Raw genomic sequence first — 69,537 nt, forward strand, 5'->3', positions numbered from 1 at the left:
TTTCACTGAACAGCTCACCTGCCCAAGCCCAGCTCCACTGTTGTGTGAAAGGGGAAGTCACTTAACTTCTGCGTGCATCAGTTTTCTTGTTTGTTAAAAGAGGGGGTTGAAAGGGCATCTACCCTCTATGTGCGAGCCTTAAAGCAATAATGCAGAGCACGCATAGCACACGGTAAGTGCGGAGTGGTGCCTGCATTATGCTCCCTGGCATCACACACCAGCAGTTTCCTCTGCCCATTGACCTTTCTTCTCATCCCAGGCCCATTCCTTCCAGCCGTTCGAGCTCAGTCTAGGTGTCACTTCCTCCCAGTGCAGCGTCTTAGCCATAAATGAATAAATTCAGCGAGAGAGCGTCCAGGAAGAGCAGAGTATGCAGTAGGGGTCTGAGTCAATGGAGGGGGTTCCGTGTAGAGCCTTCTCTTGCAAGCCCTTGGGGGCCCTGACAATTAAGATGCGCAAAGGGTGCTTCCCGGACGCTTCGGAAGGGCCGCAGAGCTCCCTGGCCCCGTTGGAGATGGGTGTGCATCTCCCTTGTGCCTCTGGATCAGCTTGGGGGCTGCAGGGTGCAGATCGAGAGCCGGAGGTGACGATGCGGTTGCCGGATCATCGGGGAGCGTGGGGAGCCCGCCCGGGACGCGAGCCAGGAGCTCGCTGGAGCCAGGTAGATGCACCCCGGAGCAAGAGCCCGAGCAGTAGTCAGGGAAGGAGAAGCCGCCAACAGCGCGCGCAAGCCGACAGCCGGAGAGGCTCAGGGTGGCCAGCGAGGAACTGCGGAGACCGCGGCTGACTGAGGAAAGCGGCTCAGTGGGAGGCGGCTCCCACTCTCCTGCCGCGACTGGCACCAGCGGGGTCGCTCTACTTCTAGACCCCACTGAGGCCTTTCAGGTCCTGGAGCAACCCTCTGCGCACCAGGCGAGGCTGCCGGGTCACTACGCTGGCGGGACGGCGCTCGAGGACACGTCCCGCGGGAGCGCAAGTCCCGGATTTCCACGGACGGGGCAGCTACCCTGGGAACCCAAGGACAAGGCCCCGCGCTCGCCCGACGGCGCCCCCAGCGGCTGGGAGAGGAGCCCAGCAGGGCCACAAAGACCCGACGGCTGGACAGGGGACCCCTCACCCGACCCGTCCAGCACCAACGACGGCTCACATCTTGGGGAAGCCAGCACCCGCGACACTAACCGAGATCCACTGTCCCTTCCCGGGCGTCGGTTCTGCGGCTTTGGCCCCGCCCCGCTCCGCCATTGGTCGGGGCCGCAGGGGGCGAGGCTTGACGGCTGCGCGCGGGCCCCACGGGCGGCGGAGGCGGGGTGCGCAGCGCAGACGGCGGGTCCCACTGAAGAGGCGCCCGCGGGTCCGCGCAGCCCTCAGGGCCAACGGGATCTCGCCTGCCATCCCTGCTTCGGAAGCGGCCTCGGCAGTAGCCGACCGAGCGCACAGCGGCCACAGACAGACTGGCAGCCAGCCCCCCAGCCCCGGAGGTGCGCCTACCCTGAGGCGGCGGAGGCCTGGTCGACGCCGCCGGGAGCCCAGCAGGTGCGGCGCGTGAGGCGCGCTGAGGTAGCGCGCGGCCGCCGGCGACCCCGACCGGAGGCGTCGACCCGGAGCCTCGCCCGCCGCTCGCCGTCGGGGCTGCCCGGTCCCCGCTCGGCCGCGGAGTGGATGCGCACCCGCTGAGCGCCCGCCCGGCCCGCCATGGCCGCGCGCCCCGGGCCGCTGTGGCTCGTGGGTCTGGCGCTGTGCGCGCTGAGCGGCGGTGGCCCCGGCCCGCGCTCCCTGGCCGGCTGCCCCGCCCGCCGCCTGGGCCCGCGCGAGCGCCGCGACATGCAGCGCGAGATCCTGGCGGTGCTGGGGCTGCCCGGGCGGCCCCGGCCCCGCGCGCCGCCCGCCGCCGCCCGACTGCCCGCGTCGGCGCCGCTCTTCATGCTGGACCTGTACCACGCCATGGCCGACGACGACGACGAGGACGGCGGCCCTCCGGAGTGGCCCCCGGGCCGCGCCGACCTGGTCATGAGCTTCGTCAACATGGGTGAGTGCGGCCGCCGGCTGGGCATCTGGGGCCCAGACAACCGTGCAGCCTCCGCGAGGACGCGCGGGTGCGAATGGGGCCGGGACCCCTCGCGGGCGGCAGCGGCGAGTGCACCGCCTTGGCCAGTGCGCGCCCCTGCCGCGAACGGGTGCCCCCGGTCGTGGCCACGCCCCCAACGGGGGGGTGAGAAGTGAGGAGCTCAGGGCCAAGTCCAAGGCGGGTGGGTGGGGGCGCGAATGTGAGTCCCAGGGATGTGCGCGTTCGTCCCGCCCCCGAACACACCCAAGGGTAGGAATCATCTCCTGTCGGGTGAACCGGACAGTGCCAGGAAGACAGTCTGGTCCCGGGGAGACAGATGAGTAAACAGGCTGGGATGCTGTCACAGTGATAAGGGCGGTACTGGAGAGAAGGACAAAGTTCAGTGTGGAAAGCCCCGGTCACATCATCAAAGTGACGGGAGCTGAGAACCCAGATGTCCAAGTGCACAGCTGCCTGTTCCTGGCCAGAGCCCCAGCTCCTGCAGGTGAGGGTGTGGCTGTCGGGGCAGCAGGTGGGAAGGAGTAGACTCTGAGCTGTGGGGCAGTCAGTGGTCTTGTCACCCTGGGCCTAGCACCTGGGACATGGCTGGCATGCAGTGAGTGTCCAAGCCTGTGGAAGGACCCAGTAGGCCCCGTGGACCCTCCTCGTTCTTCCACACAAAGCCCAGCCTTTCCTTTCTAAAGTAATTTCTCTCCAAGTCGTGGACCCATTTGTGGTTAGAGTACTCAAAGGTGTCTCCCCATTACTAAATCTCTTTAATCTGCAGTTGTGAATGCCCCCTATCTGCTTTGCCTCCTGTCTGTGGCCAGTGAGGTCCAGGGTTCTGGGCTGGAGCAGACACCAGACTGGATGTGGGATTGAAGGACTGCAGCTCAGGCTGAGGTGGGGACAGGACCCTTGCCAAGGCCACCAGCATCCCTTCGCGTACAGCGTCACGCTTACCCCGCCCCACAACCGTGGGAACAGACAAGATATTCATCCCCGTCTCCCAGATGAGGACAGTGAGGCTCAGGGAGGCAATGTCATGCCCAGGACAGCACAGCCTCTCCGTGGCCCAGTCAGGACAGGCCCAGGTTTTTTGGCCCTACATCCGGTCCTCAAGGAGATGATATTTCTGTCAGGAGGGCAGGCTTTCAGGGTGGAAAGAGCTTCCAGAGGGGTTTAGGCAGAGAAAGCCAGGAGATGGAGCAGCAGCAGCAGGTTTTGTGGGGGTTTTCAGCCATTTGCTTCCTCTATAAGGGCAGGCAGAGTGGACAGTCGAGGAGACCTCTGTCCACCACACCCCAGAGCTGGTGGGGGTGGCCGAGGTGGGGAGTGAGCAGCAGGAAGTGGCTGTTAACATCTGCTGAGAGACGGGTGCCAGGATTAGGACTTGGTCAGTGGGTTCTGAATGCCACCTTCTTGGTTAAGGGCAGGGTGGGGGACTCACCCTGGAAATGAAACTAGAGCCCTTTCCTCAGGACAAGCTGACCTGGAGCAAGAACCAAGAAGGGTTATGGATACAGTCATCCTGAGAATGTCCCTAAGGGCAACATCCATTAGAGTGAGTCTCTGCCCAGCCAGTGTCCTGCTTCCCCAGCATCCCCTGGGTGAAGGCGTTCACAGCCTTGGTGGGAGCTCTTACTGCGAATCAAGCAGTACCCTTAGCTCGGACAAACCTGATTTCTCTCCTGCCTCCACTTTGTGACCTCAGGCAAGCCCCTTGCCCTCTTGGAGCCACATATTCCTCCTTGTAAAATGGGGCTCACTGAGATCAGTGCATCGTCAGGGGTATTGTGTGATGAATAGGAGGGAGGAGCAGAAAGTCAGTCCTCTGGTAGGTGCACCTGGACTGGTCCCTGCTGCCCCAGGTCCCTGCTTGCTGCTGCCCAGCCTTGGTTGGGTGTGTTGGGAATGTCCCACACTTCACATGTGCTACCCAGGAACAGATTTTAAAAGCCAACCAATGGGGCACCTGGGTGGCTCAGTGGGTTAAAGTCTCTGTCTTTGGCTCAGGTCATGATCTCAGGGTCCTGGGATCGAGCCTTGCATCGGGCTCTCTGCTTAGCGGGGAGCCTGCTTCCCTTCCTCTCTCTCTCTGCCTGCCTCTCTGACTACTTGTGATCTCTGTCAAATAAATAAAATCTTAAAAAAAAAAAAAAAAAGCCAACCAAAAGGTGCCTGTACCTATTTTTAGAATAAAAATGAGCACCTGAAGAGCTTTTGTTGCACCCATCCAGTGACATGTAAGCTATTTTACCAGCCCCCTTCGCATGGGCTCAGAGAGGTTAAATGGCCAGCCCAGGGCCACACAGCTCATCCATGGCATCATCCAGGGCCTGTGGATTCCTGATGCCAACTTCTTCCCACGCTCTGTGTGTGTGTTTCATTAAGATCTAAGGCCTCTGACGCTGTGGGATTAACAAGCAGATCTTTTGTTTGGTGGAAGCCCAGTCTGTGGGCGGGCCCAGCCAGCTGTCAGAGGGCCTCTTTATTCTGATGTACTAATTGCACTAGTAGAACTCTTGCAGTGTGAGTGGTTTAACTGGTAATTACCTAGACTGTGGGGCTGGGAGGGTTAGACACCTAGCAGGAGTCTTTGCTTCTTTGGAGGCCCAGGCCCCAGGCCCTTGAACCACCACAGAGCCTGATGGCAGAGTCACGGCGGTATCCATGCCCACACCTGGGCTCCTGGACCTGCGCCTCCAGCTCCACCTCTCATACTGGCCTTATCTGCTCCAGAAGCCAGACCCGGTGCCTCCTAGGCCCCTGACCATCTACGGCAGCCTGTGGGACCAGAGGCCTCGGGCCTGTCACAGGCCTCCAGCCCATGGGTCAGGTGTCTGTGCCCAAGCAGATGCTTTAGGACACCCGTGTCATGGTCCAGCGTCTCTGGAGGAAGGCCGGGGCTGTGGTCAGAGCTGGGGCCCCTTCCTGGCCTGTCCGTCTCAGACTGTACACTCTTGGCTCCCCTTGGTCAGGCCACGCTGATGGGGGCTGATGCCCATGTGGAGCAGATGGGGTCTGTCCGGAGTGTCTCCTGTGCTCAGGGGGAGGTGAGCCCTGAGCTGGGAGGCAACATTCATATTCTTATACTGCCTGGACCCACCACTGATTCCTTCCTGTCCCGAGTCACCTCTCTTCCCTCCCTGGGTCCCTGCTTTTTCATCCAGTCCACAGCAATGGTGTCAGGAAGCAAGGGGCCTCCCAGCCCTGACCCCGTGGCCCTGTGCTGGAGACAGCTTCTTACTGCACCACCCCATCCCCTGGGCTGGAGGGTGGGTCTGACCAGCTGTACCTTAAGCACCTGGGGCCGGCCCTGTGGCTGGTGAGGGAGGAATGAGAAGGGAAGGACCGACTCTGTGTTCCTCCTGGTCCTTCTCTACCTTGAGTCAGAGGAGTAGCAGATGCCGAGTCCTAGGTTGAGAAACTGAGGCACAAATAGCCCTGCAGGCAGAGATCTAGCCAGAAATGCATGGAGCGGTCTTCACTCTTGTTCCAACCCTTCTCTGAGCAGACTTACTCCTGTGCCTTGGGTAGCCGAGGATGGGAGTGTTGACCTGAAGTGTTCGATTTGGGGGCAGCAGGGCTGAGTGGAAATGAGGAATCTGGCCCACATCCTCCTCTGCCCTGTGACCTTGAAGGGGCAATGCTTGGTCTCCAGGACCCCAGGGTCCCTTTCTTTGGTTCTTTACTAGGGAATTCTTTCATTTTTCATGAATTCACTCAACAAATAGTCGTGTGATAACTACTGTGTGCCAGGCACAGTTCTGGTTACTGGGATGTAACAGTGAGCCTAACCAAGTCCAGCCCTCATGGAACTGGCCTTCAGCGGTAGGTGGGGTGGTGGTGGATGCAAATAATAAACGCATAAACCACAGAGATGGTTGTCAAGTGGTGTAGACAGTGCCACCTCCCCCATCTGGAAACCAGGAGCTGAGGGATAGGGGAGGGAAGATGGGACCTGGATGGGGGGTTCTGACCTTGGACTCAGAATCTGCATCTTGATGCCGCCACCTGCTGTGAGTGTGACCTGGGTCTTCTAGTCCACCTCCAGGAGCCTCAGTTTCTTCCTCTGTAAAATGGAGGCACTCAGGGTACCCACCTACTGGAGCTTGTCCGGGAGCATGTGAGATGATGCCTGAGAGGACCTCACGCCCAGAATGTCCAGGTCTGTGCCTTCGTTTGCATCACAATTACAGTCACATCTATGTTTTAGAAAAGAGGAGAATGAAGCTCAGAGAAGTTAGGTGATTTTCCCAAGGCCACCCAGCAGGTCTGCTCCCTGTCTCCTCTGCTCTTCTGCTCTTCTCCTATATAGAAGCTGCCCCTCCAGCCCTGTGGGGCCCTGGCCCATCATTAGGTGCATTAAGTGTGGCGGAATTGGACTGTCCGGAATGTAGGTTGTAAACTGAGATTCTTATTTTAAAAATATCTTCGTTTGGGGGTTTTATAGAACTAATGAATGTTCACCGTAAAAAATTCATACCATATGGATTAATTGTAGAATTTCATTATAGAAAGTCAGACCATATGTTCAGAAACATAAAATATGGGGGCACCTGGGTGACTTAGTGGGTTAAAGCCTCTGCCTTCGGCTCAGGTCTTGATCCCAGGGTCCTAGGATTGAGCCCCTCATCGGGCTCTCTGCTCAGCAGGGAGTCTGCTTCCCTTCCTTCTCTCTGTCTGCCTCTCTGCCTGTGATTTCTGTCTGTCAAATAAATAAGTAAAATCTTTAAAAAAAAAGAAAAAAAGAAAGAAATATAAAATATGGAAGCCCCTTGCAGTCCTCTCTCCACTTCAGAGAAAACCAACATTTTAATCCTTTGCTGTGGTCTCCCCAACCAGCCCTGACATTTTATCAATACAGATATTAATATTTTATTATTTTTTATAAAATGGGACATAAATGCCTACTGTGTTGCTACTTCGTCTGTCATTTAACAGTAAATCCTTTGTCCATCTTAAAAGCTGTTAATGTGACCATATGCCCAAAGGTGGCATCTCTTATTAAAAATTAACTTAGCTTTATCGATATGTAACTGACATATAAAATTATAAGATATCCAAAGTATACTACATGGTGACTTGTTACAGAGGCACTGTCACAGGATTCTCCGCAGCTAGTTAACCACCACATTGGTCACCTCACAGATTTCAATTACGCACTATTGTGTCATCAGCTCTAGTCCTTATATTTTACATTAGGTCCTCAGACCTTATTCATCTTTTAAAAAAATTTTTTTTTATTTTTTAATGAACATATAATGTATTATTAGCCCCAGGGGTATAAGACCTTATTCGTCTTACAGCTGGACGTTTGTACCCTTTTAAATCTCTCCAATATCCCCCACCCCTAAACCCTGGCAACTACTTTCTACTCTCTATCTCTATGATTCTGACTTTTTTTTTCAAAGATTTCACTTTGCATAACATGATTTCACCAGGCAGTATTTGTTTTCTCTGTCTGGCTTATTTCACTTTGCATAATGCCCTCAAAGTCTAGCCCATGTTGTCACAAATGACAGGATTGCCTTCTTTTTCATGACTGAATGATACTCTGTCGTATGTACACACTGCATCTTTTTTGTCCATTTACCTGTTGATGCACACTTAGGTTGTTTCTATATTGTGGCTGTTGTGAATAATGTGCAGTGAACATGGGAGTACCGAGATCACTTTGGGATCCTGTTTTTGTTTCCTTTGGATCTATTCTCCGAAGTATGTGTGCTGGATCATATGATAGTTCTGTTTTCAGTTTTTCAAGGAACCTCTGTAATGATTTCCACAGTGGCTGCACCAGTTTACATTCTTACCAACAGTGGACAAGTGTTCCCTTTTCTCCACATCCTTACCAACACTTGTTATCTCTTGTCTTCTTGAGGATAGCCATTGTAACAGGTGTGAGGTATAGCTTATTGTGGGTTTGATTTGCATTTCTCTGATGCCGAGTGATGTTGAGCACTTTTTCATGGGGCTGTTGGCCATCTGGATGTCTTCTTTGGAAGAATGTCTATTCAGTTCCTCTGCCTGTTTTTAAAGATTTTTTAAAAATTTTATTTATTTGGCAGAGAGAGAGTGAGAGAGAGCACAAGCAGAGGGAGAGGCAGGCAGAGGGAGAGGGAGAAGCAGGCTCCCCGCTGAGCAGGGAGCCCAATCTGGGGCTTGATCCCAGGACCCTGGGATCATGACTTAAGCCAAAGGCAGACACTTAACCAACTGAGCCACCCAGGTGCCCCTCTCTGCCCATTTTTAATTGGATTATTATTATTATTGCTATTGAGTTGTATGCTTTGAGTTCCTTATCTATTCTGGATATTGTTTCTTATCAGATAAGTGGTTTGCAAATATTGTCTTTCATTTCACAGATCACTTTCCAAGAGTTGAAGGTGGTTCCCTTTTCTCTAAAACCCTGTCAGTCCACCAGGATGGTGTCCCCTGTGAATCCCTGATAACTGCCTCCTTCCCCACATCCATCTCCTCAGTGTTTTTTACCCTTCTGGGGTAAATGTCTACTACCATCCCCTGTAGGCAGGGGAGGAAATGGAGTCTCAAGGACTATAAGTGACTGGCCCAGTTCCTAGGTACCCAGGTCCACAGGGGCAGATGTGAAAATGGATCACAGCAGTGAGGAAGCTTGCCCCTGCCACTAAGAGGCCAGAGGGGTGGGCTGCTTTGGAGGAGGACACGCCAGGTTTCAATCCTGGGTCTGCCACTTGAGAACTATGAGATGTTGCACAAGTTACTAAGAGCCTCCACATCTGTTTCCTCACCTTTAACATCAGGATATGCAATACTTAAATATGTTAAGACATTGAAACCCTTAGCAAGTGCCTGGCAGTGCTCAGTAAGAGTGGCCAGCCATCTGAGGGAAGGGCCTGCCGTGTTTATCTACACCCTCCCCCGAGCTCAACCATCCCCTTACGGACCTGCAGCTGAATGGGTTTCAGGATCCATTTCAGGATCAGGCTGCCTGGGTTCAGATCCCCATTCTGCCACTTGCTGTTTGTAGTGGCTGCTGCGGTATTTGCCATGTCTTCTCTTCAGGAGTGAGCTGCCTGGAGGGTGGGCTTCTGACCAGCGGCGAGTCCTCCTCTAGGCACTAAGCGGCCAGGTGCACAGGAGCTGCTTACCTAAGGTCAGCCACCCTCCTTGGCAGCACCCCACATTTAATGGCTGGTTTATGGAGGTGTAAATGTCCAGTCCCCTCGTCTCAAGGAGGACTGCTCTGAATGGCTCCCAGCCCCAGAGCTCCCTGTGCAGGAGGAATGGGCTGAGGCCTTTGTGGGTCCACATCACTGTTCAGCTGAGCTCAGTCCTGCTGCCTCCATTTCCTTACAGAGAGTACTCTCCACCAAACCTCCTGACTCAGGGACTTTTTCCCAGGAAAACTGACCTAAGATACTGTTTATATGATTTTTGTGTAAATTATTTAACGCTCTGTGCCTCGGTTTCCTCCTCTGTAAAATGGGAGAGATAATAGTCCCTGTGTCGTAGGATTGCTGTGTTAAATGAGATAATCTGTGACAAGTGCTGAAACAGCGCCTGGTAAATACTCGATAAATGTTAGCTTTATCTGTTTTTAGCCCAAGGCCAGCTAGTTAGTAACAAGACTAGAAGTAAAATCCGGTTATTTCCTTTAGCTGCTGGCTCTGCTCTGAGCAGCAGCTATTTATTCTGAGCAGCCAAGGGCTCTGAATACAGTGAGTTCTGGGGAAGCTGAAGGCTGCAAGACCTGGGTATGGAGAATGTTGGATTGTTCGGCCTGTGGCCATTCCTTAACACTACTAGGAACTCACTGTGTGCCATTCCTCTTCCTGGTTATCTTGGGGCCTATTCCAAAGTACAGCCCCAGCCCAAGGTCTGCTTGTTATAGCTATAAATTATGGCAAAATGGGAGGAATGACCATTCATGCACTCAGCAAACAGGAGCAGAACAGTTCAGCACAGCAGAAGACAGACCAGGTCTTCCTCTCATTTTGTGGGAGACAAACAAGGCCAGTAGAGAAGGAGGAAGGTTCTCCTGGCTGGAGGATGGAGAAAGCTCGGCAGGAGGTAACATTCGTGCTGGACCTTGAAGAAGGGTAGAATTTAGTCAGAAGGGGGTGGGAGGAGAAGGTGTTCAGGTGGAGGGGAGGCATGAAGGTGAAAAGCTCTCGACATGCTTTAGAACTCCAGTTCCTCCAGTGAAAATCCACTCAAGACAATTTCCCTGCTCAGGTTCCCTTTGTGTGTCCCTTCATGCCAGCATTCAAGTTTCTCGAGTCTCGTACTCTGTGTCCAGTGTTCTAGTCCGGCTTAACCACATGGTGTTCCCTTGACATGTCTCCAGTGTGCTGAGGCTTTGAATGAGGGGAAAATACAAACTTTGCAGTTAGATACACCTAGACTCTCATCCCACTTTGGGTGCTCCTGTGAACCCATGCAAATCAGTTACCTTCCCTGACCATCCATGTTCTCATCTATAAAACTGGGCAAATAATGCCTCTTCCACTGAGTTCTTGTGTCCTCTGGCCTGGTTCTCAGTGATCCTGTCTCCTGGTGTTCATGCCCTTGTGCAGGTCCCTGCTACACTGTGCCAGCACTGGTCTGTGTGACCAATAGAAAGTGAGAGTGGTGATGATATGTCACTTCTGAGACTTGGTATAAAAGACTACAGCTTCCATCTTGGGTCCAACACTCTGCCACTCCCCGCACCCCCACCAGATTGCTGATTCTGGGGGAAGTCATGCTGTGAATGCCGTGAGCAACCCCAGGGAGAGGTGGACGCAGTAAGGAACAGAAGCCTGCCACCAGCAGCCACATGAGTGAGCTTAGAAGATTTGTTCGTCCCAGCCAGGAGGGACCCTGAGCCAGACCCACCCGGCTAAGTGTCTAGATTCCTGACCCTCAGAAATATGTGAAATAATAAATGTTTCTTGTTCTAAGCTGCTACATTTGGGTTACTGTGTTACACAGCAACAGATGACTAAAAGGGTTAGGTAAGCGTTAAAAGAAGTGGTGTGTGTAATGTGCCCAGTGTGATGCCTGACACAGTTGGGTGCTTAAAAAATGGGAGCTGGCACATTATTTCCCAACCCTGTGCCTTTGCCTCAAATACTCTCTTACATTTCTGCTTGTCAGAAGTCTCCCACCACTCTCAAATCTGTTTTCTAGGAAAGTGTCACTGACCCTTCTCCCCACAGTATCCTCCATGATTAGAGCCCTGATCCCCCATCCTATGTATTTTTCTTAGGATTTGAGTCACTTCCTGCCAGCCTCATTCAGAACCATGTCTTGCCCCTTTTTCCCGCTCCCCGAGAAACCATGAAAAACCTGAGAACGGGGGCCAGATCTGACTCTTCATGACATCCCCCCTCCCACCATGTACCCCATCCCCTGTGTGGCAGGTGCATGGGGCAGACTGGCAAGGTGAAGGGAGGAAGAACACAGCGGGAGGCAGGGGCTGAGAGCAGGGGCAGGAGCCTGGGCCTGGTCGGCTGGGGCAGAGCAGGGCCTGCCCTCCCTGTCCTTGTGGAGGCCGACCATGGGTGCAACATTCTCCCTAGACAATTCCTTGGGACCTCCAGTCCTCCCAGGGCCCTGCCTGGAGGAAGGTGGCTTCAGCAGGCATTCTCAGGGGACTGGGGTGCTCCCTTTGACAGCAGAACCTCATTGACAGGTGACCCTCCCCTCCTAATTTCGCCACCTAGAGGGAATCTGGTACCACGCATCTCACATCGTCTTTAAGTCTGAAAGAATGGGCCCCAGCACTGGGGCCCAGGACAGGGAGGTACACCCACTCCACCTCCTCATGGGAACCCATTCCCCACGGGAGAGAAGGATGTGTCACTGTGACCACATCTTTCTGGAAAACTCCCACAGTTCAGTTCTTTCCCCGGAATTGCACTGGGGAATCGTATCCTTGCTCAATCTCGTTGGATCTATTTTTGGCCCTGACCGACTTGATGTGGTGGAGTGTGCGGGTGTTCCCTTTTAATTTGGGGTCTAAAGCTGTCTGAGGCCTGGACCGGCAATCATGAGTGCAGAGCCATTTATGGAAGCAGCTCTTGAAAAAAGTCAGTAATGAAAACTGACTAAAAATACCTTAGAAATGAAGCCTCCTTGGCCTCCTCTGGGCAGCACTGAGATTTCTGGGTGGGAGGGAGAAGCCCTTCAGACGCAGAACTGGTAGGTGATCAGTGCTGCAGCTCCTCCCTGGGCCCGCACCAGGCACAGAGACCTGGGTCTTGCTTTAGGTCTAAAGGGGGCGCCTCATCCTCAGTCACTAGCAGGACTAGTCAGACGGGACCAGTGCCTCTGCCTCTGGGACCCTCGGGGCCTGCCCTCCACCTCAGCAGCCTGGCCGTGGGAAGGGGGGCCAGTCCCGCAGCAAAGTGAAGATGTGAGCGGCTTCTGATGGAGACCCGCTATGCTGTGGAAGCCATTCCCAGACCAGCAGCTGCCCCACTGTCCTGCAGAGCTTGGGAAGAACCTGCAGACACATGCCCTCTCTGGGCCCCCGGAACAAAGGGAGCTTAATGACAGTCCACTGAGAGCCTCCCATTTCCACCCCACATGGTACAGTCCTGCCCTTAATTGCTCACCATCCAGAGGGGCACGCGAATCAGAGATGGGGACTCCTGGGACAGGGGAAAGAGAGAGGCCAGCAGGCTGATCTGTGTGAGGTCAGAGGAGGACGAGGGGCCTTGAAAGCTGGACTGAGAGGAAAAGCAGCCTTTAGACAGGGCAGAATGGGGGCAACTCAGGAGAAGGTGCTTTGGGGAGGGCCTTCAGGAGAGGGAAGAGGTATCTGTAGCCGAGGCCCAGGAGTCCATGAGGTTGGGCCTGGCCAGCTCGGGGGTTTGGGGGGAGCAGAACCAGAGCTTGGTCTCCTCCTGGGGACCCTGTGGGGCTGGGGAAGGGTTTGAGGGCAGACAGGTCAGGCAATTCTATTTTCTTAACAGCCACTCTGGGTGGCTTACTTTTGGTCAGAAGCAAGACAGATTTAGGTCCTGAGTGACTCTAAATTTTGTCCATGGCACAAAAATAGCCAAAGCTTTTGTTGGTATAGGACTGGTGGACTCAGGGTGTGGCATCTGGAGATCTAGCCCGCGAGTGGTGCAGGGCCTCAGACACAGAAACGTAGAATGTGGATGGCGGCCACAGAGGGTGGAGGCCATCACATCCCCACAGCGGGCCTTTCCCAAATGTGGGATCTGGAGTTTGGTTTATCAGACACCGAAGAAGGCTGAGAGTCCTAACAGCACACGTTGATGATTCATAATTATTTCTTGTTCCGGAAGCCACATTATGGTGATTCAGAAAGTAAATTCGTTTGCTCCTTCCAAAGACAGAAGCTGGTTCAGTGTTTGATCGTTTGGGGCAGCTTTTATAATTATGTAGAAAATAAACATTTAGAAGTGCCTTTTGAGCCAGGTGTAGCTTTGTCTGTTCCCTAGGCCCACTGAATACTTTGTGTGGGGCCTTTCATATCTCGCCAGTATATCTTGTGGTTGTTGTGTTAAAGAGTAAATTCATATGTAATTTTGCCAGGGTATTACAAAAGGATATTGCCAAATTTCTATCCAACACATTCCTACCAGTGATGTGGGAGAATGTTCTTGTCTGTTCTCACCTACTTCTCAAAGGCCACACTGAGCACCCTATAAAGTATCTTCTTCCTTTCTGCATTACTGTTGACCCCGTAACCCTCCATATTCCACTCAACAATGTAAATGGCATCCCTTGTCTTACTTGTTTTGTTGTTAGTAGTGTTCATATTGTGTCTCCCCTATTAGACCATAAACTCCATCAAAACAGAGACCTGACTTACTCACTGTACTCCCAGTGCTCAGGCAGTCTCTACCTTACCAAAGTAAGAACTTAATACATTTGTTTATAAATAGAACTTGATAAACCAATGAAAATTAAATGAGCAAAGTGATACATTTATTTAGAAAAAGATCATTCCAAATCTCCCCTTCCTCTCCTTCCCATGGCTTTGAAATTTCTGACATAGCCTCTTGAGGGCATCACATCTTGGCACAAATAGGGAGATTGCAAGTCAGGCTCCTCAGAACTCATGTTGAAAGGCTACTCCTCCCAATCCATTCCTGACTGTATACAAAGCCCTTCCATGACCCTGTGAGGAAAGCTGGACTGCACCCTTACTCCCCGTTCATGGAGGAGATGAGGCTCTGGCCTGACCACTGCCACAGTTCCCTGTGCTGCCCTGAGCTGCCTCTTTGGCTAAAGTTGTCTTGGTCTGCACTTGGTTAACAAAGAGACGTAGAGGTGCCAGAAAATGATTTCCTAGAACATCAGCTTTTAGAAAATCTTTCTCCTAGCTCAGAGCAACAGCCACTGAAAAGGAGGCAAATCTTTAGGTTACCTCTTCCCATCCTCCCAACTGACTGTCAGATGAAGGATCTTTCTTTACCTAGTCCCACATTGCAGGAAATATCACTAATTTCCGATGAAAAGCATCACTTTCCTCACAAAGTCCTGGCTTCTGGTGCTTGCCTGGAACAGCCAGGGCGGGCAGTTTCCTGTGCTGAGCTGCTGGGTAGTTCATGGATTTCACAAACGCACAAGGTAGAAACTTGGAACCGGGTTCAGTTCAGGTGCACAAGGCTCCCCTGACCCTGCACCCGTGGGTCCCCAGATCAGCAAAGGAGAGAGGCCCCAGAGCGTGGTCCTCCCATGGAGCTGGCAGATCCGACAGGAAATCAGCCGCAGGCCTGTGGACTGAGATCGCCTGCGGCCCCACCCGTGCACCAGCCCCATAGCCTTGGGAGCAGATACGTGTTCACGGATCCGGGTTCAAGGCCCTGCGAGGAGTAAGGTGAAGGGCGGGACGGAGCCACCTTCCTTCCTGCTCTGGGCCATACCTATCACAGCCAGCAGCCTTGACCTGGGGCATCCTGCACATCCAGGATTCTTACACAGCCACGGAACAGAGGTGGTCTGTGTGGCCCCTGAATCCACAGAAATTATCCCCAAAGCTGTGCATGTGGGAGTGTCCATAGGGAGGAGGGGACGCATGTGGCAGTGTTCGTGGCCCACATCCCCAGGTGAGGACCAGAGCCCTGTAGTCCTCCCTCTCCACATGTGTGGGAGCACATGGGTCCTTCCCAAGGTTACCGCCCCCGAAGCAGCCTGGCTCCCGGCTGCACATGTGCCGCGTGTTCGCCAACCTGGCCTGTTGTCATTCTTTGCCTTGTCATTCGGGAGGAAAAGCCTACCTTGTCCCGTCACTGTGTGTGTCCACCGGCCCCGCCCAGCCCAGCTGTTGGCCTGTCCCTCGCTGGACCCAGTCCCTACCGCAAGGACAGGAAGCGCTCCCCACATCCACCTCCGCCCCAGCCTGGTGACTTGTGGTCACAGACCCCAGTAGCCAGAGAGAGAGTTTTTAAAAAAACTCACAGACATGTCATTAAAATCTCAGTGTTGGATTTGGGGGAAGGTGCTGGGTGGCACCCACCCCTGCTTTCTGGAAACACAGATTTGTGGCGTTTGACAGTGACAGGAGACTAAAGTGGGATGGTACTAAATATACCGTCCTGGGCATTTCCGGGCAGCAGGGGATGTGGGATTGACTCGCCACCCCAGCCTCCGGCCCAGACAGACCAGCCCTATTTCGGCTCCCCTCCAGCCTCTGCATCCCTTTCCCCTCCGCGCCTGTCTTCCACCTGCACTTCAAACCACATTGTACCCCTGCTGCCCAGAACCTTAAACCCCGCTGGCCAGACACACAGCTGGTGCTCCCAGGCCGGAATTCCAGCCCTCCAGAGTCAGACCACAGCTAGACTTGGGGCCAGTCCCCTACAGTGCTGACCTGTGGACACCCCCGCCCTGCATACCTGTGCCTCTGAGGTTTCCTCTGCCTAGAACAGATTCCCTGCCACCTTCTCCACCCCACCGGACTCGGTCCCATCCTTTAAGGCCAGTTCAGGTGGCACCTCCCCTGGGAAGCCTGCTCAGATCCCACCCATCATGGGACCGTCCAGCTTCCCTGGAACCTGACCAGGTGTCACCAGGCACTGTCACTCCTACTTTGCTCCTTCTTATTCCTTTCCAGGTCTCCCTCTGACCCTCCTCCTTCCTTCACCTTGTCACCAAACAGAAACTGCCATCCTGTGTCCTTTGCTGTTTGTGGCTGTTGTTTTCCCTGCCTGTGCTATCTATTCCTCAGCCCTAGGCCTTTGTTCAGGCTGGGCCCTTCCTCTGCAGTGCCCTCCCTTGACATGGGGGCACATCCACTCTCAGCCCTCGAGGCCCAGCTCCAGGGTCAGCTGCAAACACTCCCTCTCCCCCAGGCTCCAGTGCACACACATCAGCAGACTCTGCTCAGCCCCGGCCTCAAAAACACACTCAGCTCTGTCCCTGCCCACCCTGTGGCCTGTTTCTGCCTTGGGTCTGATGTCAGTCTTCCCAGAGGAGGGACATGCCCTCAGGTCCCATCCTTGGGTCCCAGAGCCAGCAGGGGATGGGTGGGGCAGGCTGGGTTTGGAGCTTGGGGGTCAGAAGTGGAGGCAGCTCTTGCTGGCACCACGGTGTGCTGGACCCTGTGCCGGACACCTCAGCGCATGGGCTGCCATGCCCTCTCAGCACCAGGAGGCAGAGCTTGGGAGCAAGTCCCCTTGCAGAGGAGGGAGCCGTTCCCACCTAGGCTGCCTGGGGCCCCATCTCCCCCCGCCCCCAGCTCTGTTCAGAGCACAAGTGACCGATGGCCCCACTCTGTCTCGCAGTGGAGCGTGACCGCACCCTGGGCTACCAGGAGCCCCACTGGAAGGAGTTCCGCTTCGACCTGACCCAGATCCCAGAGGGTGAGGCGGTCACAGCCGCCGAGTTCCGGATTTACAAGCTGGCCAGCGCCCACCTGCTCAACAGGACCCTGCACGTCAGCATGTTCCAGGTGGTCAGGGAGCAGTCCAACAGGTGCCTACCCTCATGCTGCCTCCTGACGAAGCCTGGCCGGGGAGGGGACACTTCCCAGAGGACAGAAGGGGAGCTCCCTGGGGAGTACACCCCCAGAGGCAGAAGGATATTTGGCCAAAGCCTCGTGTCACTGTGGGGAGAGGCCGAGCATAGGTCCTGCTTCACATCCCTGCCATGCTGTCCTGGCTGTGGGACCGTGGGCAGGTCACTGAGCTCCCGAGAGCCTCGGTTTCCACACCCCTGCTGGGCCCAGTAACATTTTGTGCAGTACATACAATGAGAAAAGGCACACAGGGCGCCCACCCCGAGCCAGGCGGGATGGGTGACCCACGCATCGTCCCCCAGGTGGGCACTGGAAATGCAAAGGCAGCTGTGCCGGCCCTCAGTTAATTGTTTTTTCATGTCCACAGGGAGTCTGACTTGTTGTTTTTGGATCTTCAGACGCTCCGAGCTGGGGACGAGGGCTGGCTGGTGCTGGACGTGACAGCAGCCAGTGACCGCTGGTTGTTGAGCCGGAACAAGGACCTGGCGCTCCGCCTCTATGTGGAAACAGACGACGGTAAGGCTCAGGGTTGGGCAGCAGACCTTCTCCTGGGGGCTCTTCGAAGCTGCTGGCACAGAGCCAGCTGCAACCACCTCCTTTGGCCCTGGAGGCCTGGCCTCTCTCAGCCCAGCAGCTGGGGTGATAATCCCCTAACCACTTTGGGGGCTCATTGCAGTGCAGAAACCAAGGTTCCCACAGTGGGAGCTCCCTACCACGGTGGTCTCCTTCTCTCCTTTTGCAGAACCAATATTTCAGTCACTAAGAGAGAGTCCATGTTGTCCCTCCCCAAGAGCAGCCATGTATGTGGGGCGTATCCATACTGGGCAGAGCCGAAGGGAGGTGGTTATACCCTCAGACTCAGAGCAGAGAGGCCTGGGTTTGAATCCCAGCTCTGCAACACTCTAACCCGGTGACCTTGGCAGGGTACTTACCTTTGGGGTCTCACTGTCCTCCTCTGTAGAATGAGGGTTCGCATCTTCATTGATTCCCCAGGCAGCGGGGGAGAACCTCTTTCATCCCAGGCAGTGGAGAGGGGGAGGGAGAGGCAGAAAGTGGGCACAGGATGGTGGGATCTGAGCTATAGCAAGGGGCCGCCATGACTGGAGCTGTGTGGTTGGGGACGAGGTGGGAGAGGAGACTGAGAGCTGCAGGCCACATCCTGATGTGGGTGAACCGGGCCCCGTGTCAGAGTGTTGAGGGTGGCTCCCTGTATTTCATAGCAATGGAGGATGACAGGATCTGAGTCAGGATTTTAGAAAAGAGCCCTCTGAGACAGCCCCTGGAGGAGGGCACCACTCACCCCAGTGCTTAGTGAATTAGGCTTCCCAAAAGTACAGTGGGGATGGGGTGAGGGAAGTGAGTTCACAGAGGAGAAAGCTGACGGCATTGACTTAGCAGGTGACCAAGGCTCATAGGAATGTCCTGCACCTGCTGTGTCCCCTTGACATGATGGAATGGGAAGGGCCCTTCATCTCGTGGTCGTCCCCCAAAACCCAGAACCCCATCTGACCATGGGAAAAACATCAGACAAACCCAAATTGAAGGACCTGCTACAGATGCCTGACGAGTGTTTCTCAAAACTGTCCAGGTCGTCAAACACAAAGGAAGTCTGAGAGATTGTAACAGCCAGGGGATCCTAAGCAGTTGTAGGAATGGAATGCCGTGTGGGATCCGGGACGGGACCCTGGAGGAGAGAAAGGACACTGGGGAAGACCAGTGAGGTCCGAGTACATCGTGTTTAGTTTATCCTCAGATTTAGTGTTGGTTCATTAGTTGTGACAAGTACGTGGTGCTAATGTCAATGTTGGCATTTCCCGGGGAAACGGGCCTGAGTATCTGGGAACTGTCTGTACTGTCCTTGCGGCTTTTCTGTATATGTCAACTGTTGTCAAATAAAAACTTAGCATGTGTGTCCAGCAAAGGCCCTGCCCCCTAAGTCTGCAGGGACCATAGTCTGGGTTGGGGGACAAGAGCAAAGTCAGAGCAACAGGAGCCACGAGCTGCAGGGGAGAGCAGAGACCTGCTTGTTGGTTGGCGGCAGCAGAAAGGGAGAAGAGTGGATAGAAGAGGAATGATGGAAAATGTGGATTGAGCCAGTGGCCATTTTTAATAGAATCTTTATATTTTCCTGCCTGAGTAAAAGTAGAGGAGGGGCAGGCTTGAGGGAGCAAACCAAGAGTCCTTTTTCGGCAGCGATGTTATTGAGAACCCTGGCTGACATCCAGATGGAGTGTCAGCTAGGACAGGTGAGAGCTGGGGCACAGGTGGGAAGTGCCCACATCTAAGTGGCTTGAGAGGCCGGGGACTGGAGCAGGTCTCCTGGGCAGGGGTGTGGATGGAGAAGGAAGGGGACGGTCCAGAACCCTGGGGCCTCCCACATGGAGAGGGCTGCCCAGAAGGGGTGATGCAGAGGATCTCTGCTTCCCGTGGGGGTTCTGGGGTGGAGAAGGCTGCCTTCTGGTCAACTTGAGGGCTCATGGTCAGTCTTCCTCTCACAGACACCACCATAGGGCCTCTGCAGGCATGGCTCCCTCCCCATCAGGCGAGGGTCCTGGGTTTGGGTCCCACGGGGTGCGAGGCACGATGCTTCCTGAGCCTCTTGGAGTGTGGAGGGGCCAGGATGTCAGGGGTCACCTTGTCCCCGCATAAACACCCCGTGTGCCCTCCCTGCTCTGTGACGCGACAGCTGCAGCAGTCAGTTGGTCCCTACCAGGTCTAGAGCCCGGAGACAGAGGGCATGATGGCGGCCCTCCAGCAGTTCTCCAGATTGTACAGGGACCCCGTGCAGCTTGGGAAAGACATCTCCGACAGCGCCAAGCTCAGGGTCATGGCTCTGCAGGATTCCAGAGAACCTGATAAAGGCGCTGCTCAAGACACATGTCAAGGAAGCAGCAACATGGGGCTGGACGACTTTGGGCTGGGCCTTCTCCTGGAGACCAAGCAGGTCCGCCATATCATCGGCTCCGACGCGGGGGAGAACTGGTGTGAGCACCAGTACCTGTCCCGCAGCTGGGGCTGGAGCTGCCACCCCAAGGCACCCTGGGGGAGCGCATCCCTAAGGGGTGCACAGGGGTGCCCCTGTTCTACAGGCCCATGGCCTACAGGACCCTGGTGCATGAGGGAGGCGCCCCCATCAGGTACTTGCAGGAGGCCACATGGCCCTCAAGAGCCAGTGCCCAGAGGTGAGGGACTTTCTAGGGGACCACTGTCTTCCAGAGCAGCCATCTCGGCCAGGTTTGCTTTGGTGAAAGGGTGGAAGGCCCACTGCGGAGGAAACGTTATCTTCAGAAGAAGTACCAGGAGTTCCACTGTGCCCACGAGCAAAGCTGCAGAATCCTCCATGGTGGGGGCGGACGAAGCTGCGGCTGTGGGCACGTCTACCCCCGAAGACGTCCAGGTTCCTAACGCTGATATGGCCGCATCATCTGGAGGGAAAAGTATGAGAAAAGAATTGAGCATCTCATGGTGCAGCCAGAGGAAGTTGAAAAAGCCAAGTGTGTGGGTGACCCCAGGGCCCGGATCATCACATGGGCAGCTCTTGAACATGAGGATGGCATGTATGCCACCTACACTGGGGTGTAGGAATCCCGCTCCTGCCCAGCAACTACATCAGCCTGGGTGTAACTGTTCATCTTCACCATGAAAATGGGATCCTGGGCTTCCGTCCGTTTCCATTAAAAGAGGAGGCGGATGCAGATCTCATCAGTGCGGGTGAGCAGACAGTCACCATTTCCCCCGGAGGGGCTGTTTTTTCTCCCACGAAGACTCGTCTGCAGTAATTCGAGGGGACACCTCCACCTCATCATGCTGGGAGCCATGCAGGTCCTGTCTGGTGACAGGCTAACCAGGTCACCCCCAGAAAGAAGGGGAGAGGCCCGGAGGGAGCCATGGATTTGGTGTCCAGTGCCAAGGCCAGAATGGTGGTCACCATGCGACGCTGCACCAAGGACAAGGAGCCTCACTTCTTGGAGAAATGCACCGTGCCGCTCACTAGGGCGCCGTGCAGACCAAACCATCCCCAAGAAGGCTGTATTTGATGTGCACGGGAAGAAAGGCCCCACGTGGATCGAGCTCTGGGATGGCCTGATGGTGACGACGTCAAAAAGACCTCAGGCAGCCCTTTGCCCTGTCCCCAAACCTCAGACCCACACAGCAGGTGGCAGCCTGAGCTGGGAAGGAAGCCCCGGTCATAGAGAGTGGGTTTCATTGGAAACCAGAGGAGGTCTGGTCACCTCTGTCGGTGGCGCTGGCTGTCTGACCAGCTTTCCCACCGCCAGACAGACTATCCTGCCAAGAGGGATATGGCTTTAATTAAAAACCAAAGGAGAACGGAGCCCTTTATCTTGTATGTTCTGTGCATCCTGAGATGGTCTGGTACCGTCGTCGGGCACTTTGAACGCCCTCCTCACTGTGCTGTTTATGTGATATTGTGTACGGCTCGAAAGAGCCCACAGGACGGCTTTCATGGAAGGGCTTCCCCTTGTGAATGAGTCAGGAAACGTGGGGGGATGATGAGGAAGGCGTGACCACCCCCATACCCCCAAGGCCCTACTTTGCCAGCACCGTATGGCCCGTTACCCGGGGGATGCTGTCTGCATGAGCTTGTCTTCCTGCGGCCCCTCTGACTTTTCCTCTGGGGCCTTCCGTCCTCTGGCTAAATTCTGTGTCCCTGTAGCCTCCCCTCTTCCTCCCTGCACATCCTCCTCCTCGTGGCTAAATAGATGTGTCTGGAAGGACAGCAAGGCTGTCTTGCTGGGCCAGAGCACTGGCAACACAGTGACAAGGTTCCCCTGTCGATCAGCTGTCCCCTGTCGATCAGCTGTCCCCTGTGTGCTGTCAAAGGCCGCGGCTTGTGGTAGGAGGAGCTCTTGGAATCTAAGACGGACTTCTGGGTTTTCTCATCCTCAGACATGGGATTCCTGTGTCGCCCAGGACACTCAGACCCTTTCTGCCTGTTGTGGAGACCTAGACTGGCCTTTTGTCATTACTCCCTTATAACACAAGAGAGGCCATGGGGTGTTTCCTCCTGGACATAACGGGTTCATACACATGCCTGTGCAGCCATGTGCAAGTCCAGATGTGTACGTGTGTGTGAGGTAAAAAAGCCTGACACAGAGCATGATGCACGTTCTCAGCGTAGCTCTCGAGGGCATACAACCATCAGAGCAGATGGGCGAGAACTGGAGATTCTAGCTGGTGAAGGAAGGCCTTTCACGGAGGCCTCCTTGGAGCCTCGCCCCAAAGGAAGGACCAGTTCCTGGAATGGAGGGATGGAGACACCGCTCCCGAGGGGCAGCCTGGGGGTGGGGTGTTAGTGGCCAGGGACCATGACTGGGTTGGGTGTGGAATGGAAGGGCAACAAGTGGATGGATAGTGGGGCACCTTTGGGGGCTTCTGGGGAGGAAACCTGATCGGCCCTGGGTGTCAGTTTTCCAGCAGCAGTGTGGACAGGCAGAGCTCCCCCAGGAGCGGACAGTGAGACGTGTGAAGATGGTAGGAAGAAGGAGGAGGGTTGAGTTCCTCGTTCTTCCACGATGAAGTAGGCAGGGGGACAAAAGCAGACTTGATCCATAGCTGGGATTCTCCGAGTGTTTAGACAGGCACCTCAGTTGTCCTTCAGCCTTGCACAGGGTCACCTCCGTGACCACAGGGTGAGGTGGGGCCGGGTCTGTGGGAAAGAGCCAGGTGGTGCCCAGAGCAGGAGGCCTGGGATAGAGGTGGGAGTGATCTAGGTCTGGCACAGTTTGGGGGTGTGTGAATGAGGCCTTGAGCACCTGCCCCGGGACAGGATGGGGCAGGCGAGCTGGCAAGACCTTTGGGCACTGATGGAACAGACTGAGAAGTGGGGAGAGGCTGGAGGACTCATGGGTGTCCCCTGGCCCAGAGAAGCAGCATGTTCCATCGGGCCGAAGGGGAAAGGCCACAATGTGGCCCACGCTCTCAAGCATGGCTGCACACACCTGTCAAGTGCAAAAGGGCCTGCCTGCACCCTCACAAGGTCAGGTATAGAGGGGGGGGGACCCTGGGCCCCAGAGGCTCCCACCTCTGTCTTTCTAGAAAGCAGCCTTCCAGTGCCGGGCAGCCTAGGGCCCCACCACCTAGACAGCTCGGGCTTTCCCTGCAGCCCATTCTTTGCCCCTGGGAAACCCCAAGAAGATCCTTGATCAGACGGGCGCACAAGGAAAGTGAATAGTGAACACAGCCTCAGAAGACAGATCACCCTCCCTGGCTCCTCGGTGGGCAGTTCTCTCCAGGGAACAGGGAGGGTCACACCCGCAGGGGTGGAGTGAGGCCCAACACAGGGTCATGGAGTTCCACTCCGGGGTTCCATGTTGACGACAGTCACCCTCCTGCTCCCATCCACTCTGGGCTCCTCGTGGCCTCTGGCATTGCCCTCTGCTCACAGGCCTTGTATATGTATTGTAGCTCCGTGTCCTTGTGGTTCTGCTGCTTCCTCGTGGCTGACTTGCTGTGACCCAAACTCTTTTGAATGGCTTCTTTCTGGGCTCCTTCCAGGGTCAGCTCCTGCTGCTGATGACCTCCTGTCCAGCAGTATTGTTCCCAAGTGAGCCTCTAATGGGTCCAGGGAATTTGTGTGTGGCAGGTGATGTCATAGGTCAGAGTTCAGTCTCTGGATTGATTTGTTGTTCAGTCAACTTGGCCCAAGGACATGGCCTACAGCACAGCTGTTGAAGGGCTGACCTTTACCAGCTGAGCAGGACTGTGGTTGGGGCAGGCAGTGCCCTTGACCTGTGGTGTATCCCAGTGACTCATAATAGACCCACCAATGGAGCAAACATAGGTATTTGTACATGTGGATGTCTGTATACTGTATGATAAACGCATGTGTTTCTGTACATACGTGTGTGTGTGTCAGGGTGGCCACATCGAGGGGACAGGGACACGGAAGGGGAACAGTTGGCTCTGTGTTATAAAGCATAAAACTGAGTTAGTAATCCTCTCATGTTGTTTAAGAAAATTCCACAGGAAGAGAAAATGAAGGGGTCTGTGGCACTCTCGTCTTCACAGTGGAAGCCAGAAAATCACTGATGTGTTTAAAGTGAAGCTAATATCTAAATATTATGGTGTATTTTCTCAAAGGATTTTATATATTTGAAATGCTCATTGTGGAGATTTTAACAGCAGTGAATGTGTTTATATGAAAAAGTTGGAAAAAATACAGACACTCATGGTCACCATTGTGTAAACCTTCAATTGACATGAAAATATTCCAGAAATATGAAAATGCTGTGTTGGAGGGTGGAGAGATTTCAGAGGAATCTTTTTTTTCTCAAAGGTTACTTTATAGTTGCTACTGTAGTACTTGGACAATTGAAAAATCAGGAGGCAGGGAGCCTGGTGGCTCAGTCAGTTGAGCAGCCTGGCTAACTCTTGGTTTTGGCCCAGGTCATGATCTCAAGGTCATGAGATCAAGCCCCGCATGGGTCTCTATGCTAAGCTGGGAGTCAGCTTGAGATTCTCTCTCCCTTGTCCTCTGCCCCTCCCCAGTCAAAATAAATAAATAAATCTTTAAAAAAATCGGGAGGTCCTTTGGAAATACAAAGAGGTACAGGAAGTTAGTTTTATTGGTGGAGCCGACATTTCCAGGGATCATGTCTGTGTTTCTTAAGGCATCCCCGTCTTTAAGCAGCTTTGGGACCAAATCCCATTTTCACGGGTAACCCTCTTCCTAGCCAGAGGCCCCTGTATTTCCCTGCCCACAGTCTTTTCTCTCTTGTTTGACCCACAAACCTGGGGTTAACTCTTAAGTGAATAAGAACTTGGGGTCTGGAATTAGACGTGGGCTGAATCCCCAGCTCTGGGACTTTGGCCTGATGTTGCTGCCCTGCTGTCCCCGGTGTCCCGATTGTGGGCATCAAGGGACACTTAAGGCCCTGCTCTTGGGAGCAGCAGGCAGAACAAGCCCTCGCTATGTCCTGGCAGCTGCTCCCATCTGCTGGGGCACAATCCATTGAGTCCTCCAAAAGCATGGGGTGGGTGGGAGAACTTGGGCCTTGGAGCTCTCAGACGGCGATAGGAACCACAGTTCTGTGCTCCTCTGGCTATGGGGCTCCAGAGTTTCTCCGTGAAGCACGTGGACTGGGTTACTGTGGAGAAACATGAGGTCACAAGTGGGAGTCGCTCAAACCTGTAAAGGGCTTCACAGATGGCAGTGTTGACCACTGTCACAAATGACGACCCTGTGTTGGCAAGGCCCCCCTCCCCTGTCTTCCTTGGACCATCTCCTTTGGGTCTCCAGATGAGGAAACTGAGGCCCTCCGCCTCCATGCGCCAGAGCCCGTGCAGTCTCTAGTGGAAGGGTTCCTGCTGTACCCCATGCCTGGCCCTGCCTGTGAGTGACCACCCTCTCTCCTGTCTCTATCCCAGGGCACAGCACGGATCCTGGCCTGGCCGGTCTGCTGGGGCGACAGGCACCACGCTCCAAGCAGCCTTTCCTGGTCACCTTTTTCAGGGCCAACCCCAGTCCCGTCCGAGCCCCTCGGGCAGCCAGGCCCCTGAAGAGGAGGCTGCCGAAGAAAACCAATGAGCTGCCACATGCAAACAGACTCCCAGGGATTTTTGGTGAGGTCCAGGGCAGGCCTGGGGCTGGGCCCCAGAACAGCTCTGGGGGACAGAACCCTCCAGGCCTGCCATAGGTTCAAGCCTGTGCTTACCCTCTAGCATTTTCCTGACACCCTCCTTTGTCCTGTGTGCCTTGAAGACCAGCCACTGCCCTCTCTGTCCCTGCCACCCAGAAGCACCTTCTCAGACCTCCCCTGGCTCACCAGGGCTTTTTCCAGAAGTCTCTGTCAGCACCAGGTGCCCCTTCCTCCAAGCACTTGTGGCTCTCAGGTCTCCCCTGGGGACCCTGAGGAAACACAATTGTTTTCTCCCCACCTGACCAACTTCCTTAGGATCGGGGTGGGCCTGCCCTGCCCTCCTGCCCTCCTTTCTTCCGTAGGGAGTCAGCCCTTTGGCCTCCATGGAGCCACTCAACCCGGTGGAACGGGTGCGGCAGAAGAGTGGGGGGAGGTCAGTAGGTGTCTCTGCAGAGGAGGAGTGGCCTGATGTCCTGGGCCCCCTTGGCCTCTTTATTGGTGCCTTCGGGGCCACAGGTTGGAAGTCAAAGGAGGCTGGGCTCAGTGCAGGGTTACTCTGTAGCTATCGGGAGCCACCTGGAGCCATGGAAGTTTCTCAAGCTGGGTCAGGGCACCAACAGAGCTGCAGGATGGGCTTTATGACACCACATGCGTTAGTTCCTCTTCTTTCATTTATTCAATAAATGTGCCCAGTGGGCTGTCCCCACCCTGGGAGCCCCCGGGGGTAGCTGCGTGAGCAGGAACCCCAGAAAATACCTGTGCTTCTGTCCCTGCAGACGATGTTCACGGCGCCCACGGCAGGCAGGTTTGCCGGCGGCATGAGCTCTATGTCAGCTTCCAGGACCTCGGCTGGCTGGTAATTTCTGACTCTCCTCCTCCTTCTTAAATGACAGTCCCCACCCAAAGATCCTAAGTGTAGCTCCAGGAGGAGGTAGAATTATGGGCGATTTTCATTTTCTCATGCATTAGGTTCTTCTGTGTTTTCTGAAGGGAAAATGTCTTCCTTTTATTGTGAGAAGTGCTTTTTGGTAAAAACCATGAAAAGAGGGATGGTTTGAATCCTCAGCCCTAACAGGTCATATCTGCAACAGGGAAACGGAGGCCATGGCGGGCAGCGCGCCTGCGCACCTGCTGGAACTGCAGCTCTAGGAGGTGTGGGCAGTGGGGGCAGGTGGGAAGGACAAGGCCCGGGCTGACTGCACATGAGGGGGACAGAGCTGTGCCCAGCCCTACCTGCTGAGAGTCTCCCGGTGGTGCCCAGCCTCTTGAGGGAGCCTGTCTGAAGGGACCCTGGGGTTGGCTGGCTGGCCTGAGGCTGGGGGATGGATGCGGGGCAGCCCCGAGCTGTCCTGTGCCGGGTGCTAGATTCAGGAGCTCAGGAGGGGGCATCTGGATGGAACTCACCTTCTCCCCTTACACCCCCAGGATTGGGTCATTGCCCCCCAAGGCTACTCGGCCTATTACTGTGAGGGGGAGTGCTCGTTCCCACTGGATTCATGCATGAATGCCACCAACCATGCCATCCTGCAGTCCCTGGTCAGTACTGCGTCTGTCTGGTCCGGCTCCCGGGGAGGGGGGTTGGCACAGCCAGGTGAATGGAAGCCCCTGCCAGGGGGTCAGGGGGCTCTCTCTGCCCAGAACCTTCCCTGCACACATGAGCAGTGACGGCCCGCGCTTGGAGGGAAATGGGTGCCTGTATGGCCGTGCTGGCCGTGTAGACGCCTATGCACCTCAACCTGCATATACCTGACTTACCCTGACTGCTGGTGCACACCAACCTCTGTGCACTGCACACACACGTGTGAGGACTCCACAGACAGTATGCGGGTACCCAGATTTACAAGACATGCTTGCTCATAGTCAGACACACGGCACCTGCATAACAGACGTGCATCCCTCCTGGGGCCCATGTGCTCTGAACACACACATCACTGTGTGCACATGAGTGACATGCATGTGCGCTCAGCTGCCTACTGCGTGTGTGTGCAGGGAGGGGCGCAGGTGTGCCCTGCTGAGCTGCTGGGATCCGGCCTCCCCTGTTCACCTCCCCGCTGGCACTTTTTCCCTTTGTGCTTTCTGCAGACGGTATGGCTTCGGGAGCTGTGGCTGGGGTACCTTCACAAGCTGCCGTTGATTGCTAAGTGTTTTAAATGTTTGTTGGTTCAAGGGTTGAGATTTCTTTCTAGAACATTTAGGTAGAATCCACCCCATGTTAATCTAGTAATAGGTGACGTGATGTTTCTGAGGGAGAGTAAACATATTGGCAACAGCAGCTTTGATCCTGTGGTGACAATGCCTTTCTCAGACCCAGTGGGAATGGCTGCCCCCAGGAGCCCTTTTCCTGGGAGAAGCTCGGGAGTGATGAGATGTGTGTGCTTCCTCCGGCCCACGGGGGCGATGGGTGATGGTCACCCATGTCAGGATGGCTGGGTGGACTCAGGCTGCAGGGCAGTGGGGGTGGGGGGCAGCTGGGAAGGTGATGCTGGGGTTGGGCAGGGGCTGGTGCACAGGGGCTTATGGTCCCACCTAGGATGCTGGGTGGGTGGACTGATTTCCAAGGAAACTGAGAAGCTGGTGCAGGGTTTTAGCAACACTAGGTCAATGATCTGACTTACTCTAGAAGTAACTGGCAGCATCACGCAGATGGATGGGGTCAAGGGTGGGGCAGGCGGAGAGCTGAGTGAGGGGCTGCTGTGGTCACCCGACAAGGGGTGGGGGCAACTGGTGGAGGGTGGAGGTAAGGCTGCTCATGGGCATCGGTGTGGGGTGGGAGGAACCCAGGAGCCCACAGGTGAGGGCCATGTGAAGACAGGGATGGGGAGCCTTGTCGGGGGCAGAGTCGTTGCTGGGGGACGAGATGGAAGGGGGACAGCAGTTCTGCACCAGCTGCACCATAAGATTGGGGTCCCATTAGATCTCAAGCAGGGCTGCCGGTGGGAAACCAAACCGACAGATCTGACGTCCGAGAGGCGGCCAGGCTGAAGCTCTGTGAGAGAGGGGCATGTGGCTGAGCTTCAAGTCCTCGGAACAGATGAGCTCCTCTGGGAAGACTGCAGACACTGGAAAGGTGGCTAGGACTGGCCTCCTCTGTGGGGATGCCAGGGCAGTGATGGGGGTCTTGGGGTGTCCTGGGGACCAAGGGAAGGAAGCATTTCCTGTGGGCTCATCCTCCCAGCCCTCTCCACGCAGCAGTCAGGGGCCCCACTAAAGCACAGCTGAGCACCTTGTTCTCAGCTCAGAAACTCGCCTTGCCTCCTATCATTCCCCAGAGGAAGGCTGAGCCTGGGACACAGAGCTCCTCACGAGCCGCCCTGCTGACCTTGCCAGCATCCCCTCATGCCCCCGTGTCCTTATCTCTCTGCACAGGCCTAATGCCAGGATGGCCTGAGTTTCCCACCTTTCTGGCTTTGCACTTGCTGTTCCCCCCACTTCGAAGGCCGCCTCCCCCGCTCTGGGACCAGCTATCACCTGCTTACCTGCACACCTCATGTCTGTGGCCCTTCCCTGCTGGGGGCAGTCACCATGCTTATGCTCCCAGTGCTGAGGACCTGTGTGCTGTGCCAACCCCCATGGGTCCTGTTTGTCCACTGGAATGTTCCCTGTCTCCCCTTCCTCCCCACTAAGTCTGTGAGAGTAGCGACCATGTCTGGGACATTTCTGTGCTCCATCCTGGCAGAGCTGGCACAGGATACATGTTCTAGATATGTTCGTGTTGGAAATGAGAAAAGAACCATTATATTCATTTGGCAGAAAAGAAAATGAGCTCCATAGATGCATGATTTGTACCCAAAAATGCATAGCCAGTAAGTGACCCTCCAATTTGGTCCCCCAGAGGCTCAAAGACAGGCTGAATGGAATGGCACATTAGCCTCCATGGATCATTCTGTTTGGTGCCAGATAGGGTAAAAGGCCTTCTTTCTGTCCTTAGCTAACAAAGCTCCTGTCTGGGGGGAGTCTCAGGAAGGCCGCACCCCTGCAGTGCCTGATTTCTCCCCAACACCCCAGTGCAGAAAAGGCCCTCCCTGGTTTCCAGACATGTGGAGCCCCATGGCTGGTGCAGATGGGCCGCTGGTGCAGGTGGGCCGGTGTCTCCCGGTTTCTTCCACATGGACCCACGAACACCAAGCACTGTCCCTGCACCTGGAGCTGCCAGACAGGTTGCCCCCAGCCAGGTTTGTCTGGGTCCCTCTAGGCAGGCTCCGAGAGGTCCAGAGTCCTGGGCTGCAGGGTGGCCACCACCCCTGGGTGTGGTAGGCTTCATCTTCTCTCCTGCCCACCTCCCCACCTTGGTCACCTCCCTGTGGGGGGCCCCGGACCGGAGTCACAGGTAGGGCAGCCCATCCTGCCACTGCTCAGGAGAACTATTTTTAGGAGGCTGAGAACAGGCTGCTCCCTCAGGAAGGCTCTTTGCTGGCAGTCAGGCTGTTAGGAGGGTCACAAATCCCCACACCTGGTCCCCGTCCCACCACCAAGAGCCACGTGACTCGGCAGCATGTGCAGCTTCCACACGCTTGGTCTCCGTCTGCCCAGAACAGAGCTGCCTTGGAGGTCATTGTCAGGGCTGGGACGTGCTTTGAGGAGTAAGAGTGCCGGACACTACGGTGGTGGACCGAGGATTCTGGGCTTTGTTTGGTTCTGGGAACATTCACTGGCCCACATTTGGGAGGGGAGACAGATGGCAAACAGCTAATGGGGACAAGAGACAATGCAGACACATCATGAAAGCACAGAGGACAGAGGGGTCCCTGGAGGGCTCCTGGGTACACCATGTGCAGGGGTGTCCTGTCTGAGGGGAGTAGGTAGGCCCTGAGGGCAGCAGGGCAGGGCAGAGGGACAGGGGGACAGGATGTGGCAGGTCCCTGCGTGAGCACCTGCCTGGGCTGCAGGCGGAGGACAGAGCAGGGGAGGGTGAGTGGCCAGAGACTCTGGGGCCAGCAGGAGTGAGGGCGGGGGTGCCGGGGCAAGGCCGCCATGTTCACGCCTCTGCCTGCCCCCTGCTCCGGCCAGGTGCACCTGATGAAGCCGGATGCAGTCCCCAAGGCATGCTGCGCCCCCACCAAGCTAAGCGCCACCTCCGTGCTCTACTACGACAGCAGCAACAATGTCATCCTGCGCAAGCACCGCAACATGGTGGTCCGGGCCTGCGGCTGCCACTGAGACCAGTGCCCACCGCAGGGGCCCCCCTCCCCCCGCCCAGGACAGGCCCCTCTCCAGAGCCAGGAAACCCTCAAACCCAGCCAGACTTCGGCGGGTTGGCCCTCACAGATCAATGTATCTGTGCTCCTCTCTCCTTCCTGCCAGGGCTGGATCTTCTCCAGACCCCTCTGTCCCCTTCTCTGCCTGAGGTTTTGATGGTCTCTTGGCCTCCGGGCCTGGTGGTCTGAGTCATCAAGCAGGTTCTCTCCCAGCCTCCTCCTCCAAAAGCAGGTGCTGCCCAACATTTTGCATTTGGAACAAAAGTCTGAGGACCTATTCTTGTCCACTGCTGGCCCAGGCTTGGGGTAATATGGGGTGAACTGAGAAGCACCTGGGACCCCAAATGGCTACCTCGGGCTCTTCACAGTTCATTTCAGGGCATGGATATGTGTAGACATGGTCTAGTCCACCTCCGGTTGCCTGCCCCTCCCAGGCATTTGCTGGGCACTTTTGTTAGAATGTGGACTCGCCCTCATTGTTGTCGTGGATCTGAATTATCAGCCTGCTGGGAGGCATGTGGGTCAACTCAAGAACGAGCCAGATGAACAACATGATGTAGGGCAAAGGCCGATGGCATCTGTCTCCTCCCAACTTTCTGCCTTGATCTGCCTCTGCTGTCTGGGGAAGAAGTGCCGGGCATGGACATCTGACCTTTGTAGAAACAAAAAATTTGGAGGGCCTCACTCACCTGTCTGTCCGCACACTGAATCATGAGGAGCTCAGCTCCCTGGAAAAGTTACCTTTTTATTGCGCCTAGCAGGTAGATACATTGGGTGGTCCAGGAGGACAACGCTCAGCACAGATGACATCATTTCGCTTTCTCTTTGGCATGGCAAACATCAGTCATCAAACTTGATATTTTTTCTTTACAAACCTGTATAGAATTTCAAAATGATCCATATTAAAACTCCACACAGCCACTGCCAAGAGATCAGAGTTGACACATGAAGTAAAAACTGTTTGCCATCTTCTGGCGTGCTAAGGAGCAATCCCCTTCATCCACAGCCATACCTCTGTGATCCTGGGCAGCCTGTGTCCAGGGCTAGGGCCTCCCAGCACCTGTGTATGTCCGGAAGTTGTCAGAAACAGGCTGTCATAATCTGCACCACCCTGTGTGCCCTGGAGCGCCATCCTGTTTCTCGAGACCTGTGAGCCAAAGAAAAGGCCCCTGTCCCAGGGGAGTGACAGGCAGTAATGTGGCTGGCCCCAGGTGGGGAGGTTCCCGGAAACCACTGTTCTCCTTGGAGTAGCCACCGCAGGCAGCTGGGCTGTTTATTTGATTTCTGACTTGCTAAGCCTGTAATTTACCTGCTGGCACAGAATCCAGCTGCCCGAATCCTAAAATACTGTCATTAAAAGCAGTTCGTGGGGTCGCCCCACCCCACAGGCACAGCCCAGCCGAGGTGGAGCCCCCCCATGTGCCCAAGGATGAGTCCTTCAGCAGTCATTCCGCACCCTGAGGAGGGGCCTGGGACAGCGGGTGTGGACGCTGAGGCCCTGCTGCAGGGGACCCCGCAGGACAGCGGCCCCTCCACAGGGACTGGGAGGCGAGTCTGGAGCGAGCACAGAGGGAAACCCTCCCTGTACACAGAGGTTGGGCCCAGACTCTTGACAAAGTGGTGAGTTCCCCATCAGTGCAGGGATCTAAACTCTGGCCTACAGGATAGGAGACCAGACTCATAGGTGACTTCTCCCTCTGGGCCTCATTTTCCATCTGTACCTGAAGGCAGTGGGCTTTTTGGGTCTCCAAAGGGCCTCCTGCCAGAAATCTGTCTGCCAGCCCTTTCTCACACTGTGCCAAGAAACAGCCTCATGATCCTGAACTTGGGGATCCAGTGGCAGTCAGATCAGAGTTGGTATATAATAGGGAACCTGTTTGCCATTCTAGTCCTTTGATGCTTCTGTCTTCCTAACATCAAGGACTGTCCTTTAGGCAAATATAAATTTAACATTAGCCAATTATTTTAACTACTTTTTATTTCACCTGGTATGTTTTGTGCCCCGCCAACAGTCCAGCACAATTCGGGGTGCACCAGCAATGTCTGTCAAATCACTCAAAGGTTTATAGACTAGGAGTGCACCTCACCTGTCAGGCTGAGCATGGCACGAATGCCTGGAGGTCGCCACCCTCCTTTTGCACGCTCAACACCTGAAGAGTAAGCCTTTGCCTGCCGACCTGGGTCAGACTTAGAGCAACCGTTGCCATCCATGCCATCACTGAATGAGAGCGCACAGAAAAAGCCCTGAGCAGAGAAACAATTGTGAATGGATATAAGGCCCACGCATTTTATCCCGTTTATTGCAGGATACTGCATGCATTCACTGCATGCGATGTATTCCCAGTTACCTGTTTGCTGAGCCACGCACAGCAGCTGCAGGGAACAGCCCACAGGCCACCATTTCCCTCTCTCACTCAGGGCATGGCTTATCTGGGTGCACGGGACCAGAAGGATAAATACGGGCCGTTGGTTACACGCACCAACAGCTCTGTGGAGTCAGCGACTGCTGCCAGGAAGGGGGGGCCTGTGGGAAAAGGCTGAGAAGAAACGCAGCGGTCTGTCTTGGTTTGGGCAGTGCGAGGCTGGCCTCGAGGCCAAGTCAGTGTATCAGTGTTCACAGTTTTCTAAGGTGGGGAAGTGACCCATTATGGAAAAATCCCTAAGAAATAGAAAAAGAGGCAGCATAGCAAGAGGACAGAATTTTGAAGTCAAATGGGTTTGAATCCGTTTTTCTTTTGTGGAGCAAGGTATTGGTTCTTTCCTTCCAGGCCATTACAAACATATGGACATTCACATTTAGGACAATGTCTGCCATCTGAACACTTAGCAACAGGTGCCTGGTGGCATCATTACAAAAGAATTTACTGATTTGCTTAGCCCTTTCCACGTTTGTCCACTAAACCTCCTCCCAGAAAGTGTGCTGTAGGTGAAGGAGTATTTATTTCAGAGTTGTGCTTTTTCCTGGAAAATCTAGACCCTGCAATCCATGGAGGGAAGACCTTGTGTTCCCACTTGCTTTCAAGGCCCAAGGAAAATGCCTGGTTATGGCCAAGGCTGTGAATCTTTCCCTGTGTTCCCAGAGGCAAGGGGATCCCACCAGCCTGCTGAAGGTACAAAGCTTGACCCACCTTTTAAAAAAATGGGTTTTTCATTTATTACAAAAATAATGCAGTTTTGGAGGAAAAATTGGGGAAAAAATGCAACTGAAATCACAATTGTATGACTCAGATAAACACTTAATATTTTGGTGAATTTATTTCTAGGCTTTTTTCTTAGCATATACACATACAGATGTTTATATATTATAGACAGATATTTTTACAAAATTGGGATCATACCGTCTTCTATAAATTGCTTTGAAATATGCTTTTCCCACTTTATTATGCAGTAAAAAATTTTTCCTGTTAATAAATGTTTTTTGAAAACATGGCTTTTTAGATTTTTAACCCCTGAAGCCTATGAGACTCAGTGTTCACAACTAAAAAGTAGGTCCCTAATGCCTTCCTGGGAGGGTTGCTGTAGGCTGTCATGACTGGCACCTAGAGCCCACAGCGCCTGAAGGCAGACGTGCTGTCTGAGAGGGAGCTCCAGCAGCCGCAGGCCTGATCTCAGAGCCACAGCCCAAAGGAGTCTGCGCACTGGCAAAACCCAACCCTGTTTGCCACAATGGAGCAATGTGCACACCGACCAAGCCACCCTGGATGGGAGCCAGGCAGACCAAGGAAGGCAATCTGCCCTTTGGGCCATAGCAAATGCTGCATGGCACCTTCAGGTCCACTTCTGACAGTGCAGAGACTTCCCATGCAACAGGCTGGTGCTGGGCTGTGATAGCTGAACCAGGCCGTGGGGCCACTCTTCCCCAGGCCCCAGGCCCCAGGCCCCTCCTGCCTGGCAGAGAAGAGCGTGGTTTCCTTGGGTCTCCCCAGAGGGTCCAGACTAATTACAGGACCATGACTGTGTCTTCCCCCAGGGCCTTGGGCCCCTGCCATAGCCTGAGGCTAGAGCCCAGTAAACCCCCCAGGACCACATTAAACTATGTGTAGGCAGGCCAAGCTTCTTATCCCAGCTCTGCCATATTCTGGGTGACCTTTGCAGCATGTCACCCAAGCCTTGGTTTCCCTCTGTATAGGGTTCCACTGTGGATACGATAATACCTGTGGATACTGGGGAGCGCACTGGGAGGGGCAGTGGTGCCCAGTGGGTGCTACCAGGGAAGAACAGAAAGCAACAAGGTCATTGTCACAGAAGTTAGTCCCCTCTCGGGAGGTGGCCATGCTATGCCCTTTAAACACAAACTTTCCTAGTGACTGACCTGTGATGGCCAGCGTTTGCCCTCACAGTGGAGGCCTGTGCTTTGGGGGAAGGTCTCCTTTGGAGCCCCACAGGGCCAAGGGTAACCATGTGGTACATCCTGGCCACAAGGAGACAGAAACCCCAAGCAGGAGCTCAGCTAAGGGCTGGGAGTCTGTTGGGCCCAGAAAAGCCAGAGGCAGGGCCAGAATGCCCTCATCCCTCACAGGAGCGCTCCTGGGGCCACCAGGGCCAGGAGGCATCAGGCCTCTCCTGCACCTGGCTTGTCCAGATCTCAAGATGAAAAAGCCCAGCCCAGTGGATTCTGAATGGTCCTAGTAACCCAATCACAGAGAGGTGTCTAGTGACCATGGGGCTCAGTTCCTGCTTGGGGCCTTCAGCAGCTGAGGGATTCTTGAAAACCATCTGACTAAGCAATATGTGGAGAGGGAAGGGAGAGAGAAGCCAGCCTGACATGAGCAGTAGCTGCATTAGAAGGAGCAGAGCCCAGCACAGGGTGGGGCCATGTCTTTCAGCCATTAGCAAGCTCTTCCGGTAAAGGTTCGAGTAGTCAATATTTTAGGCTTTGAAGCTGTGTTGGTTCATTTTATGTGTCAGCTTGGCTAAGCCACGATAGCTGGTTTTTGGTAAAACACCAGTCTAGATGTTGCTGGAGAAGGTACTTTCCAGATGTGATCAATCTAAGTCAGCAGACTGGAAGTAGCATAGATTACCCTCCATAATGTGGGTGGGCCTCATCTAATCAGTGGAAGGCTGTTAAGAGAGAGAAGACAGAGACTGCACGAGGAAGGAGGAATTCTGCCTCCAGCCAGCCTTGGGATTCGAACTGCAACATCAACTCTTTCCTGGGTCTCCAGCCTGCCAGCCTGCCAGAATTCCGACTTGCAAACCCCACAATCATGAAGCCAAGTCCTTAAAATAAATCCATCTCTATATGCACATCTACACTTATCCTACCAGTTCTGTTTCTCTGGAAAGCTCTACCTAGGGACCATACAATATCTGTCCCTGCAGTAGGGACACAGCCACAGATAATATGTAAATGGATGGATATGGCTGGATTCCAGTAACTTTATGCACAAAAGCAGCAGCAGGCTGAATTAGGCCCACAGAGTTGGGTGACCTTCTGCCTCCAGATAAATAAGCAAAATACCTGGCACAGAGAAGGCACTTTTGAGTTATAAAATAGCATTTACAAATACCGTAGAATGGGGGCGCCTGGCTCAGTCAGAGCAGGCGACTCTCGATCTCAGGGTCACGAGTTCAAGCCCCATACTGGGCGTAGAGCTTACTTAAAAAAACCTCTGTAGACTGACGATGAAGAAACAAATGAATTGTTGACTGGCCAGGAGGAGTTCAGGAGTGGAGGCAGCCGGACACAGAGATGTCTTTGGTATTTCTGATCTCCATTGTCCTGACCATAGTCTGACAAGGGTACTGGGCTTCAGATCTCCCACCTGGCATCTCCGGGAATCCACCCAAGGGAGGAAAGGAAAGCTAAGCCCTACCCCTCTGGCAGCCTAACTCAGCAGGACCGCTCAGCCACAGACGCAATCCCTGACAACCCCTAGGAACTAGCTGGACTCAGCAGTACAAGAACGAGGGTTTATTTTACCAGAGACGATGTCCAGGAGCCCCACTGGTGGGCCCAGGAGAAGCCATGGCAGCAAAGGCCTGGAAAAGGCCACGCGCAGCCCGTCCCCAGTGGGGAAGGCGGTGCCTCTGTGCACTCCCGGGCACAGAGCCACACCTGGGAGAGAACCAGAGGGAGTCCAGGCCGTATCTGCAGAAGAGCTGCTCCAAGCTGACCCCAAGAAGGGCCACAACACACACCCCTGCTCGCTGCAGAGGGGACAGACGACCTCATGTGCTGGTTCCTAGGCGGATGGATCCTGGACAGGCAGGGGCAGCACAGAGATGGCGAGCGCAGACTCACACATACTCCCCGCAGTCGGAGATGATCACTTTCTGCTTTGGCTTCCCGTCCTTGCTGCCTTGGGCCTTTGTGGGGACAGAAGAGGGAGAGAAACCAGGGAGGCTGGAGAGTAAAGAGCAGCTCAGCGATGCCCTCTCCAGGTGCCTGCTGCTGCCTGAGCAGAAGCAGCCCTCCCTGGGAGAAGCCGTGGCCCCCCTCTCCAGCTGTCCCACTGGGCCCAGGGCCCGGGCAGCCACCCACCTCAATCTGCCGCAGGACATCCAGGCCTTCTGTGACCTCCCCAAACACCACGTGCTTGCCGTCCAGCCAGTCCGTCTTGTCACACGTCAGGAAGAACTGGGAGCCATTGGTGTTTGGGCCAGAGTTGGCCATGGAGAGCAGGCCTGGGGGAGAGAAGGAGCATGTCACCCCCTTCTCCCGGCCCCCAATCCCCAGAGGGACGTCTGTGCGGGAGATGGGACAGTGGAAATGCTGCTGGAAGCCGGCCCAGGATGTGGGCTGAGAACTGGCCATGGGCAAGATGATGCTGTTGGCATCTGTGGGAAAAGTGGCTTCAGAGACAGGGTGGGGCTCGAAGTCTGGGAGAGAGAGAACAAAAGGCAAGAAGGCTGCACTTTTCCAACAAGTTCTCCTTGCCAGGGCATTGGAGGCATGGACGACAGCTCACACAAGTCAAAGGAGGACTCTTTTTTTAAAGATCGATACCACATACGTTCACGTTGCTGGGCTGATCCAGCAGAGCAGGGGACGCAGCCATAATGCAGCAGGGGGACAACTACAGAAGCCACGCTCCTTGGTGGGAGAGAGGGGATGGGGTCCAGGCCACGAGCAGAAGGGCCACCTGTAGGAGACAGCTCATGCCCCCTCCTCGGAGGGAAGGCAGAGCAGGTGCGTTGGGAGGGATGCAGGGGGCCATGTATCCACTTGGAGGGTGCTGTGGAGGCTTCGGGAATGAAGGGAAGGGGCAACGGTGGTCTCGGACAGGGAGCGAGCATGATTCCCTGAGGGGCTCTAGTAGCACAGCTCAGGCCCCTAAAGTGTAGTCCTGAATTTCAAGATGATCACGCAGCATAGCAGCTGTCTTTTTCCAGCTGCTGGGGGACCAGCTGCTCGCAGAGAGGTTATGTCCGACAGAGAGACGGGGCTGCGGGGCTGATGGACCCAGCTCACCACGGCAGGCCCGAGCTGGAGCTAGACCACAGCAGGTGTGCACGGCAGGGAGTACACAGATGGATGCCGCTTCCCCAACCCCGGTCAGGCCACACACTGGCGCTGGGTCACCAGCTGGCTCGCCTGCAGACCTCAGCCCCCTGCACCCCATCAGCGTCTACCTGGTCCCGTGTGTTTGAGGATGAAGTTCTCATCGTCGAACTTCTTCCCGAAGATGGACTTGCCCCCTGTGCCGTTGTGGTTCGTGAAGTCGCCGCCCTGGCACATGAACTGGGGGATAATCCGGTGGAAGCTGCTTCCCTTAAAGCCAAAGCCCTTCTCGTGGGTGCACAGGCATCGGAAATTCTCTGGTGCAGAGAAAGGAAAAGGTGCAGAGGTCAGGAAACAAGAGAGCCGTTCGTCGGGCCGTGGGAGCACTGTGCCTCATGTTCCACGGGAGATGGAAGCGAGCCACCGAAGCTGCCAGCAAGATGCCAGGGGCCGTGGGGCCACGGACAGTCCCAGCTGAGCTGCTGCAACCATGTGAAGATGGACTTTGGGGTGCGCCACACAGTGGGCATGGGGGCCAGGCGCAGGATGCAGGGCTAGGAGCTGTGGGCAGCACCGGCAGGAAAACCATGAGGCAGGGCAGCATGGCAGGACCTGCGGCACATTCGTGGCCATCGGGATGGACATCTGATATGACTCAGGGCAGTGGCTGCCATGACAGCTACCCCCTTCCCATCACTCCCAGCCCATTTACTCTAATAACACCAAAGTCTTCGAGGCAACAACAAAACACAACAACCCCCCCAAAACAAAAACCTCTGTAGCTAGATTCTAATAAACTGTATTTGTTTAGTATTTGTATTTTCATTAAAAAATATGCTGTGGATTCCAAACCTTTGTGATCCTCACACTGTAAAGGACTAGAGAGACTCCAGTTAAAAAGGAAAATTGAATACCTGTGTTCCAGTTCTGCTCTACTCTGAATGGAGGGCAACTCATTTTTTTTTTTTTTTGAAGATTTTATTTATTTGTCAGAGAGAGAGAGCACAAGCAGGGGGAGCAACAGGCAGGAGGAGAAGCCGTCTCCCCACGAGCAGGGAGTACAATGTGGGACTTGATCCCAGGATCCCGGGATCATGACCTAAGCCAAAGGCAGATGCTTAACCTACTGAGCCACCCAGGCATCCTGGTTTCTTTTTACTTTTCTTTCTTTCTTTTTTTTTTTTTTAAAGAAAAAATAAACAGAATCTTACCAGAAAACATAGGGGCAAACCTTTGTGACTCTGGATTTGGCAACAATTTCTTTCTTTCTTTTTTTTTAAAGGTTTTATTTATTTATTTGACAGAGATCACAAGTAGGCAGAGAGGCAGGCAGAGAGAGAGGAAGGGAAGCAGGCTCCCTGCTGAGCAGAGAACCCGATGCAGGGCTCTATCCCAGAATCCTGGGATCATGACCCGAGCCGAAGGCAGAGGCTTTAACCCACTGAGCCACCCAGGTGCCCCTTGGCAATAGTTTCTTAAACATGACACCCAAAGCACAAATAATAAGAGAAAAATAAAATGACCTCATCAAAACTAAAAACCTCTGTGGATCAGAGGACACTCAATAGAAAAGGCAACCCACAGAATGGGAGAAAGTATCTGTAAATTTTATCTGGTGATAGTTTAATACCCAGAATATATAATGAACTCCTACAACTCAGTAACAGAAAGATGAACAACGCAGTTGATAAATGGGTAAAAAACTTGAACAGACATTTCTCCAAAGAAGATCTACAAATGACCCATAAAACCAAGAAAAGATGCTCAACACCATTAGCAAATGCGGGAAATGCAATCAAAACCACAATGAGATACCGCTTCGCACTCACTAGGATGGCTGTAATCATCAGAAAATAACGAGTGTCACTAGGACTATGGAGAAACTGAGACCCTCGTACATTGGAGGTGGGAATGTAAAGTGGTACAGCCACTGTAGAAAAGAGTCTGCCAATTTCTCAAAAAGGTAAACACAGAATTGCCAAGTGAGTACATTTCCACCCCTAGGTATACACTCAAAAGAGTTGACAATGGGCGTTAAAACACATACTGGCACGCGAAAGTCCATGGCAGCATTATTCATGAGAGCCCAGAAGTAGAAACAATGCTCATATCCATCAATAAATGAACGAACAACATGTCACATATCCAGAGAACAGGATACTACTCAGCCATCAAAAAGGGACAGAACCCCAGGGCACCTGGGTTGGCTCAGTGGGTTAAAGCCTCTGCCTTCGGCTCAGGTCATGATCTCAGGGTCCTGGGATCGAGCCCCGCATTGGGCGCTCTGCTCAGCGGAGAGCCTGCTTTCCCCTCTCTCTCTGCCTGCCTCTCTGCCTACTCGTGATCTCTCTGTCAAGTAAATAAATAAATATCTTAAAAAAAAAAAAAAAGGGACAGAACCCCAACACATAATGTGGATGAACCCTGAACACATACTAAGTGAAAAAAACCAGTTACAAGGAAAGGACCACATAGTGTATGATTCAATTTATAGGAAATATCTAGAGCAGGCAAATCCAGAGATGGGGAGTAGAGGAGAGGTCCCCAGGGGCGGGAGGGAGGCCATGAGGAATGGGCTAATGGGATCAGCAGATCGGTATGGGCTGAACGAAGTTTGGAGACAGTGGGGATGGTCATACAACACTGTGAATGCAATCAATGCCCCTGAACTGTACCCTTAAAAATGGTTTAAAAGGCCAAAAAAAAAAAAAAAAAAAAAGAGAGAGAGAGAGAGAGAGAAAGGGGACAACTGCAGCATACAAGTTTTGAAAGCTTGGAAACAGACGGATGAATCATACCAGATGTAGCAGACCTCAGAAAGCTGAATCTCAGCACCTACCCCCTGATGTTTTTAGCAACATTATCAGCAACAGGAAGGAGCCCAAATGTCCACCGACTGAGGAATGGATAAAGAAGATGTGGTGTTTATACACAAGGGAGTAGCACTCATTCAGAGAAAGGAATGAAATCTTGCCATTTGCAATGATGTGGATGGAACTAGAGGATATTATGCTGAGCCGAATAAGTCAGTCAGAGAAAGACAATAATTGTGATTTCACTCATACGTGGAATTTAAGAAATGAAGCAGACGAGCAGAGGAGAAAGAAAAGAAAAAAAGAGGGCAGCAAACCGTAAGTGATGAATCACTGAATTCTACTCCCAAAACTATTATTATACTCTATGTTAACCAACTGGACTTTAAATAAAAACTTGAAACATTTAAAACAAAAAAGAAAAGAAAAGAAAGTTGAATCTTAAAAGCTGGTAGAGCTGAGAACCAATTCACTCTATGCTGCAGAAATGCCGAAAGCTCAGGTCCAAGGTGAAGGTAGTTCTAAAAAGAGTAAAGTCGGCTATTTAAGAAAACAGCTAACCCCCGGATCCTCCCCCAACCCTGTGGGCAGCCGGCTGGAGGCTGCTTTCTGGTGGGTGAAAGCCAAGGTCTCTGGCTGGGGACACACTAGACGTAGCTGGGGGCTGAGGGACCCTAGCGACAAACAGATATTAGGCTACACTACCCCCACTTCCCGTCACCACGATGGCTAATCACTGGGTGGAGAGCCTCTAGCAGGAGACTAGACTCTTCTCAGGGAACTCCCAGTTGTCCAAGAGAATATGTCAGGAAACGGATATCCAGGGTCCGACAGAAGAAGATCCCAACTGAATCACGCCATAGTGGACCCACAGACAGCAAGCCTTAGCAATGCCTAGGAAGTTTTCCTAGAAAGTTTTCCAAGCACATAGTTAGGGACCCATTCTTACATATGAGGGAGGCATCTGATGTGAAAAGCAAAGACCAAAACAAACAGACCAAACACAAAACATACAAAATACTCAGGAAAAAGCAACTTGAGACATAAAATACAGGAAGAAAAAACTTCGTAATGTCCCCAGAAAGATGAATCTGGGAAATAAGCAAGGAGTGCTATAGAGAAAGAACACTTAGGAAGGCTCCAGAAAGAGAGAAATCAATCAGAGGGGACAAAAGCAAAGAAATAATTGAAAGAAAATTTCCCTAACCAGAGGATAAAACACTGTCCTGTGGGTGTGGTACACAGAGTAACGGCCCCCTAAACACGTTCACGCCAGTCTCTGGAAGCTAAGAACCTGTTATGACAAAAGAGCCTTTGCAGACATGATTAGGGTTATGGATGGACCTCGAGATGGGGAAAATAGCCCCAATTATCAGGATGGGCCTAATATAATCAGGAGCCTGTGACAGAACTTTCCCCAGGTGGGGTTAGAAAGATTCAAAATGTGGAAGGACTGGATCCAACATTGCTGGCTCTGAAGACGGAGGAGGGCGGGGTGCTGCGAGCCTCCAGAAGCTGGGAACAGCCCTCAGCTGACAGCAGCAAGGAAATGGGGTACCTCAGTCCTACAGACGCAGGGAACTGAATTCTGCCAACGATGTGAATATGCCTGGAAACATCTCCCCAGCGCTTCCAGTAGGGAAGGCAGTGACCCAGCCATCTTCATTGTAGCCTACAGGACTTCTGGCCTACAGAATGGGAGATAATTTAAATTTGTGTTGTCATAAGCCACTAAGTTTGTGGTTATCTGTGACAACAGCAAGAGAAAACTAATACAGTGGGGCCCACTGAATATTCATATTTATGTAAGATCTAGTCAAAGGCACATGGTTTTAGAACACAGGACATGGGGCACCTGGGTGGCTCAGTGTGTTAAAGCCTCTGCCTTCGGCTCAGGTCATGGTCTCAGGGTCCTGGGATCAAGCCCCGCATTGGGCTCTCTGCTCGGCAGGGAGCCTGCTTCTTCCTTCTCTCTCTGCCTGCCTCTCTGCCTATGTATGATCTCTGTCAAATAAATAAATAAAATCTTAAAAAAAAAAAAAAACACAGGACAGACAGCCTACAAGCCTCTAGACAGGGCTATTGAACAGCTCTTAAGTGGCTGGCTAATGCAACCGAGTAAATGAATTTTAATTTTATTAAATTTAAATTTCAACAGTCAGATATGGCTAGTGGCTACTATATCGGACAGCTCAGCACTAGACAGAAAAGAAGTTTTATGTAAAAGATCTAGAATCGGAACGACATTAGACTTCTCTAGAAATCTACACCCTAACTGTCCATTAAGTGGGAAGGTACATGTATTTCGTCTTCACTCTCCAAAAACGGACTTCCCAAGCTTTTTGCTGCAGAAGCTTACAGAAGGATGTCTTCTACTAAAATGAGGGAATACACCAAAAAAGAAGACAAAAGAGAGTCCAACCTAAGAGGTGAACACAGGAGACCCCATGACACTCGCTGTGCAGTGGGCCTAGATAGCACGGTCCAGGCTGGGCAGAGTCAGAAGGCTCCAAGGAGGAACTTCTGCAGGGGAGGGAAACTGACGGAGTATCTGGTATGTGTGAACATGAGGAGAGATTTACACAAGCAGCAGAATCAGGGGGAGCATCAGGAATAAACGCACAGAAGACTAAGCTTGTGTGAAAACTGGACAATTACGAAACCCAGGAAAACAAAACGCTGTGCGTGAAAGGTTACCCTAGTATGATGCTTACATAGTGAGAATAACCTGCGGCCTAACCAAACTTACGGTAACTATATGAGGAAGATGAAGGGGCAGCGAGAGGGATAAGCTGATTCCTTATCTCCTACAGTGGGAAGCCAACAGAGGTCTAAAACAAAAAACCAGGAAGTAGCAACATAAATCTCTTCTCTACCAATACAGAGGTAAACACCGAAAGAACCAGCTGGAAGTTGAAACCACTGCCTCTGAGGAGCAGCAGATGGCGTTGGTGGGGCGCCAGGGTCAGGGTCAGGGTCAGGGTCCTGCTGTTTTTCAAAACAAGCTTTGTGAAATTGACTTTTTAAATTATGTGTCTACATAACATAATTAAGATTTAAAAAAATGAGTGAAATTGGTATTTACACTATAAAGACTCAAGAAACTGTTAACAGCAGTTACTTTTGGGAGCCTGAGTGGCTCAGTGGGTTAAGCCTCTGCCTTCAGCTCAGGTCATGATCTCAGGGTCCTGGGATCAAGCCCCATATCAGGCTCTCTGCTCAGCAAGAGGCCTGCTTCCCCCTCCTCCTGTCTCTCTACTTGTGATCTCTCTCTCTGTCAAAATAAAATAATAATAATTAATTAAAACAAAACAAAACAAAAAGCCAAACAGTTACTTTTGGAGAATAAAACCGCATATGGAGAGGGGAGAAAAAAATGGACGTTTTCTACTTACTGCTTTCAGTATTGTTCGAATACCTGTATCCGATTTTTTGTTTTGTTTTACCATGAACGTATTTAAAAAGAAAAGGGTAAAGCAGCAACTATAAAGCTTCAAAAGTGCCTGGCTGGACTCATTTGTTACTAGAACCCAGGGTCTGAGATGCCTCAAAGGAACTCAGGTCAGCAACAGTGTCCAGGGCACAAGAAGGGAGGCAGTGAGACCCAGGGGAAGGCCCCCTGCTCGGCCTCCAGCGTCCTGCCCACAGTCCCGCTCACCTGCTGTCATGGGGACAACGTCTGAACGGAGCAGCATCTGGATGCGGCCGGCTGGCTTGTTCCCAATCTTGATGTCCATGTACACCTGAGGGTTTGAGCGGGCCTTTTTTGCCTTGGGCTCCCCCTGGGTGCAGAAGAAATGGTTAGGGTGGAGAGCACCCCGCCTCCCCAAGCCGGAGAGAGAGTCTTCCGCATCCACACCAAGAACCCAGGTGCAGGGAGCGGGCTGCATGGGTTTTCCAACCCATGGAGACAAGGCTAAGAAGGGAATAAGAGACATTTGCAGGCATCACGTGTTCCAAAGAGAAAAATCCAAAATTCCTAACTGGTTTGGGGCTCAGTTTAGCGGCCGTGTGCTGAGACCCGGCGCGGGCACGGAGGACACGGCTGCTGTGATCGGCTGCCACGCACAGAGCACTTGCCACGAGCAGGGCGCTGCTCTTGACGTTCACATCTGTTAGCTCATCAACTCTTTACTACCATCCTGACGATCCAGCCGTACCACTACTTATCCCCATTTTATAGGTGGGGAAACGGAGGTCCAAGGAAGTGTAGTCACTTGTCCAAACCAAGAGGCTGGTAAGTGGTGAAGCTGGAAATGAAACTTCAATCATCACCCCACCTCCGAGCCCACACTCTTAACCATGTTCCTCCACCTCACTTTTTAGTTAGTAAGATGTTGACTACAAGGCCCCTAACCTCACAGAATCCCTGTCTAGAAAGGGACAGGCAATAAACACTGGCGTAGGCGGCACAAGAGCAAAGACACAGGGAAACAGACTGGTTTTCCAGAGGATGGAAGTGAGACGGCGAGGTTGGGGGACAGGAGCTGGGGCATGCACCCCTCAACTTTATCCCTCGGGATGGGCAGTAGGAGCCACTGAACAGTTCTCGGCAGGAGTCAGGGCAGCAGTCTGTGCCTTAAACAGATCATTCTAGCTGTCCTGATGAAGGGCTAGGGAACACTGCACCAGAGACCAGCTAGGGAGCTTCTGCTGTTCTGTGCAGGAGAAGAGGCTGCGGGGGGGCAGTGGGACAAATGGGAGTGGGACTCAGGAAGGTCTGCGAGAGAACTGAGCAGCATCCGAAGACGCGCAGGCTCTGTTCTGCAGACGGCGTCTCCAACCGTGAAGGCCACAGGTGTGTTTTGCTTTGCAACCCAGTTTCTGGCTTGGGTCAGTGTGTGTGCGGAAGGATAGTGGCAAATCGACAAGATGGAGGACAAGATTAGAGAGAGGAGGCCACCCATTCTGGGCAACTCGACCTTGCCTGTGACACTCGGTGGCCAAAACGTCTGCAGCTTGACACTACAACAGAGGCCAGGAAAGGCAAGAGCACAGGAGAGGCTGCAAAGATCCGTGACTGCTACTGTTTCAGCCAAGACAAGAAGGGAAGAGGGATGCCCCCAGCCCGGAAAGAAGTCCAGAGAACACCACTCACAGGGAGCGCTGGGAAAGCCCAAGGAGCCAGCCAGAGAGGGACACCCAGAGTGGGGAGAGAGTGCCCGCAGGCTGCTCCCGGGGAGGGAGAGCCTCAAACCCGCGTGCAGACTGAGGGAAGGTACCACACCAGCCTGCCACCCCTGAAGGGAGAGGGAGGCCGTGAGCCTGGGCAAAGCGCTTCAGTGAAGGAAGGACTAGGCGGGACGCGTGAAGAGGAGCCCTCATCCGCCTTCCTCACCTCAGGCGTCCTCCTCATCGGCAGGCAATATCAACCCGGGACTGGGCAGGGCTGGGCAGAGTGGAGTAGCTCATTACACAGAGCACAAGGTAAGGGACCCACCGTTTGTCTCTTTCACTCACTCAATAACCCCTTTACCACAATACTAAGACCTTATTTTTCATTCTCTCAGCTTTTAAATATGTTTTGCAAATCTCCACAAAAACTTGAAAAAAAAAAAAAAAAAGTCTCTTGTGGAAAGTTCCAGCCCCCTCCCGGGGAGGCGCCTGCCTTCGAACTCACCTCCTGGGTTTCCACTTTGGGAGGCTCTGACCCTTCCTCCTCCTTATTTTCTTCAAGAGTCTTCCCAGAAAACTTCTTCAGCCAGTCATCATCTGACCATACTGCAAGGAAAAGAATTGAACAAATGCTCAGAAATTCAAGCTGTCGGCCCATGGCTCGCCAGCTGCTTCTGTCTGCAAAGCGGAACATACTCAGTGGCCCTCTCAGCCAGAGGCTTCGGCTGAGGGAACTCCCAAGTATAAAGTTTCCACTAGGAATGTCAGCCCTGAAGTCCAGCTCTTAGAAGGTCAAGTAAAAAAAGTACGCCAAGGGGCACCTGGGTGGCTCAGTCAATTAAGCCTCTGCCTTCAGCTCAGGCCATGATCCCAGGGTCCTGGGATTGAGCCCCACATCGGGCTCCCTGCTCAGCGGGGAGCCTGCTTCTCCCTCTCCTGCTCCCCCTGCTTGTTTTCCCTCTCTCACTGTCTCTCTCTGTCAAATAAATAAGTAAAATCTAAAACAAAACAAAACTATGCCGAGATGGAAGGTGTAGACTTGCCAGGTCCAGCCCTTGATGGAAACATCTCAGGAGCGAAGCAGAGGAAACTGAGAAAGATGGGAGATCAAGCAGGGTTTCTCTCCTAATGCGAACAATTACTCTGAGAAGCTCAACCTCTTTTTTATTTCCCACAAAGGTGGCTCATGCCCTCTACCAACACGAACCATCCAGAGTGGCATTCAGCACCTACTTCCAAGTAAATCGGAATAAAAATGCAACCAGGGCCACAGTGGAGGGCACGCTGGAGAACCTACATTGCCCCCACTCACCTGGTCTGGAAGAGCCCTCCTTAATCCTCATTGGTTTTGCAAGATTGACACGAATTGTCCGTCCAAAGAGCTCAGATTCATTCTGAAAAGATTGAAAACCTAGCTGCTTAAACTCCGTCAGGTTATGAGTTAGACAGCTTTGCATTTGCTCCTGCTACATGCGAGACACACTCATGACTCGTTCTCCCTTAATCCGTGAGCCCCTAGCAGCAAACTCTGTGCCCACCACCCAGCAGCCCAGGCGCTGCAGGCAATTTCCCTCCATCACACACCTTTCTTTCATACTAGCAAAGGCCCGTGCTCCTGAGAGTGACTCCAGGTCCAGAGTGCCCTGGGATTACAGGGTTTCTACATACTTGAATTCACCTTCAAAAGCTAAGATCTGCTTTGAAATGGTGAGAAATGATCTCTGGGGGTTGAGGAATATGTTCGGTGAGTGGGTAACAGAAGAGGAATAAAGAACTATATCATCCAAAGATAAATGGTACCAGGAATGGTCACTTCATGTAAATCCATTTAGAGCAGTGAAGAAAATTTCACAGTAAAAAGTTAAGGGGAGAAAAAAAAAGGAATGGGACTTTATTGTGATTAAACTAAAAATAAGGGAAATAAATTTATTATAAATTTCAGGTTTGGGGCGCCTGGGTGGCTCAGTGGGTTAAAGCCTCTGCCTTCGGCTCAGGTCATGATCCCAGTGTCCTGGGATCGAGCCCCGCATCGGGCTCTCTGCACCTCAGGGAGCCTGCTTCCTCCTCTCTCTCTGCCTGCTTCTCTGCCTGCCTCTCTGCCTGCTTGTGCTCTCTGTCTCTCAAATAAATAAAATCTTTAAAAAAAAAAAAAATTTCAGGTTTAACTATACACTAATTTGTAGGGCAAAGATACAATGGGTGCTGGTTAATTTGCAGTGTTTTTTCCAACAAGATTCTATCAACAGTATGCTGTGACATCACTGCACTTCCTATCTGACAGGAAAATCACGAATACTCCAGCATTTCATCATTACCTCCAAAGACCTCTCCAGGATATTAAAATCACTGGCATCAGGAGCACACCCTGCCATTATCCTTACTGGAATTTCTCACTTGTAATTGGTCTGAAGCTTCATGAAATTCTGCCTCTTCTGCAATATATGCGGTTTCACTGTGCAATCAATTTACATAGAGTTTGCAATTTATTATCCTAGACATGGGGTGGCCGGTGAGACTGGCCAATAACAAGGATTCGAATTTGTATCACTGTTAAACGGGGAAGGACGTTTGAGTAAGGACTGATCTTGTAAGTGATTAATTCACAGTGAATCTTCTCACACGACCATAGCTTTTTGCTTCCCTGTGCAACCTTGTAATTTTGGCAGTTCAGCAAACCAACAGACGCACAAGGCCCCTCCATACCACCCAAAAGCAACTTCAGTAAGAATGAAGATTCTCAGCCATACCATGTTGTCAATAGCTGCTGCGGCATCCTGTCGAGGAAAGACAAGGTCAAGTTTAGCGTCTTGTGGTGTCTAAACACATACTCGTAGCAACAGAAAAACAGAGTAAAACAAAACGAAACAGGAAAAAGTACCATCTATACCTCCTGCCTGGGCTGTGTGTCATCTAATAAAGAGCGCGTCCTGGCTGAGTTTAGAGCTGCTGGTGCAGCAATTTGCCATCTCAAGGAAGGCATAAGAAATATTCACCAGCGATGCCAGGCAAGAACGCTCAGTGAGCAGAGCTGCAGGAGCTCGGCAGAGAAAGAGGGGGCACATCTGTGTTGTTAACAGTCTACAATTTAATTAACTGGGGGAAGCTTTCCATCAGGCGGCAGTTCCTGCCTCTACGGAAGCATCAGTTAGAGGCCTAGAAACCCAATCAAATGGGAGATCAGCTGCCTTTGTTATCAGTAACGACACTAAGGGAAGCCAAAGACTAAACACAGGTAACACAGAATTTTCTCACCTCTGCCAACTCAAATTCAACAAAAGCAAATCCTCGGTGTTTTTCTGAAAAAAAAAAAAAAAAAAAAAAAAAAAAAAAGGGGGGGGGCAAAACAAGTAATTACCCCGGGGAGCAATGGGAAGAAACAGGGTTACAAGGAAAGTGAAGTCAGTCATGTGCCATATCCTGACACTGGAAATTCCACCCAATCATTGTTTTGGAAGAAGGAAACTCCTTCTTCAATTCTTCCTAGTTTAAACAACATTGCAAGCAATACTGAACTTTGTCTTTTAGAAAACATGGCTAAGTAATGAATTATACTTCTAAATTTTCAGGCAGTCAATTCTTCTACCAAAGCCAAATTAAAACCTTAACCTCAGCATACAGGGCAAGCAGAAAAATGAAGTTATTTAACTTCTCAATTATTGATCCCACATTTTAAGCATGAACGGTGCATAAAGCATGAATCCTAAAACCTTGAGTAGGATGCTCACTCTTGATCCTCAGAAAAATGCTGCTATAACTAGAAAGATCACTGTCCTGCTGCCCTAATGAGGCACCCTCTTGAACTTTCCTACATATAAACCATATTAGAATGCACATTTAGAATTTTTTCAAATTCTTTTCCTATTAGGATTCTGAACAAGACATGGAAAGGACTCACCTGTTTCATAATCCAGAGGAATCTGAATATCTGTGATGTCTCCAAAAGGGATAAAAGCAGCATGAAGAACTTTGTCGTCCACCTCCTCTGCCAACCCACCTGCAAAGATGCCAAGCGCCTTCTGAGCCACTGTCCTCCATTCTCTTGAGAAGTTCCTGCAGCCCAGTTAGCAAGTGACAGCCAAGGAGAAGGGGTTGTTCCATTCAGTCCTTTGGGTACATAAGCACGTTTCTCATTTGCTCCCTCAACCATCCTCATGAAACACACCTCTTCACCTTTTCTTGCAGACGCTCATCTTAGCGCCAGGATTACTGCAATAGCTTCTTAACTGGCCTCCTTCTCCACACAGTCAACTAGGGCGATCCCAGGAACATGCAGATTCTAATCCATCACTTCCCTGCTTAAACTTCTTCAAAGATTTCCCACTGTCCTCAGGATAAAGTACAAACTCCTTAGCAGCGAACACAAGGCTCTTTACAACCTGGGCCCTGTCAATCATTTCACCCTCTTTCCCTCTGCTTCCTCAATTCTCTGGGTTTCCCGCAAGAGGACCCCTTTGCTCCATGGGTAAGGCTATTTCACACCTTCGGGTTTTTGCTCTTGCTGCTCCCTTTCAGTAAACACAGCTGCCCCTACTTAGGCTACAAAGCCCTCATCAAACTTCGCAACGGAGGTTTTTCTCACTTCTGCTGGGTTAGTCTGGGAACTCCGTCCTTTAGCGCAGGGGCCAGGACTGAGCCATCGCTGCAGTGACAGTCTGTAACATGAAAGAGCGCGAGGATCTGGAGCCTCATAATATTCCTCTGCCAATCCTCCCGGCCCAGCAGGTGAAGGGGTTCCCGTTAGATCTCAGCCGACTTGGAAAGGAGCCGGAAAGACTGCGGAAGTCTGGGGCTAACTCCCCGAAGCAAACCAATACCGCCATCGATTTGGCCTAGACAAAGGCTCGCCACCCTCCGCAACCGTAAACGCGTTCCTGCCCGACGCCGAGACCCACTCCGGCCCGGTTAGCCCCATACCGCCCAGCTCTGCATTTGCTCACCCACGTACAGCACACGCTTGGTAGTGGCCATCTTGCTCCCGCGCTCACCCGCCGGAAGTCGGCGTTCGTCCCGCCCCCGCCCCGCCCCTGCCCCGCCCCTCCCCTGCCCGCCCCTGTGGTCCCGCCCCCGCGTCTAGGCGCCCGCAGACCCCGCCCCCGGCTGTCAGTAAGCGTCTCGGGTAGAGGGAGGTGTGTCGGGATGAGTGAAACGCTGCGTCCCGACCAGGTCCGTCGGTGTCCCGTGCTTTAGAAACCCGCCTGGGAGGAATCTGCCAATCCGCCAGTGAGAAAGGGAGCACAAGCAGGGGGAGTGGGGAGAGAGAAGCAGGCTTCCCGCTGAGCAGGGAGCTCGATCCCAGGACCCTGGCTGATGACCTGAGCCACCCAGGTGCCCAGGTTTCCACATTTTTAAATAGATGTGGAGAGTTTTTAAAACAAGAGTATCTTGTCACAGGTGAAAATTAATTGTTTATAAAGTGTTATTGGAACGCAGGCACGCTCATCTCTTTAAATATGGTGGGTGGCTTCTTTCACACAGGATCAGGAGACCTACCTGAAATATTTACCACCTGACTCCTTAGGAAAAAAGTATGCGACTCTTGGAATAAACCAGTACATAAATCACAGATTGCCATTTGGGGTAGAAAATAATGAGACCACCTATTTTTCATAGAGCTGTAGGTTACGACCTCTATGAGGTCACATTTAAGCCGAAGCCTTGGGCCACCTGAGTGGCTCAGTCAGTTAAGCGGGGGACTTAGGATCAAGTTATGATCTCAGTGTGGGCAGACAGTTCTGCTCTCCACCTCCTGTTCCTAGCTGGGTGCAGCCTGCTTAAGACTCTCTCTCTCCGTCTGCTCCCCCTTCACATGCATGCACTCATGCTCTCTCTCTCTCTCTCAAAAAAAAAAAAATAATAATAATAATAATAAAGTTTCCTCTAAGCTGAAGCCTAATGGAAGAAGCAGCAGGGAGAGGAGGAAGCAGGGAGATTTGAGGGAGAGACACTTGCGCATGCTCAAGGAATGAAAAGGTCAGAGGGTGCAGAGGAGGGCCATGAGATCAGGCAGGAAAAGTGGGCAGTGGCCACACCAAGCAGGGCCCCATATGCCACGTGAGGGATTTGGCAGCTTGGAGAAGCTACTGGAGGTTATCCTGGGGGAGTTCATGGTCACATTTTATGTTTTAAGATAGTGCTCTGACCACTATGTCCAGAGAGGCCTGGGTGGAATCCTGGAGACCAGAAGGTTAATGTACAGTTGACTAGGAAAGAGTTGGTGGCTTTTCCCCTTCAATCCAAGCTCCAGCTTTTTCCTAGGGTGATCTCTCTTCAAAATAAACATAAACTCTCCAGAGCTCCCTTCTTAAACACTGATGAATGCTAATAACAAGGCTCCTAGAGCCCTTGACAAGGGGCCATGGCTGTGTCAAGTCAACCCCAACCTCCATATTAACTCTGGCCCTTACCACATGCCCTTTTCCCTCACCTCTGCCCCTGCTTGTCTGGTTCTCCCCTGCTTCCATCAGGAGCTACCCGCCTGTCCTTGTCAGAGGTCCTAGTTCAGCTTCTGTAGATGGGAGGCCACAGCTTTCAAACCCAGAAGCCAATCAAAAACACACCCTGTAACTATAGTCAGGTATGTCTCTCTGTCCCACTTGGACACCAAGGCCTGTGCCTGTTGTGTTCCCAGAGCCAAGCAGTAGCTGACCGCACCAACCTCAGACCAAACCATGGAGATGCTCAGAGAAATAAGGCTCTGAGATCTGATTCTGGCATCTCCTTGGGTCCCTGGCACGATTCCAGACCCATACGGTCACTGTCAAGAAGAATCTGGCCAGGTATCCTTTAAGTGGGTGTGGAATAATGAAAAATACATATGTTGGATCTATGTCTCTAGAACCTGGCACAGTTGCTCCTGAGCCCCTGTGCCTCAGCCACGTAAAAAATTGAGAAGTATTTATTCATGAAAACCTGGTGGACTTCAGGTAAGAACCATGGGACTCTGTGGTGTTTTGCCTGGGGCTACTGTCCCGGCTTCCATCTTGCCCTCCAGTTCAAGGAGCCTCAAGGCCATTTCAGCTCAAGTGGAGTGAGCCGTGGGAGAGCAGTAGGAGGTGAGGCCAGAAAAACCGCTGGGAGATCAGATCATGTAAAGCTTTGCAGGGGATTGTAAGAACTTGAACTTTTATTCTGAATTCAATGGGAAGACACCAGAGGTTTGCCCAGAAGAGTGACAAGACCTAATTGTATTTTAGTGGAACCATTCTGGCTTCTGTGGAGAGAGAACTAACTATCACAAAAATTCAGTTGAGAGATGGTGATGTGGATGGGGGGCAAATGGCATTGGAGGCGGTAAAAAGTGGTGGGATTATATATTGGATATATTTTGGATATATTTTGAAAGTAGAGGGCAAAGAATGGGAGAGAAGGACTCATGTTATGTGTTTGTTTGTTTGTTTTATATCCTGCTGTGTTTTACTTTAGGAGTTTCCCAAATATTTTAACAAGTTTGGGCTAAATATTCTTTTCTCATACTAGCCTCCCAGATTTGTTTGGCATCCATTAATAGGCCCAGAGTCTTTATCTGCAATCCTAAAATTCAAAAAGTTCTGAGAACTAATAATAGGGGCTTTTGTTGTGTGTTGTTTTTTTTTTTTAAGGGAGAGTACTTCTTCAGCAAACTCATTTGGCAGCAAAACCTGATCTGAATTGAGGTGAGCCTATTTATAGTTTCTTTTTAAATTTTTAAAAAAATATTTTATTTATTTATCTGAAGAGAGTGAGAGAGGGACACAAGCAGGGAGAGCAGGAGAAGGAGAAGCAGGCTTCCCTCTGAGCTGGGAGCCAGATTCGGGGCTTGATCCCAGGACCCTGGGACCATGACCTGAGCTGAAGGCAGACACTTACCATCTGAGCCACCCAACCACCCCAATTTTTATTTTTTTAAAAGATTTTATTTATTTATTTGACACAGAGAGATCACTAGTAGGCAGAGAGGCAGGCAGAGAGAGAGGGGGAAGCAGGCTCCCTGCTGAGCAGAGAGCCCAATACAATGCGGGGCGGGGGGGGGGGGGGGGGGGGGGCTTGATCCCAGGACCGAGACTGCAACCTGAGCGGAAGGCAGAGGCGTATCCCACTGAGCCACCCAGGTGCCCCATATCCCATTTAGTATGTTATGCTACGAAGATATTAACATATTTGATTGTCAGAGTTGGTTCAGACTTTGCTGGGGATGTTATACACAACTTATGCATCGTATAATCTTTCTAAACTCCCAAACCCCAAAGAATTTAAGATAAAGGATATTAGTTTAACCTAATAAAATGAATTGGTAAGGTTTCTTCTCTCTCTCTTTCTGTTGTTATTTGAAGTCTTTTGTATAAGAGAGGGGATCATTTCTTTCTCTGACCCAGGAACTCTCTGGGTTTCATGCTGCTGTTATTGCTCAGAGCAGCTCACTTACTTTTCATGCGAATCCCTTCTCTGGTGCCACCGAGCCCTGCAGTACCCACCTGGGCCGAGCCTTGCTGATTCCATTTGAAGAAGCCTAATCTTGCAATTCAAAGACATCAGAGACACTACAGACTGGTGGTTATTGGGCCATTTGATTTGCAGAAACTACTGGCTTTGTCACTGAACAGTTGGGGAAGTTTACTGTATTTTGTGTAATGACAGGGAGCAAGTTTTAATCTTACCTCTAGAGGGCAGTCACGGACCACAAATTGGTATGCTTTTAAAAAACTGATACAAAATAGATTAACCTGACTGCCCTTTTAGGTATGTATGTATTGTTTTTCCCACTTTACAGATGAGGAAACTAAGCTTTAGAAAAGCTAAGTAACCTAATGAGTTCATAGAAGTTGTAAGTGGCATAAGGTAAATCTGGGGTTTTAGCCTAGATTTATGGAGCCCTAGAGTCCATGCTCTTAACAATACTATATTCTTGGTCTCTCTCTCTTTCTCTCTCTCTCTCTGTCTCTTGCCCCCTCCCCTTAGAAAGAGTGTACCAAAGTGGATAAATATACCAACTTTGAGGTCAACCTGCCTGACCAGGAAGGCTTGGCCCATATGAGGACCTGTAGGGAAGGAAACATGGCCTCAGGAAACCGATTCCCATGAAAAGCCACCTGCCGTACCTACCAATGTCTGGCTCTATCACTGACCTGCTGTGGGACCAGCGGGAGGCTGCTTAACTGTTCTGTGGCTCAGGTTCCTCATGGTAAGAATGAGATGATAAGGAAATGTACGTTTAAATCAACCAATTCCCCTCTTGCTGAAACTGGGGCTGTCGCCCTTAGAAGCTCACCCTGCCTTTCTACAGGCCATGTTCAGCCCCCGTACATTACCTACCCCGAAGGAAGCCTTCCCTGAATCCCGAGGTATTTTCTAACACCTAATCTGAAGATGCAATTTCCCATGGCCTCACTTCTGTACTGAATCTAGCTCCCCTGCTTTCCCTGGCCGTGTGTTCAATTGAATACTTACTACAAATCAGTACCTATTTTTCCTTTTATTAGGGATAACAGTTCGTATTTCATCAGATTACTTTGACAATGAAATGAGGAAAAGCCTGTAGGGCACTTAGAACAAATCCCGGGGCGGTAAGGCTCATAAGTATTATTGCCATTAGTTCGACAAATATTTTTTTCAGTGCTACGATATCCCACATTAAGGTGTATGTATCGGGAAGGGTCTGATCAGGAAATAGAAACCGCAGGATTTATTTGAGCAGAGAGAATTTAACCTCAGTGATTGTCCCCTAGGTCTAAAGTTACTGAGTGGTTAGCTGTGGGTATCCTGGAGGTGGTAATTACTGGAAGCACCCCACCATCTGGGGTGGGAGAGCAAAGGAAAGATATTTAAATTTTTTTAAAAACTCAAGCTTAGCTGAGAAGCAGGCTGTGAAGAGCGGAGACTGAGATCTCTGAGGGGCACAGCTCAGCTGCGGTTGGAGTTTCTGAGCGAAGCGCAATGAGGTTGGTGTCCCAATGTCGGGAAAGCCCCAAATGGAATCAGCAAGCCCCACAGGAGGGGCTGTTGTGACCGCGGTGAAGTGTTGCTAGATGATTCAAGTTTGGGCAGTCCAGGGGAAGAAGCCAGTTCCTACTTCCGGCAATCTTGTCATCCCTTGTGCTACGTGTAGACAGAGACTATAGGGATCCCACTTTTGGCAGAGCAGAGAATTGATTGGCGGAGTCCCTGCCCTCGCATCGCAAGGCAAAGTGTAGAAGGGCAAGTTGGAGCTAACAGACAACAGCTTAACGAATGGCACCCTCCCTCCCTTCGGCTATTCAGCATCCCTGTGCACAAGTCTTCACATATTTGAATTTCCACAAGACAATAAAAACAACCCCATCTTTCTACCTAACAAAATAAAACTGTCCTTCATACAAATGGAGACATCAATCTTCTCCCCCCAAATGAGAAGATGCCAAGTTTGCAGTAATGGTTGTATCCATTTTTAAGACATCCATTTCTAAGATATGTTAATGACTCCTCAAATTCAGTCATAATCCCAACTGACTATTCATGTGAGCTCATCCATCTTCTTTCCACAAGCACTCTGGGGCATTCAAAAGGATTCATGCCACACCAAGGTCCTTGTAGTTATGATCACCACCATGATGTCCAAGGGAAACAGCCGCTTTGTCCCCTGGCACTTCCAATAGGCATTTCATCATGGTCAGCCAGGGGTGATAGTTCGATTGATTGTGAAGTCTTTGCATGCCACAACTGCTATCATCCCATTGTCCCATTGGCACTTTGTGGGTGGGATGGGTGTTTCCATCAGCACTGGGCATTCCATTGGGCAAGGAGGTCAGCATGAAGTTCAACTCCAAGAACACAACCAAAGCAATGTCAAAAAAATTCCCTCCTGTCCCATTGTCTCAGTCAGCCAGAGCCCAATCAGAGACAGAAGCCACCAATGATTGCAACAGAGAGAACTGAATATCAGGAATCAGCTATAAAGGTGTTAACAGACTCAATAAAAGTCGCTGAAGGAGATCAGAGATGAGAACTGAGTGATCCAGACTCCGGTGAGTTGGGAGGAGGGCAAAGCAAAGCAGGAACACAGGCCTCTAAAGATGGGCACTGCTTGGAGGATGCTGGTGTCTCTGAATCTGGAAGAAGGCTCCCTGGGGCCGAGACCCATGCTTGGGAACAGGGCACGGGCTGGCTAGTGCTGGTATCTCTGAGACGGGCACAATGGGGCTGGCTTTGCAAGTGGTAGGAAATTGGACCCTGGACTCTGCTGCTGTTACTAGGGAGTCAGAACTTTGCTGGAGTGACACAGAAAGTGTCAGCCATCTCGAGAGTCCACGGGAAATTCTCAGGGCACGGGGCAAGGGAGTTAGTTTCTTCTTCCACTCCTGTCCCTGCGTGCTCCCTCCCTGTCTAGACACACCTGGGAGATCCGGCAAATTCCCTTCCAGAGCACTGCAATAAAGCAAATATAATAAAGCCAGTCCGATGAAGTTTTTGGTTTCCCAGTGCATATAAAAGTTAGTTTACACTGTACTGTGGTCTAAAAAAAAGTACGTACCTTAATTAAAAAATGCTTCATTGCTAAAAAAGAATGCTAACCATCACTTAGCTTTCAGCCAGTCGTAATCACGGATCAACAGATCACCATAACTAATATAATTGTAATGAAATATTGTGAGAATTAGCAAAATGTGACACAGAGACATGAAGTGAACAAATGCTGTTGGAAAAATGGTGTCAGTATGGGCGCCTGGGTGGCTCAGTGGGTTGGGCCTCTGCCTTTGGCTCAGGTCATGATCTCAGGGTCCTGGGATCAAACCCCGCATCAGGCTTTCTGCTCAGCGGGAAGCCTGCTTCCCCCTTTCTCTCTCTGCCTGCCTCTCTGCCTACCTGTGATCTCTCTCTGTGTTAAAGGAATGAATAAAATCTTTAAAAAAGAAGAAAAAGAAAAATGGTGTCAATAGATTTGGTTGACGCAGAGTTGCCACATTTGTTTAAAAAAACACACACACACATTATCTGTGAAGCACAATAAAGTGAGCCACCATAAAACAAGATATGCCTCTAGTAATGATGATTTTGATTTCCTTTTATTTGATGCTTTGGCACCTTGGGGACTTACTGGCTCTGGAGGGACTTCTTATACCATCACCTTTAGAGGTAGGGGGCTCCAGGCTGGCTCAGTCAGTTGGGCTTCCAGACTCTTGATTTTGGCTCAGGTCATGATCTCAGGGTTGTAAGATTGAGCCCCATGTCAGGCTCTGCACGCAGCCCGGATGTCTGCTTGAGATTCTCTGCTTCTCCCTCTGCCCCTTTCCCTGCTCTCTCTCTCTCTCAAATAAATAAATAAAACCTTAAAAAATATAGAGGTATGGGTGCCTGGGTGGCTCAGTCATTAAGCGTCTGCCTTCAGCTCAGGTCGGGATCAAGCCCTGCATCGGGGTCTCTGCTTGGTGGGAAGCCTGCTTCTCCCTCTCCCACTCCCCCTGCTTGTATTCCCTCTTGCGCTGTCTCTCGCGCGTACGCTCTCTCTGTCAAATAAATAAATACATAAAATCTTAAAAAAAAAAACAAAAAAACGAGAGGTAGCGCACAATTTGCCCTAGAGCTTGCCTTTCATATGCAAACCAGCCACCTCCTCTAGTGGGCTTTCACACTCAGGGTCACTATTCACTTGCTCTAGGCACCCCAGGGCCACATACCAGACAACTGAGGACAGCCTCTGTACCCCAGAACCCATGGAAATGACTCAACCTGGCCAGTTCAGGACCTGCTAACTCTGCCTTTCCTGTTCCTTCCAGTGGAAGCTGCCACCCATCAGTCAGTTCTCTTCCCACATTTCCCCCTCACTCCCGCTCCCCCCTGAGCCATCCTGGCGTTTCCCCAAGCAGCCCTGCACAGGGAGCTCTGCCTTCCTTTTTCCAGGACTGTGCGTAAGCAGCCTCCTTCATGACTGTCATTTCTGTGTGTGCACGCGTCCCACCATATCTGATTAAACAAACCCCAAGTTCCCCTAGAGCATTCTGTGGCAGCCCCGATGGCAGAGCCCGACAGGGAGCCGGCTAGCAAAGCCGAATGTGGGCCCCAGAGTCCCAGCTCCAGCCTTACAAAGTCTGTATTGGAAGAGGGTGGGGTTTGCAAAATTAAGGGGTTTCTAGTCCAGAGCACAACTGTTCACAATGAGACCACGCGAGCAGAAAACTGTGCCTTTGAGACACGCCTCACCTGAGACCACTTCACAGGGAAGCCCAGCAGAGGGGCAACTGGGTGTGCTGGGACTGTCCGAGAAAGCGTCACATAGTGACAATCAGCAGCACCCACAGGAAGTGAGCGGGGACCTTCTGGATATCCAGGAATCATGTGGAGCAGAACACTGGGGCAGAGAGAAGAGCGAGGGTGAGGGCCTGAGACAGGACGATGCTGCCTTCCGGGAACAGCAAAAGGGACCGCATGATGCCATTTTTATGTGCCAGTATGGCCAGGCCGTGGTGCCTGGTGTTTCGGTCAAACTAGCTGTTTCTATGAAGGCACTTTTTGGGTGGGATGGATGTTTCATCAGCAGACTTTGAGCCAGGCGGGTTACTCTCTATGTGTGGGTGGGCCTCATGCAACCAGCTGAAGGCCTGGAGAGCCCAGACTGAAGTCCCCCTGAGGAAGAAGGAAATGCTGCCCCCACGAAGCAACACAGAACTCCTGCTGGACCCCAGACCACACCAACTCCTGCCTGAGTTTCCAGCCTGCGGGCTGGCCCTGGGGAGTTCAGACTGGCCTGCCCCGACGCGGAGAACTCCCTCTCCACACATATGTACGCCTCCTCTTGGTCCTGTTTCTCTGAAATAGTCTCCCGAATGCAGGGTGCAGAAGAGAGTGGGCGCCATGGGCCCAATCGGAGGTGTGGGGCAGGGAGCCCGTGAGGTGCGGCCTTGCAGCCACGGGGAGGGTGCTGGCCTTTCCGTGGGCTGGGGAGTCATCAGAAGGTGCTGAGCAAACGGGTGGCCTCATCTGGCTTGCGCTCAAGGCCACTCTGGTTGCTGCGAGGATCATGGACTGCAGAGCGAGGGCAGAGCCAGGGGTCCCCACGAGGAGGCCACTGCAGGGATGCGGAGGACAGACGGACAAACGCTGCTGGCCCGGACCAGCGGACAGAGACACCGTGGTGAAAAGTGGCTGAAGACAGGGCTGTGCCCACGGGATTTGCCCACGGACCGGGTGTGGGCTGTGGGGGAGAGAGGTGTCGGGGATGACCTCGGGGCTTTGGGACAGAGCAGCCAGAAGGACAGAAGCGGTCACTTCCTGAGACCAGGAGGAGCTGGGGCAGACGGCATCAGGGAGGGAGTGGCAACTGGGAGTTCGGTTTTAGACACGCTAGTTGGGGTGCCTCTTAGAGACCTGGCCGTGGGGTGTCCGCACCTGGACTTCCTGGGCTTGGGCGGCGCTGTGCATTTGGCTGCTTGGAGCCGTGGACCCGTGGCCGCGCAGGGAGGGGGCGGTGCTCCTCCCAGGACTCGGCCCGTGTGTTCCCGTCTGCACCTCGCGGTGGACAGCGCCCTGTGGCCCCCCACGCCGTGCCCAACAGAAGCCCTGAGCTCTGGGACAAGGCTGGGTGGTCGATGCGCACGCCTGCTCCCCACTATTCCCTGCACAGGGTCATCACCCCTCAGGTCACGGTTTTCACAGAAAACAGGGACAAACCCCAAACCCAATTACCCATTAACCCAGCCCTGAATGAGGGTCACAGGACAGGCCTAGGGTTTTTGTTTGCTTTTGTGTTTTGTTTTTTGAAGACTTCCTTCCTTCCTTCCTCTCTCTTTCTCTTCCTTGTTTCCTTTTCTTTCTTTTTGAGAGAGAGCACGCTTGTGCGGGAGGGAGCACAAAGGGGTGGGAAGAGCAGAGAGGGAGGGAGAGGAAGGGACAATCTCAGGTAGACTCCGCACTGCTCAGTGGAGACTGATGGGGGGCTCCTTCCCAGGACCCAGAGATCATGACCAGAGCCAAAACCAGGAGTCGGAAGCTTAACCGACTGAGCCACCCAGATGCCCCCTGAGGACTCATTTTTTCACCAGAGCTGGTTACATTTAGTCCCAGGAAGGCCAACAGGTTTCATCTCATGTGGCAATCTTGAATAGCTAAATTCTGGATAAAGTGTCATCACAAGTGGGAAGGGGCACAGTCATCTATCAGTAATGTTTCCAGTAATCAGGAAAGGGGCAGGAGAAAGGAAAAGCTGCTCTTTAAATTCCTGTGACATGGTCCTCACATTTAGGGAAGTTGAGGACTGGCACAGGGGTGGTATATATAACTAAAAGGGTAAGACAAGCAGCTTGTGTGGAGCCCATTCATTCAGCGAATAATTTTTGCATGCCTACTATGTGCAGATCACCATGCTAAGTGCAAGGGATAAAAAAGTAGAGACAAGCAGACTCTGCAAATCTGCTGTCTTAGCGTGGACAGCTGTAACAAAATACCACAGCTTGGGGGGCTTATGCAGAAATGTCTTTTCTTACAGTTCTAGAGCCTGGGAAATGTCAGTTTAAATCCAGTTCCTAGTGTGGGTGCTGTTCCTGGCTTATAGACAGCCACCTTCTCAATACGTTCTTCTATGGCCTTTCCCTAGTGTGTATACTTGGGGTGGAGGAAGGGGGAAGAAAGATTAAGGGAGGGAGGGAGGGAAGGAGAACTCTTCGCCTTCTAAGTCCATCAGTCCTATCAGATTTGCAACCCATCCTTATGACTTTATTTAATTTTTTTTTTTTTTTTTTTAGAGAGAGAGAGCATGTGGAAATGTGGGGGGAGGGGAAGGGCAGAGTAAGAGAGAATCCTAAGCAGGGTCCACAACCAGAACAAAGCCCAAGATGGAGCTCGATCTCACGATCCTGGGATCGTGACCTGAGATGACACCAAGCATCGGACGCTTAACCGACTGAGCCACCCCGGGCGCCCATGACTTCATTTAATCTTTTTTTTTTTTTGTAAAGATTTCATTTATTTATTTGACAGACAGAGATCACAAGTAGGCAGAAAGGCAGGCAGAGAGAGAGAGGAAGTAGGCTCCCCGCTGAGCAGAGAGCCCGATGCAGGGCTTGATCCCAGGATCCTGGGATCATGACCTGAGCCGAAGGCAGAGGCTTTAACCCACTGAGCCACCCAGGCGCCTGACTTCATTTAATCTTAATTACCTCCTAAAGACCATATCTTCAAGTACACTGGGGGTTAGAGCTACTTACAAATTTTGGTGTAGGGGGACACACAATTCAGTCCATTGCACTTATGGAGATCATCATCTCATGAAGATCGACATTTCAACAATATAAACAAGTAAACAAAAATATAATTATGAGTTCTACTGAAAAATAAATAGGGTGCTGTGAACAGCAAGAGAGGGCGAACCTAATTCATACAGGATGTCAAGTGCTTTCTGAGGATTTGCCATATGGTTTGGGATCTGAATTCAGGGCCACCTGGTCGGGTCAGTCTGTTAAATGTCTGCCTTTGGCTCAGGTTGTGATCACAGAGTCCTGGGATCGAGCCCCGCATTGGGCTCCTCACTCAGCAGGGAGCCTGTTCTCCCTCTGCCTGCCTCTCCTCCTGCTTGTGTGCACACTCTCTCTCTGACAAATAAAGAAAGAAAGAAAGAAAAGAAAAGAAATAGTCATTCAATATTCCAGGAAAAGAGACCCACAAGTGCAAAGGCCCTGAGGTAGGAAAGTGTTTGGTATGTCTGGGGGACTGAAAAGACAGTTTTTGCTTTAAAAATATCACTCTGGTTTCTTTGTGGAGAATAAACAATGTAGGAACAAGCATGGAGGAGAGTTGACCAATTCCAAGGCTACTCTATCATCCAGGCACAAGAAGATGGTGGTTGGAACTAGAACAGTAAAAACAGAGATGGCAAGAAGTTGATTGATCCTGGTGTATATCATTTGAAGTTCAATTTGGTAGGATTTATCGATTGATTAGAGTTTGGGGGTATGAGAAGGAGGCGAAAAGCATGATTCCTGGGTGACTGGCCTGAATAACTAGGTGAAGCGTGGTGCCAAGGGTTGCCAAGGTGGATGCGTGCAGGGGGTCTGCATCTGGAGGGGGTTGATCAGAGTTTCTAATTTGGACTTGTTTGATTTATTATTAGATATACAACCAAAGAGCCCGCAAAAGGGACTATGGTGAAGCCAGCATGTTATAGGAAAGGTGTGTTATAGGAGTCCAGCGAAGAAAGTGTCTCAAGGAGGAATTTGTTCAGCTGCGTTGTTGATGGGATTAAGAGGGACAATAACATAGAAATACTATGGGATTCGGTCAGGGGGAAGATATTTGTACCCTGGACTGCCTTTAGGTAGGAGATGAACACTCCTCCAAGTTCATGGGGGCAGAAGAGATGGATCCAGATCTGAGCTCTTTCATAAACTTGGGGATAGAAAGACAATGGAGTTTGCCCTTTTCCTTAACAAAATGCCAACAAAATGAACCCATGTGTTATGACCATTAGTCAGAAAGAGGTATATGAGATCATCAAAATTCGATCAAACACATGTTAGCCGGTCAGAGCTGCAAGACCAACCCTTTGACACAGTGCCTATACGAAGGGTTCTTGTCACAGTGTGATGCTGAGCACGACCCCCAGAGGTGTTCACAGCTCATCAGATCCCACTAGATGAAAGCCTCTGGTCGCGTGTAACTTCAGTAAATGAACAGAGATGGTTATGAGTCAAGGTAGTGAATTTCGGCCACTGTAGCACACAGCTCCTAACTGTAAATGGCTTAGTAGCAAGGTATTCTCATTCATGTCCCAGCCCGGGGCAAGGCAGCAAGGGCTTTGCTCTACATGGTTCCTCAGAAACCCAGACTTCTACGTTTGGGTTTTCCCTTCTTCTAGGTCTTTGAACTCCTGTCTGTTGAGCTGATAGATGGGAAAGAGAAAGGATCATACAGGAAGTTTGTATGGGCCAGGCCTGGAGGAGAGCGTATCACTCCCACTCATATTCCATTGGCCAGAGCTCTGTCCCATGTCTACACAACAGCTCCGGCTGAGGTCCCCGACTGACACCAGCATCAAGTCCCTGATGTGCGTGTAAAGATGGCCCCAGATGACGTTAGCCCTCAGTCTCTGATTTTCCCAGTTGAACCCCAGATGTTGAGGAACAGAGAGAAGCCGCCCCTGCCAACTATGCCTTTAAGGAAACCCTACAATTGCATAAACTCTAATCCCTTCATAAATTCCTTTTTCTATATTGTTCATACTGTTTCTGCTTATCTGCTGTAACACCGATTCATGCAAGCCATGAACTTTGGCAGAACAGATTTGCCATTCCAAATAGTACAAGCACCAAGAGGCTCGAGCACCTTCTACTTTTAAGAAAACTGGGGTAGGCTTTGATCCAACATTTCTATGCCTAGCAATTATTAATACGTTTTTGCATATTTCTCCCTTAGATCCAGAAGATTTTTCTTTCTGATATTTAAAAGAAACATTTACCCAAACACCACTGTCTTTCTCCTGGATGTTCATCTTTAAATTTTTTTTTTGTAAGTTCTGGATCTTCCAAGAAAACGTTAACACCCTGCCCACCTACTACTTATACAAGCATAATGGGCCACCAATTAAAGCCGATGGAAAGGGTAAACTATTTAGAGCCCCTAACACGTGAGTAATTTGAAGATAAAGATAAACTGATGACTCCCCTAGAGCACAGAGCGCTTTATAAAGAATGAGCAAGGCAACGGGGTGCTGGGTGCAGAGACGTGGGCGGAGTCGCTGAGAGCACTATGGGTGTTTCTCAGCGGCGGTTATTTTAGGAGGACATTTATCAATGTTCCTGTGAGTATCCAATGAACTAATGAATCTAGAACTTATGTTTATATATAATTAACTTTACAATTTAGTGAGGTTCCGAATAGTATGTCAGCTGGCAATATTTCCTCACCTGTCCCAGTTGTCCTGCCACGATGAGGGGGGGGTGTGTATGTGGGTGGGGCAGAACTGGGTTATTTACTTAGAAATCTCTCCCCACTTGCAAATTCTCCTTCCAGAATTCACAACACAGAAGTGTTTTGTTTGTTCTTTTTTTTTTTTAATATTTTATTTATTTGACAGAGAGAAATCACAACTAGGCAGAGAGGCAGGCAGAGAGAGAGGAGGAAGCAGGCTCCCCGTGGAGCAGAGAGCCCGATGTGGGGCTCGATCCCAGGACTCTGAGATCATGACCTGAGCCGAAGGCAGAGGCTTTAACCCACTGAGCCACCCAGGCGCCCCTGTTTGTTGTTTTTAAACAGGAAGAACATTTCCCTAATCCAGTCAAGCCCTGTGTGTTCACCCTTTGCCTATCTCATTCATTCCGGGGGCGTCTTGTCTTTCCCATCCAGCCTCCTCACCCAAGCGCACCCACTACCCTGCCTCTAGTTCTCCTCCTTTGGCCTTGAATCTTCCTGAACCCAAAATAAATAAAATGGACAAGACAGTAGTTCTTGAACTTCGGTGTACAGAGAATGTAGATTCCCAGAAGTCATCCCAGAGTTTCCAATTTTGAGACGGTATGATATTCTCTGGGTCACTTTGAGCTTTGCTTTTTCTTGCCTCTGGCTACCTCCCCACCTTCCAGATCTCTAGAGAGATTATCCAGCCCTGTGTAACCGGGCTCCATCTGCAAGTAGAGGATAAGTGAGGCTTCAGAGCCAGCCCAGATGATATGACCTAGCCCCAGATGGCCCTTTAGTCTCAGCCAGAAACTAGAGTTTCTCTGGGCGTGGGGAAGCAGCTTCCATGTGTTGACTCCCTGCTCTGTGCCTGACACCGTGCTAGGTATTTTTTCAAACATTGCCTCACCCAATGCAGATCACAAATCCTGTGAGCCCGGGACCATTATCAATCTTGCTTACACCAAGTAATCACTGAAGGGAAAGTCCCAGCGGGGAGTATAGCGCGGAGCTGGGATGGAATCAGGCTTGTCCTGAGCCCCTCTCTTTCCCTTCCCACTTGCTCATCTGAGAGCAGGAGCTAGAACTCGGATCTGGAATTGACCCCTGAGTTCAGTCTAGCTAGCCGCGGTCTACTAGGAAGGGGGAATAAGTTCAGTGCTTCCCTTTCCATGGGCTGGCTACGGTTGGGGTTCCCCTTCCCCAGCACCCTAAAGCATAGGCACCTACCCACCTAGCACCCAGAGGCCCCCAATATCCAGAACAGGGAGTTAGGCTTCCAGTCACCTTCCATGGTATTGGTGTGGGAGGCTAGGGGAGCAGGAGTAGAGACGCTTACCCCAAGTTTTATCTGTCACCCCTTTCCATCAGGCTGCTGGTGCTCTCCTCAAGATCCAGGCTTCAACCCCCTCCAGCTTGGCCACCTCCACTTGCAGCCCCCTCCAACCCAGTCTCTCCCTAGAAGCCTGAATAACACCAAACAATGTGATTCAGACACCTCACATTACCCACCTCCCACACACAAAACAGTCTGGTAGCCCTTGGGATAAAACCTCAGCTCCTGGCTATAGTCTTCTTTCAGGAAACTCCCTTCTCTTTCAGCTACAGAGGTCTTCTTTGAGCTCATGTGATAAACCACCCTTCATCACTAGAACATTCTTCCTCTTCTTTCCCCTGGCTGGCCACTGCCAATCCTTGACATGTCATCTTCTTGGAGATGCTCCCCTAAACCTCCAATCTGCATTCAGTTTGATGCCCCCTTATTTGATCACAGACCCTGTTCATTTCTCTCATGGCATATTGTGACAGTATGGAATTACATACCCGTGGTTTTACTTTTTGGGTCCGTTGTTCCTGTTGGACCATAAACTGCAGGAGAGGAGTTGCCATGTTGGTTTTTGTAATTGTAAATTTCACACGTCAACATGATGGGGCCATGGGGTGGCCAGACGTTGTTCTGGGGTGTGCCTGTGGGGGTGTTTCTGGATGAGATTAGCATTTGGATCACTGGACTTCCACAATGTGGGTGGGCAGCATCCAACCATTCAGGTCCTAATAGAACAAAAGGTGAGGAAGAATTTGCTCCTTCTGCCTGACTGTCACCGAGTTAGGACATGCTTTGGATGGATGCAGACTAGAATTTATAGCATCAGCTCTCCTGAGTCCCCAGCTGGCTGACTGCAGATCTTGGGATTTCCCAGTCTCCGTAAATGCATAAACCTTTCGTTATTATCTATTATCTATCTATCCATTTACCTACCCATCCCTCTATATCATCTTTTGGTTCTGTTTCTCTTAAGAATCCAGACCAATATAGAGTCTTTTATATTTATATCCCCAGAGCTTAATACTTAATAGGCATCCAATAAATATGTATTCAGTAGATGAATGGTGAAAACTTAAAGAAGACAGACATAGGGCTCACATGATAAAGAAGGTCTGGAGCCGTGACAGTGGAGAATGCTGGGCCTCCCCAGCCATGCCCACCCCCTCACTCTCTGCTAAGCCCATGGTGTGCTTTACAAAAACTTGACCTCCACATCTGTACCTAATTTTTCTGGTGTTTGCCTGATTGCCTTTCCTCTCGCCCCAAAGGAAAAACTGCCCCCATTTCCCTTTTCCAGACCATTCCACCAACCTTTGCCCTCAAAATCTTCCTTCTGTCCCTTCTCCTCTTCTTCCTCTGCACCAAGGGCCTCCTGATAACATTCCTTTTCTTTGGAAACATCAGAAGTCTGTGGCCACTGTTCAGTGGTCTTCTTCTTCTTTTTTTTTTTCCTGTCCCTTGCTATTTTCTGGCTCTTTCTCTGACCCTTTGATTATGTGCTTAGTGAAATGAGAATAATAATAATAACTAAAATGTATTAATAGTGTATTTGCTGGACAATGTTTTGTTTTGTTTTTGTTTTTTAGAGACCGAGAGAGAGCACACAAGCATGGGTTGGGGGCAGAGGGAGAGGGAGAGAGAAAATCTTAAGCAGGCACTTTGCCCAGTGTGGAGCCCAACATGGGCCTGGGATCTCACAACTCTGAGGTCATGGTCTAAACTGAAACCAAGAGTGTGATGCTCAACTAGCTGAGCCACTCAGGTGCCCCTGGCCAATGTTCTAAGCACTTAAGAGGCATTGTTGGATTTAATATTCACAACAGCCTCATAAAGTAGGTTCTAGTCTTAGAACCAGTTTTACGAATGAGGAAACTAAAGAAGTGACATGACTTGCTAAAGGTCATGTGTTGTTCTGGGGTGTGCCTGTGGGGGTGTTTCTGGATGAGATTAGCATTTGGATCACTGGACTTCCACAATGTGGGTGGGCAGCATCCAACCATTCAGGTCCTAATAGAACAAAAGGTGAGGAAGAATTTGCTCCTTCTGCCTGACTGTCACCGAGTTAGGACATGCTTTGGATGGATGCAGACTAGAATTTATAGCATCAGCTCTCCTGAGTCCCCAGCTGGCTGACTGCAGATCAGTGAAATGATCAGTGAGTGAAATGATAGATACAGTTGCAACAAAGGTCCTGACTTTCCATCTCACCATCTCTTTGTGTGTCCTCCCTACTGCAAGGAAAAGCCTTCTCCCAACGGCCTGGCTCCTCCACCCAACTTCCCTTCAAAGGCCCCTAGAACCTTTGGGGCCCACTCAGAAGTCCCCTTAGAATGAGCCCACAGTGCCCTCTGCTGGCCTCTACCTCTCACTGCATCTCCTGTCTCTGACCTTAAATGGCCTTATTAGTTCAATCATTTGACTGAAAGTCACAGAAAACAGCTCTGGCTAGCTTAAGGGGGAAAAGATGGGGAGTGAGTGAGGAGAGCAGAGGATGAACATTAGAAGAGGCATGGAGTAGCTCATGGATTCCAAGACGGGGTTGAACAACCAAGACAATTCACAGAAGGGCAGGCCTGGAGCTCCCCCAACCCCCCATAGGAGACCAGAGGACTTTCTCCCCAGAGTGCGGCCATCAATGTGCTTCTGCTCCGATGACACTGGGGTTTCTGTGGCTCTCCGTTCAAAATTCCAAATGCCCAGGAAACAACATCCGACTGGCCCCACTTGAGCCAGGTGTTTTCCACAAGAGCAGACTGACGTTATGGGGTCTCTCTGGTGGGTCTCCCCCTCTAACGGCCAGACTGGCCCCCGAATGCCTTGATCTGCTCCTGTATTCCCAAAGGGCCTTGGAAGTCTTCAGAGCTGGACAGGTGTGCCGGGGTGTGTGTGCATGTAGGTGGCCAAAGGACCAAGCAGGCATTCCCCGGGCTCAGTGGCTGACATCCCAGGGCCAGGCTAAGAGAAGAGCTGTGCCTGGGATTGGTGATGGCAGACAGGAGAAGGAGGTCCCTAAGGAGATCAGGGAGTTGATTCCTTTCACTGGGCCACTCATCCCTACTCCACCCCTGAGCCCAACATCTCAGTCATTTTTGATTCTTGAAATTCAATTAAAGTTTCTATTTCACATTTGACTCAAAGCTCTTTCCCAGCCCTACCTTATGAAGCACAGACTTAAGACTCCAGCAGCTAGAGGCAGCGGG

The 69,537-nt window shown here is 51.7% G+C and overlaps 3 protein-coding genes across 7 annotated transcripts; 2 read left to right on the plus strand and 1 right to left on the minus strand.

Annotated features, from left to right (window-relative positions):
• Positions 1–1,274: 1,274 nt before the first annotated feature.
• On the plus strand, positions 1,275–34,231 carry BMP8B (bone morphogenetic protein 8b). Of its 5 annotated transcripts, XR_006818032.1 has the most exons (9): positions 1,275–2,026; positions 16,777–16,966; positions 17,377–17,525; positions 25,398–25,592; positions 26,386–26,465; positions 27,035–27,145; positions 27,692–27,694; positions 28,524–28,676; positions 30,617–30,749. XR_006818032.1 is itself a non-coding variant. In XM_046002518.1 (7 exons), the coding sequence occupies exons 1-7, from the start codon at positions 1,693–1,695 to the stop codon at positions 30,764–30,766; spliced, it is 1,209 nt and encodes a 402-aa protein (XP_045858474.1). In that variant the 5' UTR covers positions 1,275–1,692; the 3' UTR covers positions 30,767–30,919. The 5 variants fall into 5 exon arrangements, 3 of the variants coding, with proteins under 3 accessions (XP_045858474.1, XP_045858484.1, XP_045858505.1); XR_006818033.1 differs by lacking the exon at positions 27,692–27,694; XM_046002518.1 differs by lacking the exons at positions 27,692–27,694; positions 28,524–28,676 and having other exon boundaries at positions 30,617–30,919.
• On the plus strand, positions 19,750–21,177 carry OXCT2 (3-oxoacid CoA-transferase 2). The gene is given in 13 exon segments (XM_046013599.1): positions 19,750–19,829; positions 19,831–19,892; positions 19,895–20,011; positions 20,014–20,148; positions 20,151–20,225; positions 20,228–20,416; positions 20,419–20,573; positions 20,576–20,749; positions 20,752–20,791; positions 20,794–20,844; positions 20,847–21,012; positions 21,014–21,127; positions 21,129–21,177. Coding segments are annotated over 13 exon segments (1,407 nt in total).
• Positions 34,232–36,706: 2,475 nt separating the features above from the next.
• Positions 36,707–51,174, minus strand: PPIE (peptidylprolyl isomerase E). Its single transcript, XM_046002562.1, has 10 exons — positions 51,117–51,174; positions 50,075–50,173; positions 49,432–49,475; positions 48,927–48,953; positions 47,492–47,573; positions 46,685–46,785; positions 44,723–44,846; positions 38,383–38,568; positions 37,292–37,434; positions 36,707–37,116 (listed from the first exon to the last, which is right to left on the minus strand). Exons 1-10 carry the CDS (start codon positions 51,145–51,147, stop codon positions 37,048–37,050), a joined length of 906 nt encoding a protein of 301 aa, XP_045858518.1. The 5' UTR covers positions 51,148–51,174; the 3' UTR covers positions 36,707–37,047.
• Between the last annotated feature and the right edge of the window lie 18,363 nt (positions 51,175–69,537).

This window comes from Meles meles, chromosome 1 (genome assembly GCF_922984935.1).
Source record: "Meles meles chromosome 1, mMelMel3.1 paternal haplotype, whole genome shotgun sequence".
Taxonomy (NCBI): Eukaryota; Metazoa; Chordata; class Mammalia; order Carnivora; family Mustelidae; genus Meles; species Meles meles.

Bases quoted from the DNA above. Each gene is read 5' to 3' on its own strand.
- BMP8B (XM_046002518.1), top strand. From the start codon at position 1,693: ATGGCCGCGCGCCCCGGGCCGCTGTGGCTCGTGGGTCTGGCGCTGTGC. The intron at 2,027-16,776 runs GTGAGTGCGGCC...TCTGTCTCGCAG, and splicing joins CATGAGCTTCGTCAACATGG to TGGAGCGTGACCGCACCCTG. The intron at 27,146-30,616 runs GTCAGTACTGCG...TGCTCCGGCCAG, and splicing joins ATGCCATCCTGCAGTCCCTG to GTGCACCTGATGAAGCCGGA.
- PPIE (XM_046002562.1), bottom strand. From the start codon at position 51,147: ATGGCCACTACCAAGCGTGTGCTGTACGTGG. The intron at 48,954-49,431 runs GTGAGAAAATTC...TTTCCTCGACAG, and splicing joins TTGAATTTGAGTTGGCAGAG to GATGCCGCAGCAGCTATTGA. The intron at 37,117-37,291 runs GTGGGTGGCTGC...GTCCCCACAAAG, and splicing joins ATGTCCTGCGGCAGATTGAG to GCCCAAGGCAGCAAGGACGG.